Consider the following 72,089-nt stretch of genomic DNA (forward strand, 5'->3'; position numbering starts at 1 on the left):
TAGAAAATCGATTGTCTAAGAAATGGTATGAGGTTTGTTAATTATTTTTATAATCGATTCTAGATCGATAAGGTCTGATCTATTCCTACAAGAACATTGCTGTATTGTTTACGGACTGGATTTGATATAAAGGTAATGCTCCCAGTATTCATACAACTCACAAACAGATTGCACATATCTCGGAGCGGAAGCTTAAATTTATAACCTGTAGTCTCTACCTGTATAGTTTTTCAGCAGATATCTGTTTTTTACCATTTCTCAATTCATGAAACACCTACACAAAACCTACCAGGCAGGCCCTCTGGATTTTTTGGCATTGTATGCATTGTCATGCAATCCATACAATGCTTCAATTTTAAAATTTCCGTAAATGTACAGTAAATGTCCACAATTCGATAAACTTATTTTAACCATAGGTATGTATGGTTTCATTACAAATAACTGATCCAAATACCAATTCATCTTTCACAATTAACTCCAAATAAAGAGTATTTAGTTGTGAGGTCGTATCGGCGAAAAGAGAAAACAAACAATTTGAGAGACAGACAGCAGATCGTTTAATCAGACTGTGCAGCAGGCAGACAGGAGCGGGGGGAGAGGGGGTGAGCGGGGGTAGGGAGGGGGGTCTACCTTCCACTAAATGACTATCCCTCTATTCTGTTAACCCATGCCACCACATCCACAAACAGTATACTCGGTGAGTGTGGCAAATCCAAGCAGAACGAATCTCGTAGAGGTGCCACTGTGTAAATAATAATATGATTATTATTGGATCTGGCTACTAGCTAGGCTAGTGGTACAGTATAATATTCTATTAGTTACAGTTTTATAATGAGAAACTAATTTAAATGTAGTCTATAGTATTGTATTCGTTTGTCTGAGTGTTGGACTAGATTGGCAAATAGCGACTTTGATTAATGATGCTCACAGATTGCTGACGACCGAATGGCGTAGTGGTTAGTGACCCTGACTACTGAGCCGATGGTCCCGGGTTCGATTCCCGGCTGGGGTAGATATTTGTTTAAACACAGATATTTGTTCTCGGGTCTGGGATGTGCCCGTAAAATGGCAATAGGCCCGCCCCCTATTACATGGGACTAACATAACACTCTGGCGAAAAGTGGGTGCAGCAATGCACCTCTGCCTACCCCGCAAGGGAGTACATTAGTACAAGGCGTGAGTGCGTGTTTTTTTTTTTTTTTTTTTTAGATTGCTGTTTCAAAAGGAAGCTAGTTTAAATAATGTACAGTTTTTGTTTTACAACGAAAGCGAAAATTTGCCTTCTAAATAAAATACCAAATGCAAATAATATTAACTTATCTGCAAAAAAGATAAGTAAGTAATCGGATTTACGCAGCCATGCAATGTGCAATTTGTACATGTTTACATAATCCTAAACTTAGAAGTAAAATATTTACGTAAATATACGTACCCTCTTAAATAATATTTGCCGGCTCTATCCCTTTGTAAGTCTGCAGCGCTGCCCGTGTTATTTCCGCATCGAACTCGACACGCGGGGCCAGGCGGAAGCGCCGCCCGCCCGGATTCATTTCTGGTTTTCGCTACTCTTTTGTATCTAACTGTTTTCGCAACTTGTCATCTCTCCCTCTCCCAAGAAAATTGTTTGCTTATTCATCCAATTGAGTTGACGTATGTGCAGCGGTCGCGCCGTGTCTTTTATTGGCGTCGTACCGTTTCCAGCTAAGGTTTTTGCTTTTAGATGCATTTAATGCTGTGTAGGTAAACCGATGGCGGCGTTAGTTTCAATTAAAATTGCTTTCTTTTGTCAAATACTTCTTCTTTTTGGTTCTTTTTAGTAAAAGTGTATTGAATACGAAAATTTAATTGTAATTTGCTTTAATTTATTTATGTGGATTCGATTAAGTACCACTCAGATGGTTTTTGTTGGTTTGCACTTTGCACTTATTAGATACGAGTACTGTGTTCAATATGATTAAGTAATAAGAATGAATTATTGTTTGACCTGTGTTCAATATGGTTAAGTAGGTAATAACAATGAATTATTGTTAAGAAGTAGTATAGTTTCTATAATTATCTGAGCACTCGTCATTTTACCTATAGGGTCCACTTACTACGTACGGGTACTTTTTTCATAAAGTAACATTTCTCACTTTTCAACCATAATTGAATCATTTTAAACAATCTAGGAACTTCTTTTAGAAAGCTGTTGCCCCCAGCCCAGCGCACGAATCCAACGGTCTGAAGCTGGAGAATTTTAATAGTATTTTCTCTCACTAAACTCCATTAAGTATTTGGTAACTATTGGGTAAAAAGATTAACAAAATAACCAAGGCATCTCAATATTTAGTTACTTTACATACTAGTAGGTATACAGTATCAAACTTTTTAAACAACAATAACAATAAGGAACCAACCCACCTTACCTATCCTTATTCAAACATGATTACCGGACAGATCAAAAGCATAGAAACAAATTCCGGCATATCAAGGCAGGTATACATAATTTACATACGCTAGCTTGTGTAATGTAAATTTAGCCTTCCCGGGTCCAAAAGTGGCCGCATTTAGGCGAGCGTAAGCTACCCCCCTGAAATACCCCTTAGCTCCGTGATTAGATCAAATAGAACCAATCTACCTAACTAATCCGAGCTTTGATTGATAGATATATATTTCGTACATAGATTTGTCATTTCGATGGTGAGTGCCGATGATGGCTCGTGACTATTTTTGGCAATCGGAAAAATTAGCTGCCGAACGTCTGGTTAGAATTTTTCACGAATTTTTACAGTGCTTAAAGAGATGCTCTTTTTCGAGAGTGAAAATTTAAAGGTTTATCAAAAATACTAGATAGGTACCAATGATTTTTTACTTTAGGTAAGTATTTGTTTTTAACATTCTGTGAACATAGAAAACAAATGAAACGTTCCATTGATACTTAAATCAATAAAATTCATCTCTGTGATTTTATATCAATATAAGACCTTATAAGATCACAATTATTTTGACTCAATTGGGAATATAATTATAATTAGTAACTACAGGTATTGTCCACTTAGGCACCCACAAACGTTTGTTTCATTATTTTTCTACTTTGTCTAAATATACATTATTAGTTGTGGGTAGGTAAGTGCAAAAAGTGAATAGTGCCTTAATTCTTGAATATTGACTGAATCAAAATATATTATAAACTATACGATGGTTAGAATTTTAGGGGAATTTCTGTTATTGCATTTACTATTTTCACATGTGACTGACATGTTAAAGTAGCTACGATAAATAATTTAACTTTGAAATTGTTATATTGACAAGGTGAAATTGAGATTGATGATTTAGATAACGGGGTAAATGGAAAATTGAAAAAAAACGTGATAGAGTAAAGAAAAACCATTGAAGCATTAATTAATAGAATATTAACTGCCATAACAGTTAAGTAAATTAAATTTATCACCTAAAATATAATGTTGGTAAATAGGTACCTACTTACATTATATTTTAGATAATAAATGTAATTTATCATAGGTAAACCTTTAGTGAAAATCCGGTCAAGTGCAAAAGTCAGTCCCGCAGGTATTCAGGTTTAGTCCATAAAAAGAGTCGGTCGGCTCCGTTTTAGCACATGACGTGTATCGAATAAGTGCGACGAGCGACGCGATGAGCAGCGCCTCGCACGTCGCACCTATTCTTCGGATTCAGTGAGTTTGCTCTATTGTTAGTATTTATTTTCGCTCTCGTAGTAAAAACTATCCTAATATTAAGTAGAAATAACTAAACAAGTAACTAGTGATACGACACGACCGATTTATCACAAATATAATGGAAAGCAAAATAGAAGGAAAGAGAGAGACCAAGAAAAGCTATGTAGACCAACTTAAGAGCATGGCAAAGGTCGTGTCGAAACAAGAAATGAAAGAACACGCTTGTGACAGGCCGGTGGCGGAAACTACACCGATAAGAGAATGGCTCAAGAAGAACATAGTCGTAACAGTCGTAAGTAAGCTGTTCGTGATGATCGCGACATTTCCACGCTAAATAGCGTGTGTGAGGCGCTGCACAAGGTACGACGCGCACCTCCGATCGTAACCCCAGTCTCTTGGTTTGCCTCCAATCCTCTTGGTTTGGGTCTTTGCATCCTCGCTCCATGCACCCAGTGTTTCGCAGTCCTTAAAAACCACTATTTTTCGGGACGGAGTATTAGGCGTGGCTAGTTCCTCGCTGCGGTATTCACGGTTGATCCGGTTGATTGCACGCATGTTTGCTCATATGATGGTGAACCAAGAGATCAGTCCAGTATATATGAACTGAGAATATACACTGATGGATCCAAAAAAACGTCAGGTACGGGTGCTGGTGTCCACTCGGATGACCTAAACATTCATTTTTCACTGGCACTAGGCAAATACAACACAATCTTTCAGGCTGAATGTGTTGCTATTACACGGGCCGCTAACGCAGTCAAATCTAGAAAGGTTACGAATCAACGTATTCGTATCCTATCTGATAGTGCTGCAGTTCTGCTAGCTTTGTCTAGCAAAACTATAACTTCGGGGCTAGTACTAGAGTGTCACTCAGCTCTAGAATCGCTTGCCTCGTAAAACAATAACATAACCCTCCAGTGGATAAAAGGGCACAGCGGGTCGCTGGGGAACGACGCTGCTGATGAACTTGCACGAAAGGGATCTGACACTGCACCAATAGGCCCAGAGCCGATAGTACCGATCCCTTTCAACCAAATTCGCTCTTGGTTACGTTCCCGAACGACAGAATGCCACACCAATCTCTGGAGTAACAGTGCCGAGTGCAAACAAACAAAAGCTTTTGTACCACTAATTAATACTAAACTAACACGCAAATTATTATGCTTGGACAGAGCAAACTTACGTGTCGTGATAAGTACCATAACAGGCCACTGCCGGTTAAATAAACACCTATATCGCATGAAAATCTCCACCACTCCTCTTTGCAGAAGTTGCATGGAGGAAGATGAAACAGCTTCCCATGTCTTGTTACATTGCAAAGGCGTGGAGACACTACGATCAAAAATCCTCGGATCTCCGGGGTCCCTCCGGGAAGCCATGAGCAACCTAGGTCGTCTACTGGCTTTCTGGCGTGAGCTTGGGTGGCTTAATAGCTAGTCACCCCATAGGTATTTCACGCATAATGGCCCACCTTGGAGGCTAAATGCGGAAAATCAGCTCGCCATGATAGATGATGGTGATAGGGTGCATGAGCGAGTAGCTTCCCACTGGAGACAATTTACTCTGTCCCTAACGGCACCTGAACGGCACACTCCAGTTGGGTCCAGCTGGCTAGGTATATTGGCTGAGACGAGCGCTCATCGCACGATGACGTTCAGTGCATGGTGTCTAGAGAGACGGGCGCTACTCTTTTGGCAGCTTGGGGAGTGATGGCAGTTCTTCTCCACTGTCGAACACCGTCAAAGGTAGCATGCATGCAGACACTCTACCCTGAGTGCCACTTCGATACATAATGAGTTGTTGCTAAGCAGGTTGGATGATGTAAGTGCTTGGAGCTACATTCCAGACTCTGCCCTTTATACGACTTAAAGGCTCGCCATTTCAGCAGTGCAGGGGGCACTCCTCAAGAGGTTATCCTGAGATAATTTACATGAGAGCGCATCCTACTGCTACTGGCTGGGCTGTTTATGGACTTGTGGAGCAGCTCCATAGTCGGCAGACCAGGTTTGTATGGCCTTCTAAATTATGGGGATTTGAAACATGTCACGTGGGAAAGTTTGAGAGCGACAAGATTCTTGTTTCTCCTTTATTACTGCTGGGTGGGGATCCTAAGAGTTGGATTACAAGTTATTGTTTTTTTTCTTGTTTCGGGAATCGCTGCTTTAAATCAAGCTAGTTATTGTAGGTAAGGATGTGAAATAACGCTCACATCTAATTGTAAGGAAATCAGTTTTGATAATAATTGACAGAACTACTTCTGATATTTAATGCATGGGTCTCTCTTCTTCATAGACTTTTTCGACCTCTTCTTGAGTCTATGCCGCTCATTTCGATCTTGATCTATCTCCATCCATTTGCAACCGGATGTTCTACTTATATCAGACGTCCATCGAAATTTTGGCTGTCCGAAGCCATGTTTCGCCATACGCTCTCGATTCTAACAAATGTTTGCACCTCGAGCCATGTTTTCTGGCGACGTGACCGCCTATTGCAACCTCAGCTTCGCGATACGTTTGATGACGTCAGTAAATTAACTCTGATCTCTGACCCACTGATTATTCTTCGGTCCCTCAGTGTCACTCCTATGATCTTGCATTATATTTCTCTTTGCGTCCTTCTGAGTTTGGAGAGAATACTTTTTGTAAAAACCCAGATTTCGGCAGCGTATGTAAGCACAGATAGGATACACTCGACATGTATACGAGCCTTCTGTTCAGCCGTGACATTCATCTTTTCAGTGAATTACATTTTGGACTTCTGCCCACGACGCCAGTTTTATGCGCCTATCAATTTCATTGGTCTGGTTTTACTTTTCCATGACGACCTCTTAATTAACATAAATGTACTTCTATACTCTTTCTGTGACGGTTTGGTTTATTCTGATGTCTATGATGTTGTTGGGAGAGTTTGTCATATCTTCGGTTTATTCCAGTTCATATCAAGCTCAACCGCCCTGAAGCATTTCTTAGTTCTTGTATCATGGTTCCAAAGTCGTTTGAGTTGTCCGAGATCAATACAATATCATAATAGAATCTTAGGTTATTCAGTCTGTTTCCTGCTACATTAAGACCCCGATTTTACAAACAACTTAAAGATATCCTCAAGCACCAGTGTAAACAACTTCAGATACATTCCGACGATCATTGGTGGTAATTTTTGTTAGTACTTCGTAGTAGAGCAACTAGCAAACTAATGGGTTGATTGGATTAGGTTGAAATTGTTTCCTTTTTTGAATAAAAGGATGACAGTGGCATTTTGCAATTTTTCAGGTATTTGGCCTTCTTCTAGACACCCGTTAAAGCTTTCTATCAGAAACTGTGTGAATATGTCTAGGTACTGGTAAATTATATGCGTCTCCATACGCCCGGTGAAACAGTTCGGATTGGTTTATTTCAATCAAATTGGTTCGACGGCATCACTCAGAAATTGTCAGGAGGTAGAGGTAGGTAATAGCTATGCAGATTGACGGAGCTTTTAGTAAAATATTTAAATGTGAGTCGATATGTCTTTTGAGAGAGGTGCAGACGCGCTAATAAAGGCAGAGTCTTCCACGAACTCGATATGTATGAGATGAGCCGCGCTGCCGACCCCAGAAACTCATTTGACTAAAACAAATAACGCTCATTTTGTTTTATTTTCATATGCACACGCCTTTTAAGATGCCGATACGTCTTTCCATCTTATTTCTGTCTGTGTCGCTTTGTGCTATTAAAATACGCCTCAATACCCAAAGTATGGGCATTGAAGATGTCGGTCGGCAAATAAAAGAGGCCCTCCAAATGTTGATATTGCAGCTGTGATCCAAAGCGTATACGAATGCTACATACGTAGAGGAGTATATTGTGATGACAGTATTATTGTGTATGGCACGTCATATTAAATTAACTTTGTTAACATATGGTATGGTTTTATTGCATTAATAAAGTGTATAGGTAGACACGGTACCTTCAATGTCAAATTACAGTGACATGATATTTCCGATAACAATGTAATATTTACATCTAGCCTCATAGCCACTAAACGCCTGGTTTCGAACAATAACCGAGCATTACTAATCAAATTATAAACTCGTATGACACTTTTACAAACATCATTCAGCCAGAATAAATTACGTTTACAGTTCATTTGGTTTGAAACGCGCGATTTTCAAAGCATAAATTTCAAACAATGGGCGAGTCGATCAAGCGTGTAGTCTTAATGTGTTCGGCTGAGATCGCCTGGACGCCGTGCCCACACGATCGCGTACGTTTATTTGCTTAAATTGCTTTATGGCCTCAGCTAAGGCGTTTACTAATTAACGTCGTTTCATAAATATTCTTATAAGACGCTCAATTAGCGTTACTTTTCTAAATCAACATAAATGTTTTTCCTTGTCGTCGCGGTGCGCTCGCTGTGTATTGGTAATGGTACAATGCATTTTAATCCAAGTGTGTAATTAAGTTAGAATTTATTTAATTTCTTAATGAGGTATTAATAGCGTGTACAAAAACCACAAAAAGTTACGGTAAGTACCTATAGAAAATATAAAATAACAGCTGTATGAAATCAAATTATAAATTCTCAATCTCAAAATTATTGACAATATAAACATCAAATCTTCGTAGCAATCGTATAACTGTAAGTACTATAATAATAATAACATAAAAAAAACAATCAGACCATACAAGTTTGTAAGTACATTCCGAGAACAGCAACTAGATAGGTGAGTGGCAGTAGCAGCGGATTAAGGTCAGGGTATTGTAATGGCTGTGTGCGGTGCAGCGAGATAGCCGACGCCGCGGCCGCTAGCGCCGAGAGCCCACAGTCGAGTGCCGCGAGGCTCCGCGCGCCGCTCGACCCCATTGGTCGCTCGCCGGGGGCCCGCCCCCCGCCCAGGGCCCAGGGGGAGGGGAGACACGCACACCAACACATCTCACCTAAGATAATTTATTTTATGTTACACCGTATGAATATTTTATATCTGTGTGAGTTTTTTCGGTCGGTATGCGTGCAGTGTGAAATATTCGCGCGATAAGAAAGAAGAAGAAGGGAACAAATCGATCGCACGTTGCGCTTTTAGATCCGCGAGCTATATTGTCATTGCTCAAATTTAAGATGACGATGTCAAGAATGTCTAGCACTTGTTTTAGCTGAATTACATTGCTACCTGTAGGACTACTTGTATAGTACCTATCTTACTTACTTAAATAACCATAAATAAATGCCAAAATCACTGTAGAATACAATGGTTTTACTAAACCATGTTTAAACTTATAAAACCTACCGGATGATTGCTACAAAAAACTATATGTTTGAGTACAGAAACATAATTCATATTTACTTAAAAATATAATACTTAATAATGATTTAAGTTAATTACATAATTCATATAACATTAGATGGAAAAACGCTAATTAACCTCATTAAAATAACTAAAGATCGTCTAACAGTAACATAATACAGAATACTTACTTATAGCACGTACGTACGAGCTGTACACGTTCTACAAAGCTCTATGTCGGTAAGCTTACTGTAAACATGCACAGTTTAGAGCGGTACTCATTCAAAAGTCCTCTCGGCACTCCATTTCTAACAAGTGCCACCACTCGCGAGCGCTCACTTATGAAGAAAAGCCGCCACCACACCGCCTTCAGCCAGATACACCATTGTACCTATACATCTCTAATGGGTACAGTCATCTGCTTATAGCTACCATTGAAAATTTAAAGGTAAAAGTAGTCTCAACCTAACTGCTTCTAATAAATTCAAACTATCATTAAGCTGAGGACGCTTCTGATTCAATCGTTGTGCGCATCGGCCCTGTTAATTACCACAATATATATATAATAAAATAAAAGAGACCGCTCCGTACCAATATAAAAAATAAAGAGAAAAGAAAGAGAAGCGTTTAAAAAAAGAAAGGAGTGCATCTACTCCCACCTTGTGTCGCCCCCACTGAGACCGCCCTGGGCCGCCCCTGCGCCGGGAGCCACCCACCACACCGCAAAAATCGAGAGCGTCGTCAACAGCGCGGGGTCAAACGGCGACGCGAGCGTGAAAAGAAGGAGCGGTGTGAGTCACGCACACAGCGACGGGCGTGCGTGTGCGCGCCGAGCAGGACGGACGACGCGCGAGCGGGACCGAAGCGCCAATTACTATCACCTGGCGGGCAGCTACCGCATTACCCACTGCCGCCGCGCGCGCGACCACGCGCTCGCTGCACCACGCGGTCCGCTCCTGCCATACTCCCGCCGTGCACTACAATCGATATCGGCAGCGGCCCGATCGCCTCAGTGCACCCCTGCCTTACGCCGCTACCCCGCCGTCGACTGTGCGATGCCCCGCACCCAACTTTGCCGATCTACGTTCCCGTAGAGTGCTACGTTTAGAGACGAATTTATGCAACTGTGAAGTGTGTGCGGACAGTGACTTGGACATTTACCTGGTTTTGTACAATTGTTATACTGTCGAACGCAAAAGTGACTAAAAATGACATCCCAGTTTGCCTTCAGAGGATCACCTCCAAACACGGTAAGAAACTTTTTCAATCTTTTCACGGTTACGGTTTCAGTTATATTAATACTCATCCCGTTTATTATTTGCTCGCGATTTAGATTTTATACTAACATTTGAATAAATTTAAATTAATTGTTTTGTAACAAACAAAGGTGGTTGAAATGAGACTGGTAATGAACTGATTAATATGGGGGATAACTTATAAAGTTTTAAAAATAAATCTAAAGGGTTTTTTTTATTTAATATCAATATCATTCATGGTGTTTGTCATAAAAACAAGCATTTCATTCGCATTTTACAAAATCATTAAAATTATTTTATAGATTTGTTATGCAATTCGTCATACCATTTTCAATCGGAAAAACATAAATAGAATTTAATTTAATGTTATTACTGCTTTTAAATGAGTGAAACATATTGAAAATTAGATACACCTACCAGGGATATGTAAGTATAATAATAGGTTAGTTGTTACATTTTTCTTATCTCTACAGTTACTCGAATTACCTATTTCTAAAACAATAAACATATTTTAACATTTACTTTAGATAACATTAAATCGCACAAACTATAGCTTATTAGCTTGTAAATACTATTAATGAGTGGTTGACAAAAGTCCTTATAACAATTTTATAGAGATTATTTATAGATGTAGGGCATCCAGAGTAGTTATTTAGGTATATTTTAAAATTAATACTTTATAGTATGTATGTATCTACTACTTATAGAGGTTAAGTATAACATCGTTTAATAATTTAGTTTGCAAAAGCATTTTTTATAACTATTTGTATTTATTAATTACAAAACAGTATTTAACTTTACTTGTATATATCTTATTATTATGTATATATTTATATTTACTTGTATAACCTATACTTTAATACTTACTCGTATATTAACAGGGTAGTTTATTTATACAGTATATCACTAACAGGTATGAAATACTATATTTTATACATGCATGTATACATATTTTATATAGGTATATATTGTGCAATAAAGAATAAAAACTACAACAAATTATATAAGATCTCTATTTATGTTCTTGTAGTCACCTTACCGCATAACACATCTTACTACATTACAATATAAAATAATTATGTAAGTACCTACTAATGTCACTTAACGTTACATTTTGGGTTTCGTTTAGTAGTTATTGTTTTATAACATAAAAAAATGCGGTAGGTTTATTTTAGTTTATATTAACCTTAAATTATACACTCACGAGCAATGAACAAGTTCCACTTACTCAAAGATTTCATTTAGTATTTGATCGAAATGTTTACGTTTTTAGTTGGTAATATTCTGATGCGCTGTTAAATGTACTTACTTTAATATTGCAGACGGCGTCATAAAGCTAGTATTTTCCGTTCAGGAGTAGGTAATTTGATGATGTGGTCACTGGTACTTTTTCATTGCTTGTGAGCACCTACCTTTTACTGTAACTAAGCCTATCATAATGATGTTCTAATAACGTTATTCTAAATTTTATATTACTTGCCTATTCTTTCTATTAGTTAGATACTATTTTTTATTATGAAAAAATAACTTTAGTAACAATTTACCTAATTTAATTTAATAGATTTTTACTCTTCAAGTTGAGGTTTGATACCAAGAAATGGTAAATTATTTCTCTTTTTTTATTGGGAGTGTTTAGTGAAGATAGAAATACTCTTTCTACACGACGTATAAAATTTAAAAGTGTTGTATTGCTAAAATAGATAGGATAAATTAATCTAATGGGTATACAATAGTAAAATTTTACCAACCTAGAACAAATCATTAATTATTTGGTCTAGGTTGGTAAAATTTTACTGTTGTATAAGATAATGATGTATACGCAGATAGAATAGGTATACAGGCAAAATAGGTGCGACGTGACGGTCAACGATGCGACGAAGCAAAGCGTAAAGGATAGTGTTCAATAGCCACACCAAATGCTGAACCCCCCCTCTCCGCTGACACCCCTTTAAATGACTAAGAAGATACTACTGGTTTACAAAAATTACAAATAAACTTTTTATCAATGATCTTTAAAAATCGATTCATACACAAAAGTCAAAATAAGGTTATTGTTATAAAACTATAACTAAACCTACCTATTTACATTAAAAACCTACAAAATTTAAAAATAATGGCTTAAAATATTGTACCTTTAATAGACATAGGTCTATTTAAACAAATTAAGATAGAAGATTTCTTTCCCTCTGATACACAAAAGGGCAAAGTGGAAGAAAAGAGAAGGCCTGGAAGGAAAAAATTGACGTGGCTGTGCAACATCAAAGAGTGGACCGGTGTAAAAACCGTGGAAGAAATCTTTAAAACAGCCAGGAATAGAGAGCGCTGCAAAGAGCTGACTGCTGCTGGGACTTTAAGTCGGATGAAGACTTGGTAGAAAAAGTATAAAAGTACTTTGCAATTTTTTTGTCTCAGTACCTAGAAGTATCTTTTCTACAACAATCCATTCCATAACAATATCAAACAGAATTTAAATAATAATAATTGATGTACCTATCATTCAAACAATAATTCTGGTACCAATTAATAGAGCACAAGCTGTGTGGTAAACACAAAACAATAAGCAATAAAGGTATGCTGTATATTAACGTTACACGACCGCTGTGGGAGTAATATGACGAATCACTAAGTAACAATTACATGATAGAACTTCCTCTAATTGGCGTCACTCAGCATGTGAGAAGTCAAATAAAAACGCCTTCTCCCATAAAATGCAAGCAGCTTTTATCCGTCATAGGTGAGAAACAGAAACCTAGCTAATAACACAATATCGCAAATTAATTGAAACTGACTCATGTGAATAACTAATAATCTCGAAACAATACCTACGATCTCATAGCAACCAATCACACATTCAATAAAAAGCGGATTTAATAATGAAATTATTATATATGGGGAGGGAGGTGATAGTATCGTCAATAAAGCATAGCTTCATTATTCGGAAAGTAAGTTTATCTTTGAGTACGTACATGTGATTCATTTAAATTATTGGAACCGCTGCCGCTGTCACCCGTATTTGTACCGCGATAAAAGTTTATTAAGTTTCATTGAATATTATCTATTGAGACTGGCTATTTAGTTAGTTCAGTTATCCATGATTAAAATGGTGAGTTTTCTAATTAAGTAACAGTGGATAGTAAAGATAATAGTAGTGAGTGCGTGCCGTGCGATCTACTTTTGTTGGAGATAAGTGAGGAGTGAGGGAGTGAGTGGGGTGTGGGTGGGAGCGGGCCCCTCCAAACCGATTATCTTCATGATTCCCGCATTCGAAGCTTACGACTAGTCGATACTGAGGAAACAACGCCCGTAACTTTATTGAGGTTTTGTTTCGGTGGACTAAAAGGCTAACTGCATTATGCTGAATACGATAATTGGATGGGAATAAACTTAATTTAGCGGATTAATTTGCGCTTATAAAATAACTTGCTGGTGAAATCAGTACGTATAACCCTAATTAGTGTTTAAATTACCGTAGTAGTAACTTCTTTTTGGATTTGGAATTTATGAATGTATGAAACATCTGTATAAGATTTGCTGGCCTGGTTTCAAAACTAAATAATAAGTCTTATGTACTATAGGGGAATTGGCCTGTAAGAACGGTTTTCTAGATAAGCCCAACAAAGTTTTGGTAATATACTATTTTTGTGTGGCAGCGTCAAAATCTAATGCTGTATTTTTTCTGATACGTGCCCCATGAAGAAAATACGCTTGTTATTTTTTACATAGGAAATGTATGGAGAAACAGAGGTGGTACCTACCTACCAGCGGTCCATGTCTTTGGGTTTTTAATTAATGTCTGTAATTTGAACACAAATACAAATAAAAAATAAATGTTGAAACTTTCATAACCTATCTGTTTTATAGGAACGTACCACCCATGTTTTTTTTCCTCTCAGTTTTTCTCGAAACATCGCATTAAATATTTGAAAAATAACGCATTGGTTGGTTAGTTAGTTAACTTAAAGGACTTGTTAAAACAACTAAAAAAGTAAAGTAAATGATCTAAAATAGCATGTTGGTAACATTATTTTACTTATACTTAGGTAGAAACACGGCATTGCGTCAATGTACGGAGTTATGAACGTAAATTCGACATTTCGTACTTTTGAATACTTGGCAAAAGTTACACTTCTTGAATTTCCTTCATTTTATATAAATCTTGAGGTATTTTTAATTTGGTAGAAAAGCATTCCGTACTTCTGGTTTTGTTACTATTGTTTATTAGCGCAATAAAAAGTAATGAACCAAAAAGTCATGCTTATTTTTTCCAACTGTGGACTAAAGGGGCCAACGACATAACTTTGTGGAAATACTTATGGCAGAGCTTGAGCTTTGGAAGCAAATTACAAACAAAATTACACAGGGAAATTTTATTATAGATTTGTACCTCTTTGTAAATTTGTGATATCGATAACATACATAAAATGTAATGATAAAACAGTAATAAATACAATATTAAGTATTATGGTAATGGTTGGTCCCTGGTAGACCAACCACTAAACTTAACTATTATACCTATTTAATACATTCGATTAGATTTTATACCTACTCTAATAAGTCAATGAATGCGTGTTTCTGTATCGTGAAAGTTGAGAGTACTCGTATTAAATTACACCTGGCTCGTGGAAGCCCAAAAGTATATTAGTACAAAGTATTTTAACACACATACACAGGTATACTTATATACATGTTATATTATGTACAACGCTACTCTACCGACACATGTCACTCAATTTGGTGTAAACGCGAGGAGAACGTTTCTTATAAGTTCGTTTTACTACCGAGCTGGACTTTGGCAAACAATACGAACTAGATGGTGTGTCACAAAAAGAAAGCTAAATACTGACCGCATATTGTTTACTGTCGAGCCGAAACCGATGACAACCATTGTACCAATGAATAAAATCACAAATCTTCTTAACGAACTTATCCAAAATAAGAGCTCACTTGGGAAGGTAGGTGTTATTTGTCGAGACGTTTATTCTGCACCGACACTCCATCTACTTCATATTGTTCATCAAAGGAGCTGGAACAAAACGCAAGCTTTTATTTGGGTCAAGCGTCGCTCGTCTTGCCTTGGAAGTGTCGGGTTCCAGATTAATACTTACCGAATGCTCGTGCTGCTGCTGATTGCCACGAAGAGGCAAGTACGTACAAGAATGAGGTCCTTAAAAGCCTATTGACCGTATTGTACAGGTAGACAGTTGTTAATTAATATACACAGGGTGTGTATTTCTATTGCCACTGCGATACCAAATGTATTAAAATAAGTAATACAGAACTTATATTACACGTTTGACGTTTGTAAAGCATGTATCCACGGTTCATTAGTTTATATAGGCAGTTTTCGTTATCATAACAAGTTGTATCCTCTATCAGCTCTATCTAGTTCAACTTTGAGATATTTCGTTTGGAAAAAGTATCCTGGAATGTATTTCTACCGAGGTTGACTCTTAAAATTAGTAAAAGCGAAAATGACAGACATTTTCACGGAGTCATGTTTTAAATAAATTTACGTGCTAACAGGTGTTTGTGGGCGAACGGCCGCATCGTACATCGACGCATTTAACAATGACCTGCCTGATATTCAGTCCATAACATAGGCTTGACACTTGCAGCTCAGACAAACTGTGGCGAGTCAGTGTCCTCGGCCGAACACTACTACTAGAAATTGAACGAGTTCTTGGCCGAGGATACTGTCTTGCGACTCTACTCGGTAGGTTCAATCAAGGTATTACAGCTGTCTTAAATTTTGACCTGAATAACCGAAATTGTAAGGTGGCTAATACAGGTGATGATCATTAAGAAATTTCCTATAACCATAAGATTTTATTCCCCTTACGTCCTTAATATCAGTCATATTTAAGAACATGCCAGAACATAAAGTCCAATCCTCAAAACCGCCATTTTGTGTACTTAATAATGCGACATGCATAATCTTCAACGTTTCGCTTTAGCAATGGCCGTAGTCGCTTGACCTCTTTTTTGTTCAATTTGGTCAGTTACCGTGCGACGCGTACCCTTTGCCCTGACTTTATTAAAGCATAATAAAATGCTTTGAATAAGTAAACGGTCTTCAGGACCTATTGTTCTTGATAATGAGGTAAATGTAATGCAAGATTATTTTTTATAGTTGTAGGTTATACGATATGGCACTAACTAAGTACGTTTTACTTACTAGTTCATAAAAACCAAAGTGTGGAAAATATTTTAATTAAAACATTCCTTTCTTTTATGTTTAATTTAATAAGGTGCCTGTGCTAAGTAAGCACACTATGAAATATGCCTTATAAATAAATATTGTAATTGGGCCAGATTCATTCAGTTACTTTAATGGCTTTAAACTTTGCGGCCTTACCACACAAACTTAACACGTTCAAAATATGTTTTACGACGCGTTCACACGGCAGAAGTTATTGACGATGATATTTTTTTTAAACATAATTTATTTATTTATTTGATACTTTATTGCACAAATATGAAATATAGGTGTACAAAAGGTGGACTTAATGCTAAAAGCATTTTCTACCAGCCAACTAAATGACTTATCCTGGTTGTATGTCTGAATGTGCAAAATGAGCAGAAAACAGAACCGAAATTCTACTTTGTGACACTACATTTTGTTCAAAGAGCGCGACAAAGCGTAAGCCAAACATAATTATTTTATCTAAGTACCTACACGTACAGACAGGCAGACACACAGCAGACAACCATCATAGTAAAGCCATACAAAGCAAGCGACCACATAAACAAAGTAAAAATAATGAATTAATAAGTAAAACAAGACGAAAACTCATCCTCTTAAATGACAAAGTTGCTTTAGTACCAGTACTGTAAGTGGAGTCGACTAAGCAGCGTCGACGTGTCCCGGAGAGCACATTCACCTCCTAATCAGATAGGTGAATGAAACACTGTTCCCAGAAGCCTCAATTAATTTCCCCGAACCGAGCGAGGGGAGTATACGCTCACGCGGTTACTATGTAATATTTTGTAGTCTCTTGTTACGGGCTCGACGAATTCAGATATAGTGTTTCCCATCGGACGCAACCGGCTTGCCTCCCGTGTGTGCGTACGGTAAAGCCACACAACAAAATGACATTGATAATTCGATCGACGCCGGCAAAATGATATCATTGGTAGAGGCCACAGAGTTCCATTTTGAAGGGAATTGATGCAACGCTATGGCCGTTGAAGGTGTGGTGTGATGTGATGCGCCCGATACTTTTAGATCAACAGTTTTTGTTCATAATCTTTACTTAAATAATGCAGCTGATGTTTGTCATATAATAAGCACCATATTGTAGTGGAGAGAAAATCGCTAAAGAGACAAACTCCTCGTCTATATTTGTCTATATTTTTGTAGGAGCTTTTGTGCATTTTTATCTAAGTTCAAAAATATATGCTATTGAAATTTTTCACATGAACCATATAGCTACGACTTTGCTCTTCTAATTTAAACGCATTTTGGTACAACAATCATAAAAATAAAAAGTAGAAGAAAGTCATGACAGATTAAAAAAAAGGCTTTTCTACTTATGCTTATAGAAATGAGTGGTGAAAATTTTAAATACTCAGATTATAACCACTTCATTAGTATAATTACATACTTAAATATTTATACTTCTCTACTTTATAAGTTTAGGTATAAGTAATGCTTTCAGTTTGTTACCACTTCGCTATAGAGGTAGCAGATAGAAATACACTTCTAAGTTGTCTAAGTATGAGAGCTATTGAAGATGCTGAAACTAAGTATGTAAATTAATTTTGTTGATTCATTTCTGAGTACCCAAACGTTGATGATTTCATGAAATTAATTAATAATTCAAACAGAAAATGTAGCTATAAAAAACGACAGTACAAATTAAGTATACATATGGGTAGAGATACTGGTAGTATATTATAACAATTACCTTAAATAAGTGTTTCTCATCCCTTCAGTAACACATTGAGTCTTTCGCCATCGATATCCTAATCCTATCGTCGTGCAATTAAACTTTGTTCATTTTACGCACTCTTGCTGGCGAGCCAGGGTTGTCACTTATTATTCTTTCAAATAATACAGGAAGAAAATAGTACCTTCCCAAAACATATGCACATCTAAGTACAGCACTTTACTATAGTCTGCACGATCGATGCGAACAAATAGCTCATTATTCCCATTAAAGTTAACTTATTTTTAGTTTGACAGTACTTTTTATGGATGAGAGATCTAAATAATACTTGATTCGTTTCAAATCAGTAATCATTGTACCGAATCAATAGGTACATCTTAACTCGATCATTTTAGAGGTAGCCTAGAGACAACCCTAATGGTGACACAATTTTCCTTTTTAGACTCTTACCGGCCGGTGTATGACGCAACTTTTCTCAAGTTACATGAAACGTGGACGATTTATCAGTGATCAAGCCGATGAAAATCAATATTCCTATATTTCATGTTCCCATTATAAAAATACTGTTTCAATTAGTGTATTTTTCTGTAATAGGTATTTATACAATGATAAACATTTGTAATAGGTTTTTATACATATTTTATCAGATCATGATCATATAAATACCTGGATTCGGCTCGATCACTAACAAAATCTTTCCTTCCTTTTCCCTTCAGCTTTGGTTCCTATACAAAATTTATTTCTATAACAAAGTCCTAAAGCCTCGACTACCGCTAATACGAGTACTCATATAATAATGTCCTTCTAGCCAAATCCGACTGCGGCGGCTAATCTCTACTATCTCTCACAAGACCACAGAGGCAGGCTTCTATGAGCGACAATTGTATTTTACACAAGTATATGACTATTGATGAACTTCTGACTAATGAAAAGCAACGAGGTGACGTAGAAGGAGAAGCAGAACGCTGACTCTATATCGTTGCGTTAAACGAACTGATTGCATGACAGATCTCATTGGTTTGTTTTTGGAAAGCTGGAGTGACTCCAGGATATATTCCTCATACTTTCAGACGGGCAAAGCTTTAATAATAGTCTAAGGGCCATTCTGGATATTTAAATACACATGTAGGACAATCACTGGCAATGTCGCGTCGACAATATATAGCCGGAGTTAATTAGGTGCGCACATTTTGTTCGGTTCACACCTCCTCACCCTCAAGCCGTCACGACTATTGTCGTTGCGTTATTGTGGACAGAAATCTTTATTAGCTGCTACACAAATTCATTTTAGGTGCTCTTCAAGTGACATAATTCACCTAAGTATACTTCACATTGATTTTGTTAATTTCAGATATAGGTAGGTACTATTTACTACAATATTGTACTATTTACTACCTACTGAAAAATATATTTTTGAACTCAAACCTATTATTCAGGTAACTTGCGTTCAGCTATTTTAGATTCTACCGCTACACGTGATCTGTTAGCTTTGACCAAGTTCCTAAACTACAAACCATGAAAGCAAAAGTATTATCCTAGTTATCCAAAATTTAACCAACGCTAGATTTTGGTGGTAAGTGAGAGTGTGGAGTGGAAATATTTTCAGCTATTTTGGTGATTCTGCAGCCAATTAAATCGTTGTGCGAGTTCATTGCAGTTATTAAAGTGCGCGCCCCGTACGGATGTTTGGAAACGCTAAAACTTTATTAGTCAATGTATCGATCGATAATTCTGCTAGCTGCGAATATTTCCGGATATCACAGGTCGTTATTTCTTGTATTCCAGTTTTTATTTACACCCAATCTTAAAAGTCTCCATGTAATTACTTATCACATATAATGTAAGATTAACCAAAAACTTGAATTCAATGGAACAATACAATATAGCAAAATAAAAACATTGGCTTTAAAAAACGAAGAGTTATAATTTTAACCCATTCCAATTTGAATCTGATTGATAATAATTGCCTTTGCCACCTTTAAACCTACGGAAGTTATAAAAAACAACTCTCAAGTTTGTATTTGTTTTGTTTTATTTGTATTCCAGTTCTCGTTTTGGGCTCATTCATGGGTCCCAGATTTTTAGTGGCATTTTAAAATCTGTGGAACTTTGAACACATCTCACCGTCCACTCGATTTTCGGTATTTTTGTTTGACCTAAAGTATTTGCTATCTTGATTGGCTTTGTATTTTAAATGAAATTTAACTGCATCCGTTGAGACATAGATTAGTACTTTGGAATTACATAGGTATTTTCTATGGTACATTTTATAAAATAAAATAATTATAATGTACAGCTTAGAACAATAACTTTACGCAGTTTAAAATTCAAGGGATTCACCCTATACAGATAGACCAACCGATTATTTCAGTCTAATTATATAAATTTTATAACTCTTTCATAAAAGCCATGCAGAGCCATGTTAGCAGGATGCGAGCTTTCAGAATCCAAATATTTACTCATTGAGAGTTTCCAATCAGAGTAATTGACTGCAATCATTTTATTACTATAATGGAGTGGAAACGACTGAAAAGGGGAACCTATTTGAAGTTTAAAAAACTTTATTTAGCAAACCAAGCGACAAACAAACAAAGATAAATAAAAGCATCTCTTCAACTCATGGACAAGAGTGACAAGCAATAAAAAGCAGATATCGTGTATTTTTGAAAAAACAATATTGTGCTTCAGTAACACATTTATATTCCTTAATACAGCTAAATATTTGTCAACTACATACATGTGCCCGTAACATAAATTAAATTGTGAGGGCGTGGACGAACGGCGAGTATGCTCAGCAATAATGGCATATCATATCTAACAAGCACCGGAAATAAAATATCAGAAATTGTTACTGAGAGAGTGAAATTTATGCTTAGAGGTAGAGATCATACGGTGCGGTGACTCAACTCTCACCGTTTCACGTAAAATAATATAGATTCTTTAAATATTGTGCCTTGTGTGTATAGTTAAATGCAATTTTCTTGTCGAGCGAGTTATTAGCAACGTTGATATCTTATCTCAATTTCTTTCTCGTGTATCGGTTCTGAACTTCTATTTAAAAAACTTCCAAAGAAATACAATTTTGCAATTTTTTTAATTGTTCAAATTATGTTGTGAAGCTACTATTACCAAAAGGCACGATATTATCAGGATACGGTATAGTCTAATTAAAATACTAGTATTCTTTGACGAAATTGATTTGTAACATTTAGAGCGAGCGTGATGTTTCTTTCAAAGGATCACCTCATTAATAATGCGCCTGTCTCTAAAGATCAGTTTCATAATCGCGACTCAGAATTTTTTCCTACCTATAAGGATTAAGACATTATAAATTCAACATAGTTGAACGAGCGCAACATTTTAGTTTATTTTCAATGATTTTTAAAAAGCTATGTCTTGTTGGTCGTGGACATCTTTTTGTTTGCGGTGGTTGGTGGTGCTTCAAAGATTTTGAAAACAAGCAAAATCGTCTTGCCTTCTTGATGACTTTGATCAGTGAGAGTTAAATTAGACATTATAATTTAATACAATGTACAGTAATCATTGATGTCACTTGATTCAAATCTCCACTCAGAAAATATATTATGAGCAGATGTGAACACGTACTTAGATTCACAACACTGCACTTAACTCATCATTGGAACGAACACTTAAAACCACATAATTAAATTTATTGTCTGAGTACAAAAAATTAAACAACTCGAGTATCTTTTACCCACATTTCCATGTGATCAAAACAGCTGATAAAACTCTGTTATAAATTGCCGACACTGTTTTATACCTTTTTTCATGCTCGAAACCAAAATGTTAATATACACAGCGTGTTCGCAATTTAGCGAGAAGAATACGCGTATTATACTTATTTATCATTTCAATGTTGGGTGATAATGGGTTTTCTTTAAATGTTACAAAGACATAATTATACTTAGTCCAACTAGTTTTTTCATAGACATGACCATTTTTCTAAATGTGGTATGTGTATTGTATTTAATATTATAAATATCTAAGTATATTATTTGGGGACATGGGGAGGCCTTTGCCCAGCAGTGGGACACAAATATGGCTACAGAAAAAAAGTATATTATTATTAATTATTATATTGTAATGGCAAATATATTTAAGTATCCACTTACCTATACTTACTAATTAAAAGCTTACCGATGAAGCATCGGATGAGAAAGTTTTTGCCTTGATGTGCCAAATTTTGTGCGCTTAATTTCTTAGAACTGTCTTCATCGTTGATATGATTGAAATATGATGCATGATACGGAGCCGACACGACACACCGGAGCGCGTGGAGGTGCCGGCGAGCCGCCTGTACGTACCCCTCGCCCGAGCGCGGTCCGATGACTTTTATGATATTAATATGCATTCATTATCATTATACACCATTATTACGTATTTATTTTTACATTATTGCTTTGTTGAGAACTAGAATGAAGCCGGTTTCCTTTTCGATATTTATTTATTCGTCCCTAATTCTTACTTAATTAGGGAAGGTGTGAATACCCTCCGGGAAATTATACGTTTTTGAGGGTGGGCCAATTACGTTTTCACACAACGTTATTTACATCTATTTACAGAGGAAGTGGTCGAAATAGACGGTGAAACCAGTAATTATCTAATTAAAGCTTTTATACTTGGTTTATATCTTGTTTTTATTATCTACAGTTATCGAAATGTGCTCTTTGGATTCTTATAAATTGCAATAATTAGATATTACGGTTGCAACACCAGCATTAATAATATGAAGGAGACTGAGCTGACAGGCAGGGTAAGCAAAACAAGTTTGCAAGAAAATCTGACCGTAAAGGACAGTTTAGCCGCTATGGCCCAATGTTCCCAACAATAACTTGCAATACCTACCTGTACGTCGTCTACGGATCAAGTGATTTCTCCGACGACTCGCCACGTGTCGGACATGGCAACTGCTCGTAACGTAATTTCGCGCTTATTGCCACTTTTTAAACTTTCTGCAGATCGCATGGGCGGTTAATTAGAGTTCTCCTATTCACGCGAGCGTCATATCAACTAAGACCGGATCACACGATACTTATGTTAGCGACTTCATATTTTCACAAATTAGTGTCAATGTTCACAATCTTAAGTATACTTTGTTTGGAAAATATTGAGTTTAATAATATCATTACATATCCGTCTTTGTTACGGTGATTGGTTTCAGTAAAAAATATCAGTCTTTCTTTCAAGTTTTATTTTAATTCTTAAAAAGAAATAGACATTATTTCTGTGGCGTTTTGAGAAGTTCTACTATCAAAATGTGTCGTTTCGTCTCATTGCAAATTGTTTCGGCATACCTACAACGAATGTCCTCGAATGTGTGATGTGTGAGTAACACCTATCTATGCTGCATGATCTGATTTGGGAAACATGCTACCATTCTCTCGCTGGTATCGTAATCCGTCTCAAAGTACCGCAAACTCTCGCAGCAAAAACATATTATTAGAGATTTTAATCTTCAATAATTAACCCGATGTTCAGCCGTACAAAAAATGTACCAGATCAGAAATATTCTCAAGACGAAGGAATGCATTGTGAATGCAACGCGCCATGACGGCGGCTTATCACCGGATATCAGACGTAATGTTTTTCATTGCTCAAGTGGCTGCTAAAAGGATTAACTCCGTCAACGTTGCTTCAGGCCACTATTAGAGCGAGAACAGCTACCGACGTACCGAGCCGGGCCGATTAAGCAAATCTGTTTTTGTGCAAATCTAAGCAAATCAGATCTGGATTCCAGCCTCGATAAATAGCATTCCAATTATCTAGCTATACTGTATCGATGTCACAGAAGTTAATGTTAAACTTATAATAAATTTAATGAGATGTCTACTTAAGGATTTAGTTTTAAAAAAATATCGGGACAAAGGCCGCAGTCGCGTCACCCACGTAAGTTAAACAAACGACATGTCGTCGATATTTTTTGCTGGACGATGGCTTTAACTAAATTCATGTCATTGGGTCCGATTTCTTCAAGATTAATATATTTTTTACTCATTTAACAAATAGATCGGACCCTTTTACGGTCGAATATTCAGTTACATGGTTTAACACTTAAAAGGGCATAACGATTCTAACACATCCTGCGGGTTACGATAAAAAAGATGACAAAAAGAGAATACCTACTTCTTATGTTTGTTTTTTAAAAGATGTCTGCTAGAGATAAGGTGCAGCGGCCCTTTAATCCTCCAACAGTCCGATATTTAAAAAGGATATGATGACAACTTTTTTGTGTGTTTTATCTAATAAGCACACATAGTGTGTTACCTACTCTTGAGCTTTTGCAGCTTTTGACAACGCTCGCAACTTTCACTAATGATAAGTAAAATAAATTATGACGACTTTGTTTCCAAATTCTTATAACAAATTTTAGGCACTAAACTTAAACTGTTTCATTTATCTCATACCCCGGAAAAGAGCCCAAATCGTCACCAAAATAAAAGAAATAATCATAATAATTTGATTTTACTTTATTCGACATAAGTACTTAAACCTTTTTAAAAGTTTTATTGCCAACAACGTACACCAAAAATACATAAGACCAATAACAGTTACAATACTCATTCTAATATAACTTTGCGCCGTTGCTACAATCACAATTGAATGATAATATCTACTCATAATGAGTCATTTAATTTGATCCAGACGGGCCCCACAATGGCCGCCGGGTACACAGGGGTTGTTCACAGGAGTTATGTACATACATTATTTTGTTCATCCAACAGACACTCGTAACATTTGAACGGATTCAATCCCCTTTAAGCACCGCGGCGTTGATTTTAGCCACAGAAGCCCAGATCGATATAAGCCTTATTGCTACAGTTGTTAGGTCGAATGAGTATCGAGCACAGGTTGAACTATAGCCCTGCCGTATACCTAAGTACAATGTTTGGCAAGCAAGGATTAAATAACTATGTACGTAATGCAGGGAATCAGCGTTGGACGGCTTCGGGATTACCTATATAGCACCCTCATACAACACAACAACAAATGTTTTTAGCCCGAAGGCGAGCGATATACATGAATGCTTAGCCTATGCTTCTGTGGCATCGTGAGGACGGCGTCGCTGGCTGCTTCGAGGTATTGGGAGAAGCCATACGGCTTCGTCTTGAACTACGGTCACATACATACTTGCGTCTAGCTTGATTATTAACCGCGACATGACTTTAACTATCTAACGTTACTTACATTATTATTGGGTCCAAAAGTGTGCGTTTATCCTTTGGATTTTCTTATTTTATAATATAATACATACCTAACTATTGCTTAAAATATCTTTAGACTAGAATAAACACGATTACCTATACCAAATCAGATAAATTCTTATGAAATCGCGGTGTAAAATAAACAAAATGAATGAATGCTCCAAGTTTTTGCTGGTCGCTAATCCTATTGAAATCATAATACATATTCGACTGCAGGCCATTTTTCATTCGAATGACAAATATTTAGAAAGTTATTTATCCGCGTACGGGTGTGTAAAGAGCACAGCTCAGCCCTTTGTGCTCCACGACGGCCGGATGTTTATCCTGCGGCCACAATATCCATCAGGTAGTCTGCTGAAATAAATCTATTACAACAACAATGCGACCCGCCAATCTTATATTATTCATAATTCGTCAATCGCATCGTATTAGTGCAACAGCGTTCGTAATCTAATTTGGGCGCGCATTGTGCATCGCAGAGCCGTCTCGGCGCGGCTGACGACTGCGGGGCACGCCCACTGCAAACACTTCCTTAACGACCTCACCCCTTTGTTAATGCCTCGTAAAACACTCATCAATTATAATTTTGCATGCTCTATCCCGATAGTATTTTGCATATTTATTAATCTTTTTCCCATTACCATCCGATTATTATTACGAAACGAGACATTGATTTCGAATAAATAGAGCGACCGTTACGTCATTTCAACCACGTTTGTCTGATTACTGATTGATGTGTATGTTGCTTGCGTCTGTCTGTACCTCATGCTGTGCGCCCGGAGGCCTCCACTGCAGAGCGAATGTTGAACGCGCCATAAAGGCATTTCAAAATTTACAACTTACAGAGCACCATATCGACAGCATCCAACAGTCCGCCGCCGGCGCAAGCGGGGATGAGCGGCGGGGCGGCGGCGAGCGGGGCGGCGCGGGCCAGCTCGCCGGCCGCTCAGCGCTGCTGCGACACCGGCCGCCCGATCTTCCAGGACCCCATCACGGGGCAGACCGTGTGCTCGTGCCAGTACGAGCTGCTCAACTACCAGCGCCTGGCCGCGTCCGGAGTGCCGCTGTCCATGTACAGCGCGCCCTACTCGGACGCCGCTGCCGCCACCGCCGCCGGCATGGCCGCCTACTTCCCGGCGCTCGCCGCCGACCAACCACCCTTCTACGCCAATGCGGTACGTACCTTGTCCTTATACATCTCGATCATAGATGTTTTACATCTGTGATGGTATATCACTACATATCACTTGAAGCGATGAGACAGCGTTTTGTATCTATGTGATAGAATAAGTTTTGTAACTGGGTTTTGTGTACAAGTTAATAATAACTATCTATATAATATATAGGTAGGTAAGTAAATATCTATTGAGAGTTATACCTGTATTGTAAGTGAAAAGTAGAGCACCACTAAACGTATGTGACCACCCCATAATAGCTAATGTAATTTCATCATTACTACATAATTATTCGAGTTTTACTAAAGCGATTATAAATTCCAAGTCGGCAGGCTCGGTCGGTAGGCGCAAGCAGCCGCGAGGTGGGTACCTACTTACAAAAGGGCATCAAGATTTCTGTCACGAAGGCAGAAACAATGTTTTAGATTAAATTCTATGCGGCTTGCTTTGCGGTTGGATGTGTATGACATTAATCAGTAATAAAATGTACTGCCGACTGCCGACCGGTAAAACATTGCGCTCGTAAAATGCAACGTGGAGCACTGACATTTTCAAAAGGGTATTTCTAAATCCCAGTTAGTTTCCTACTATCCATCGGTTTAAAATTTTGTTCAATTCACGGAACGATCGATGTATTCATGTTATGGTATAGGATTGACAACTTAAAAAGTGATCGGTCACTTTGGATATCGAAAGTTCCATACGAACAGACTTCCAATAAAAACTGTGAATGAATAAAATCAATACTAAACATTCGTTTATAATATGAGTCAGTTACTTTTATTTTTATTTTTTGACAAAAAAAAGGTATATTATTAATAGTGTTGTTTATGTATAGTATACATGCCCACTATCTGCCAAGAACTTTTGCACTTTACAAGGGTACACAACTACACAGACGCCTATCCATAGCAAATCGTCATGACACGCTGAAGACATAACTTGATATCAACTTATCATATTAAATGTTGATTGATGCATGTAACACAACAAAAACGACCATCGGATAAAAAAAAACTATTTCAATACACCCACGTTGGCTTTTAATTCATAAAAAACAATTTCGTATCAAAGTATTAAGAGAGAGTTCAGAACTCGAGACCAAAAGGATTTAGTAGCAGTTCACCTGCAGTGCTGCCCAGGAGATTACTGAGAAGGTTTTAACGGAAAATAATTGGGATTCAATATCAAAATAAGGTCGTTCTTTCGTGACAGCATTATATTTAGTTTCTATTGTAGGCAGGGTATCAAATTATGTTAAAAAATCTACCAATGTCATGATTAGACTCTGAAATTTCGAAAACTACACTCTTTCAAGTAATATGTCTTCGAAGTATGTTATTATGTTATATTATGCACAATGTGGAATACCTACCTACAAAAAGCAAAAATTAATAATATACCTATATAGGTATGTAAACTTTGTGTTAACGTTATTATATAAATCTAACATATTATTACTTCAATTGGTACTTCATGGTACATTAAATTAAATTCAATATAGGTACTTTAATTTAATTACGTTTATAATCGTTTAGTTTCATATGGATTACAAATGATTTCTTATAATATGTATAGTTTATACGCAGACTTTTAACACGGATCCCCAAAAGCCATAATCCGATGATATAGTGAGTTCCTTTGTCCCATTTTTTAACAACTCTGTTACGCCCAGCAATCTCTTTAGTTTGATTAAAATATTTGGTTTGACTAATACATTGAATCGCTCGCTACTTACTTTAGTATTGTAATATATTGACATAATATTTGGACGTAAAGCCTGTAAGCATAGATTTACGATCTAACATTAACTACATCTTTAAGAAGGATTACGAAGTCTTAGATTATGACTATATAGAAATATAAATTTAATACAGGACATTCAAAAACTACCCGTATAATAGGAAACAAGTTTATGTAGGTGTTGCATAACCCACTCCACAACCAAGTATAAAATTAGATCACTTGAAATCTTATTAAGCTTGATTTTCATCATGTGTGGCGATAGTAGCATTCGTACCTGTATAATCAAATAATATGATCTACCATTGGTCACCAAACTAGCAAAACTTTATGTAAGTACCCTCTTGTTTTGGTATACCTACTCGCAATAGTTAATAGCTTTTATTCCGGCCCATAATAGTCGTGAGTCGTGAGCCTACTAATAAAATTCAATAAAAAGATAACTCTCTAATAAAAACTAATTTCTTTGATACCTTTTTCTTGTATTATGTTAAGATCGTTGTAAAACTTCCTGGGCAAGGTGTTAATTGGCCCGTGCCCAGTGCGTGTCGGTCAGATCATTCCATCATTTATGCATAAAGATATCCTCTTACACCCGAAGATGATGTGTTATCCTTTGAAGCCTTCACAGTTCTTTAAGATATCTACTAAGATTTCTTCAAACAAGTAAGGTTTCTAAAGAGATTCAGTACTTTGAGTACGATACAATATAATAAAAATATTATTTATAGCAAGCAACAATCTAGGAATGGTTGTGAACCATTTTAATCTAGTTGAAACATCTATTTTCAGTTAAGAAGCAATGAAAATCAATTAAGCAGTCAAATTAATAATAACCCTGTAAACCGTTGAAATAAATAAGAGTGGGAAGCTTCGTACGTCACAACATAATATTATGTGTTATGGTTATGACCAGTAATCGTCCCGCTGTCTCTCAGACCTATTCACATGGGCCTATCGTCAACGGTAGCAGCGTGCCTTTGAAGTAAAAAATATACATAATTTATGGATCTAATGGAGACGTCAGGATATAAATCCCTACTGACTCATCGTTTCCCAACAGATTCCTGTCAGCGATGGGTATAATTTTTATGATTCCGTTAATTTCTTGCGCGTGTAGATGAATTCATCGCTTCGTTTAAAATATTAATTTCATTTATAAAGACATATTTATATTTTTTGAATATTAAAATGAATGTGTTTTGAGTTACGAGTAATGGTGAAAATATGCTTAAGATTAACATGGGTCTCTCTCCTCTGCATTTACTAGGATTAAGCAATGATCGCGATTCAAAGCAATTAACTTATTATTATCCTTCATAGGATTGATTTTATACAAGGAGTAGGTAGGTAGTCAAAATAGTTTTTATAAAAGGTAACGTAAGCATATTTTATAAATGTTACCGTAAAATGTTTGTACAGGCTTATTCCGATTACATGAATTAACAGAAAACTGGAATCATATCGGAAGGTCGAGGCACAAAGAGCGGCCACGGCTACCCTACGGATTACTCTGTCGTATTTGAGTAAAATTTATTATCGGATTTTCGATTCGGCCACCAATGAAGTTGTTGGACGACAAAGTCTTTTGATAGATTTATCCTTACTGACCGCATTAAGACTCTGCCCTGAGTTATTTTTAATGCGACGCTATAAAGTTTGGACATTTCAGACGACAAGGGAAATGGTCGTTTTGCGTGTTTTTTTCCGAGTCACAAATCTCGTTGGTTGAACTCCATGATTGCAATAAATTAAGGTTTTACGATCATAAAGCTTACTAACGATCTTCATTTTTATATAATTACTCTCAATCATTACACATGACGAAATAATCAAGGAGAAAGTTTAAGTATTTACCATGTACCTAACAGTATTACTGGTTTCATTAACTACAAAGTTATACAGGCGCCTTTACCTATTAGGAATTAATAACTTACGTAAAGGACTTTATATTTAGGAAAACATTAAGAGTTGCAGTTTCAGTATTTTTTAGTTAGTTCGCAACAGGAACACTAATTTCATATTGCATGTGATATTTTTAAACGAAACTGCAAATCAATTACTTAGTTAATTTGAGAGTCACCATATTTTTTTTGTATTTATCTATAAAGGGGTTAAAGTCAACTGTAACTATTTGTAATCGGATACCGATACTCTAAAAGCTAATGTGAATACAGTTGTCATTGAGAAGATGATTGATGCAACAATCCAACGCATTAAATAATAATAGTAAGGAAGAAAATATATGACGATCGATCAAGAAATCAATCTCGAATGACTGCTGATGTGAAAGTCACAAGGAGATTGGTATAATTCATTCTGGTGATAATAGCTTTTAATATAAAAAGTGCCTGACACGGATTAACCCATACAGTATTTTTTTTAAACTACCTGTACCCTGACCCGGAAAGTCATCTGTAAAACTGTCTTTACTCGAGAAACGTCAAACGAATGTTTCCTTCAATCTGCCCTAGAGTTGGATGATGGTCAGCGTATTTAGGTATACCAGTATAGCAGTTGTTTTATATAGGACCATTAAATATTATCTTTAAATCATCCTAGGCCACATTTGGAATATAAGCTGAATCTGTAGCTACTAAATATTAAACCTAAACAAATATATATTTTGTAATTTTCCTACAGGCAGCCGGAATAGAGATGAAGGAGAACCTGGCGGCCAGTGCCGCGACCTGGCCGTACCCCACGGTCTACCACCCCTATGACGCCGCTTTTGCCGGATACCCCTTCAATGGGTAAGTCAAAAATTACTGAATACTTGGTAATAGTATAATTTCAAAATTATTACACAATAGTCGCTTGGCCACATTCATAAAATTCGACCTAATAGACAGAAATATGACTTTATGATAAATATAAAAAAGATCTAGAGCTCGCAACTACATAAATTAATTTCCGTTCACTAATCCCAAAGTTCTTATTAATTCACTAGGTACATATACCTACATCTTCCTCATAAGGATTTACTGATTGACAGTGCAGCTATTAGCATTTGATGGCTGGCTAGGGGTGTCAAGGGATGTACATAATTCACTTTTGGCAGAGCCTCGAATGAATGCCGAATTGAATTTGCCTTTACCTGAAGCGATATAAAACCGAAAATTCTCAATGCTACAGTGCCTATGCTTGGAAATTTGGTGGACGTTGAAATCTCTTAAAAAGAGAAAATAGCTCTCTGGACGCTCTCACCATACAGGCTCATCGACAATCGAGTTACCCTCGCCATTCGCCCATCTACGTGTTTTACGTTTTGGATCTTTCCATCAATACGTAACATAACATCCGTGATTCACAATTTTGTCATAAAGATAAAACACAAGTCTGCCTACACTCGTATATACTCGGGATAAAAATTAGCAAATTAACAATTTACCGGTGAGTAGGAAAATGTACTAAATCGTTAAATCTGGAACAGGGAAATCAACGGCTAATGATGTCAATTACAAATCAGCTGCTATCAGTGCGCACAAAACATCGTAGCGTTATTATCGTATGTACAACCAGACCGATAAACAGTGTGATAGCGGTAACTTGTAAAGGTAACATGAGTTTACTAGATACGTTGTATCGGGCCGTTTGACAGTTGTTTGCGATCAAAAATACGTGTTGCAGGGCGCGACAGCCATTGGTTTCAGTTCACGTTATCGCCGCCGCGATATCGCCTTCACATCACAAATTATTAATGTTTCCGAACCGTTGATTTTTGTACTAACATTAGATATATATTTTACCTCAACGCCGTAACTAAGATTTTTTTGCCGAATTTCTATTTTTTTTAATTAAATAATAGTTTTTTTTATCAATGAAAATGTGTGAAGTAGTGAAGTAAAATATGTACATAGATAGTTTTTACATTCAAAGCCAAATATCCCTTTGTATAGTACAGTACGTAATGGTCTTAGACAAGTAGGCCACAAAATGGTATGTTTATCGTTTATTCGCGTTTTGTCTAATTGTATGTCAAAGAATTTATTCTAACAAAAACTAATTCTGATAAATATAGTACTATGAATAAGCATAATTTTTATATTGAATTTTCATACAGAGTCTCATTGTACTCGATTATTATCAGAAAACTCGACAATGTTCTAGAGATAATAATAAACAATTATTATAACATTTCTTTCAATATTTTTCCATTCCATAAACATATTCAGTAAATTTGTATATCTAGTTTTATTAATGAATAACGAGGCTTGGCAACATTGCAGTGCAGATTGATGGCAAAGATTTGCTTTCATATGAAAGCTGTCGTATTGCATCCACATTCCCATGAGCGCTTTTTGTGCCGCGTATTGTGGCGTGATAGCGTGATTGAATTAACGTCGTTTTGTTGAACCTCATTAATTGCTTCTATTGCAAATTGTGGTGTGAATGTAATTGGAAATTTAGCATTAGGAGTTTGATGCGGTCGAAATGAAGTGCTAATGTTCTATAAGCGGCCACGCACGTGATATCTCGCTGTATAAGAGAATTTAACTTCGAACATTAAGTTGGATTTCAGTGTTTCGAGCACGTCTCTCTTAATAACACGTGTATTTATGAATTTAATATGGCTGTTAGATGTTATGTTGATGTAAAAACTTGATGAGTTTTGAAATGGTTCTGATTAGCGTGGTGATTTATTAAATATAGTTTTATATGTAATATATTATTTATATAAGTACTTAAAAAATATAAACACTCACACCTTGTACTAATGTACTCCCTTGCGGGGTAGGCAGAGGTGCATTGCTGCACCCACTTTTCGCCAGTGTTTATGTTAGTTCCAATGTAATAGGGGGCGGGCCTATTGCCATTTTACGGGCACATCCAAGACCCGAGGACAAATATCTGTGTTCAATTATCTGCCCCGGCCGGGAATCGAACCCGGGACCTTCGGCACAAGAGTCAGCGTTGCTAACCGCTGCGCCATCCGGCCGTCATATACTTAACTAAATTACATTTATCAAGTTCCATTATTTTTAGTCTTATTGATACTAGGACTAGGAACCTACAAAGGTACGAGTATTATTTAAATAGTTGGTACACATGTATAAGAATATACATATTCTAATTTCAGTTCAGTTCAGTTCTTCATTTCAGTTAGGTACATTTGTTTCCTGTTCTATCCTCATGCAATACTTGGAACTATAATAATAAAGAAACAAACAATAGGGAATATGCATAATTTTTTTTAATACTTTTATTGGATAGCTTTACATCACTTTATTATAATAAAAAAAAATTCAACGCCAAAATAAGTAATTTAAGGTGTTTTAAAGAAAGTTATAAAATTACAACCATCACGACCACTTTGAAATTCCCGTCAGGATGGCGGGATGCTGTGACGTCATAATCTTTTAATTTCACGGCTCAGAATAATGAGTCCCGTCAGTCGGCATAGATTTTTACCTAATCAAGTAATCACAGAGTACTTTTGTATTTTCAACAAATCAATGTCGTCATGGTAACAAACGAAAAAGGAAGTGTATAAAGTGTGATCAGTGGCTGTTTTATAATGGTAATAAAGTGTGACCAGTGGCTGTTTTAGCGCGCAAACCAGAGGACCTTTGTTCACAATATTACGCTATTATGGCAATATGAATATAAAGTAATATTTGTATTGTATGTTACTGTAGCGTATTCTTACTGTAACTTTGGTTCTCAGTAAGAGAGACTAGGGTTAGTGGGTCATTCTATTCTATTATCTGTGGGGGTGTAAGAACCTGCACCTGGCTCTCTTGAATGGAACCATTGTGCATATCTCAAAGGTCTAAACCCCCTTCCTAAGCTTGGACCATTTCCCACCACGCTGGTCCACTGCGGATTGGTGGGTTTACATATCTAAATGTGCTTAATCTAAATATTGAGGTTTCCTCACGATGTTTTCTTTCACATGCTATATGATTATCCCCGAATTTAATTCTACAAAAATAACAACGTATAACATACATATTATCTTTCATTTATAATAAAAACTACTATAACTAATCAGTGTAGTCATATCACACTTTATCATTAAGTATATCTCTATTCACAGGATGGTTGTGGTTTTCCATCTTTTCTATAATTTTCAGTTTCGAGCCATCATTGTTCAAAACCAACTTTAACATCATGGGGCAGTTATCCCTATACGTCGACGTATGCCTCTGTCTTTCCACTTAAAAGCCCGGCCTCCCTTTTTACATGCATACGTCATACTTACTGTAGTAATTCAGTTCTTATTTACAAGAGAATATGCAGATGATTCAAATGAAGGTCAAATATTATTTATAATAAACTTTGTTATTTCATAACTACGCCTGCATCATTATTTTTATGTAAATTCTAACTTCAGAGAAACGTCACCCATTTTCTTAGGGCGGATGTGACGTCAAAATTCTTTATATATCAATCTCAGAATAATAACTTCTTTGCGTTTATGGCGGAAATTAAATAAATGTCAAGTGTAAACAAAGAAATGTTAATGTCACCGAGTGTTTCTGATGCTCGTTGTGATCACGTTCATCACGTTGCGCGTTCGTTGTGATGTGATTCAGTCAGCTCTGTTCATTTCTGTTGTATTGTGAAAATTACATTTGTTTTCTAATTAGTTAAAACACTAATTTAAGAAAATGACTGAAAGAGGTTTTGTGAAGGCGCAGTCAGACAATTTGCCAAAAGTTCATGTTTTCATGATGTCCACATATTTAACATCAAATCCTAATTTCACGTCTGTTGAAATCAAAGGAGTGAAAGCTTTACGGTAATTACGTATTACATAATATATAATGTTTATTTTAACTTGCACACAATTTCTGGTATAATTTTAAATATTTAAGCAACATAACCTAAAACTAATAAAATAACTTATCTACCGAAAAAGAAATCAACATTGTTTGAAAACTTAAGAATTACCTATTTAATGTTGTCTGGTCGAAATTCCTTTAAACAAGGCCGCCTTTTTGTACCTACTATATTTAATAATAAGTTAATGTATATTTTTTCCTTTTGGTGCAAATTAAAGAGCATGAACCTATTGTATTCTATTTTAAGATCCTGAGCACAATGAAATGAGATTCATTTTCGTTATATATTTTTTATAGATCACAGAGAGAATCATATGGTGATTCCGCAGTCGGATATGTTCAAGTTAAACGAGAGGGGAACATATGTACAGTGAAAGCTCGGATTACACCTGAACATAATGTTCGACAGAAGTGTTATGCTGTAACCCTTTCTTGTAATGAGGCAGAAGAAACTATCTTGTCAGTTGAATGCGAAGATTGTGCAGCACATAAAGGTGAGACATTCCTGAACTGTCTTCTTGTCACCCATACCACAAAGTCTAAAGACAAAAGTCTTTAATCAGTGCAGTCCAGTGGCGTTCCTTGGGAGAGAGCTATGGCCAGCAGGGGACTGCGATTAGCTCATGACGTACCAGCATGATGGGGAAATGTCCAAGCTTTGGATATAGGGAGTTAAGATCTTCAATGGGTTCTACCATTGTTTTTTGTTTTATTTTTCAGGAGGCTGTAAGCATGCCCTTGCCTTCTTAGCATGGCTGCATAGGCGTAGTGAAGACCCACCGTCCACTAGTGTTGATTGCTACTGGAAAAAATCAAAGTTGTCTTCAGTTGGAACAAGTTTAAAATTTATTAAAGCAAAAGACATTTGCAATGCACCCAAGAAGCCAAAACTTGTGTCAACAGAGACTTCACAAGAAAGTTTTTTAACTGTTGTTATTAAAGACAGTAAGGAAGTTGGTGATACAGATAACCAACTCATGAAATATTTTAAGGAGCCAAGCAATTGTGAAAAAATGTCCATCCATCGTTTGGTAAGTAGTGTACCAAAGAGACCAGAAAATGCACAAGAGTTCATTGAGTTTTGCAAGCTATCAATGGATATTAAAGCATGCGAAGATGCTGCAATTACAACTGTAGCACAAAGCAACTGTTCTTTATGGCATGAGCTCAGGTACGCAAGAATAACAGCCTCCAAAGCATATGAGGCTGCACATTGCAAAACATTGCATGGATCTTTGATGGAAGCCATAATGGGAGCCTCAAAATTAAAGGATACCGATGCCATGAAAAGAGGAAGATTGTTGGAGAATGAAGTGATTAGGGCAGTGGAAAATATTAAGAAAATTAAGATTTATAAATGTGGGATATTATTGAATCCGTTATGTCCTATCATGGGAGCATCACCTGATGGTGAAAATGATCTTTATAGCATAGAAATTAAATGCCCATCTAGTGAAAAATCTATCAGTAACTATTTAGGAAAGAATAATGAAATAACAGGAAAATGCATGGCACAAGTGCAGATACAGATGCATTTCTCAAAAAAGGCGAAAGCACTTTTCTGTGTAGCTCATTATGATTTCGAAAAATCTAAAAATGTCACCATAGTTGAAATAGACTATGACAAACAATATTGTGAAAATGTTATAGAAAAATGTACTAGGTTTTGGTGTGATGCCATTTTTCCTCTTTTATTTAAATAAGTATAGTTTATTTAATCTTGTAATGTGCAAAAAAATCCTTCGTCTCCATCGAAAATAATATGAACTTTATCTTGTGTCAATAAAGACGGAAATTGCATGAAACAAGTACCTGTCACGGGAGACCGTTGTAACTCATCATATAAATATAAACTTTATGTCTATATAGTTAAAGACGGAAATTGCAATGTTATTTAACCAGTGCCAGAAAACACTGCTTTGAAAACAGAGCTGCGAGCACAGGATTCGATACTATTTTCGAATCTACACGAAAGGTCACTTTTACCAAACGCTAAAATTATTAAAACTACTAAAAATCAAATTTTAAATACATTTTGTACTAAATGACAGACGTATGACAGGCTACTAAATACGTTTGGTGAAATTTCACCTAAAATATGGAAAAAACAAATGTCACTTTTGGAACTAACTTTGCCTTACATTTTGACAGTGACAGTTGACGATACGCAACGTTAACGGAGGTTCTAAACATGTGCTCGCTGCACAGGTGTTCGACACGGAGACACGAGACGAGACTCGTCATCGAAAAATACATAGACGACCCACTCCTACGTTGGACTGAAACGGACATGGCATTATTTATAAATGGTCAGTGCAGAGACGTGGACACTGACGGTTGGACTTGTCCACCGATTTAAAGTCGCTCAGCGTGCTATGGAGAGAGCTATGCTTGGGGTTTCTCTGATGGATTTTATATATTTAAGGTATACAGCTTGGGTACAAAATGCCCATACCTTGTAATTACTACAGGGAAACTGGACCTTATGTTAATATAAATAAAACAAAAATAAAATTCATAAATCTATTTTTTTATTAAAACATCCTGCATGTTAATTAGACCACAAGCTACTATTATAACTTCATCTATGATAGATAATAAGTTATGGTCAACACAAGCATGAGGTAGCAGCATGGCAAATTCTCTTAATCTATTTATAACACGTTCTACATGAATCCTTAGTGCTGCTATTCTCTTTGACTGCTTTACATCTTCTTTTGAACTAGGAGTAGACTTGTACACGGAAGGGGGTCTTATAAGAGTACAATCCTTTTTTCCTAGCAAATAAGATAGGTCTTTGAAGCCTCTGTCTGCCATAACTGCTGTTTTAGAAGGTAAACACTCAAGATAACCACAATCTTCAACAATCATGACATCTGTTGCCCTGCCACTGTATCCATTTGATATAAAATTTACTAACCCGTCAGGTGTACAAGAAATTAAATATTTCAGAGTATTACATTTTTTATATTGGGACCAAGTCAGTGATTGGTGGACTGCATTAGATGGCTTTTCAATCTGAATTTCCAGGCAATCAATGATAGACACGACATTGGAATACCTGGCTCTGAACGGTATAGGCAAATTATTAAAAATGTCTACAGGTGCTGGCCATACTATTAAATCTTTCATTTTCCCAGCCAATAGAAGTACACTTTTTGAAAAAATTCTACTGATTGTACTCTGTGTATATCCAAATTGTAGTGCTAATATACTGAAAGACTCATTTAGCTTTATTTTCTTTAGTGTGATTAAAATATCTATTGTATGGAGTGGGATGTTTTCGCTAAGTAATTTTATTAAATAGTAACATCTTTTTGGTAAACCTATCAACATTTTGGGCTCGTTTTCAATAGCTGTCAACATGCAACTGCGCATTTGATTTTTAAATTGAGATTCTCTCTCAGAATCATCCTCAATCCAGCTTGTTTCTGAACCTGTATCATCTGGTTCAAAAGATGAAAAAGATAGCTGTGAAGGTTGATCCGAGGATTTTGATGCTACATCAGTATTATCTTCAAATAATTTTATTTTAATTCCTGGTGGCTGAGCTATTTTTAAAGGAGATGTTGACGTCATTTTTGATGGAATAGAAATAGGAGATACCCCTGCATTTTTTGTTTTTGCACACAAATTGACATTGACACTTTTACTCCTTTTATATATTTTACTATTTACTTGAATGGCCTTGTTAATGTGCAGGTTGTTCTCTTTTTCAATGTGTATGTGAGATGAAGATAAACTGGTAGCTGCTTCTAAATTACTTTCAGACGATGAGACACTTTGTTCAGCAGGAAGTGCACATGGAGCACCTTCTATTATTTCTAAATATTTTCTCTTTAAGAAATCTTTTCTCACTGGTGGTAGCTGCAACTGATTATCCTTTTCACATTCAAATTTGTGAGGAAGAACTCCTTTCTTTAATCGTAATGTAGATTTTTCAATCTCTTGCAAATTCATCATTTTATACTCCATATCTTCCACCTGAAAGCAAACATAATAAATTTAAATTGTAAAATGAACTAGAAACAAAATGTTTGTGTTAACCAAAATGTGTTGATGTGGTATTCTATTCTCTGTGGGGGTGTAAGTACCTGCACCTGGCTCTCTCGAGTGGAACCTTTGTGCATATCCCGAAGGTCTAAACTGCCTTTCCATTTCCCACCACGCTGGTCCACTGCGGGTTGGTGGGTTCACATATCTAGATGTGCTAAGTCTAGATATGCAGGTTTCCTCACGATGTTTTCCTTCACCGTAAGAGCGATGGTATAAATTGTACTTAAATTCAAAGAACTCATTGGTACATGTCAGCGCCGGGATTCGAACCCGCATCTCTTGAGTGAGAAGCGAGCGGGCGCTCACCCGACTGAGCTACCACCTCTCTCCGATGTGGTATATTATAGATTATATGTGCGTGCTGGCGATCGGGGCGTGCGCTTAGAGGGCGCGTGTCGTCTGAACGCAGCCTTAGGCTATAGGTACTGATTCGAAAAGTATGAACTATTGGTCAGAGTGTCATGTTTCGTAATTTTGATATTCAATAAGTTAAAACGTAGAGGGAGTATGTATGGGAGGTTTCTCTGTCTGAAGTCTGAATGACTTAAATACTTACGTTAAAGTGATCTTCACAACAATAAAAAGAAGTTGATGGAGATACCATGTCTCTGTTCATAATTTTACACCACTTTCTCTTTTGATCGGCATCTATCGGTCCACAAAAAAATACTTTGTCGGGTGCACTTCTTGTTGTATTTCTGCAACTTGGCACAATGCAGTACTTGTAGGGCTCTTTTTTGGATTTTTCCATATAAGTAGGAAGTTCCATGTTGTACAACCTTGTAAATGGCAGCACAGCTTGATTGAGAGCACAGACGGTACATATACGATGGAGAGCACATAAAAAATATTCCAATAGCCTCCTATAACCTCTCAACTTGTTCTATGCTTGTTTTTTTGCAAGGAATTTTTATATGTTTTGTTGGTTTTGTTTGTTTGACAACATTGGTTTGTTGAAAATACAAAAGTACTCTGTGATGTTATTTGATCAGGTAAAAAATCTATGCCCATGAACCGTAAAACTGAGCGTAGGCGCGACTGGCGGGACTCATTATTCTGAGCCGTGGAACTCGAAGGTTATGACGTCACTCTCAGCCCATAGTGTCAGGTCATTTTAAAGTGGTCGTGATGGTTGTAAATTTTTAACTTTCTTTAAATACCTTAAATTACTTTTTTTGGCGTTGATTTTTTTTTACTAAGTATTATAAAGTGATGTAAAACTATCGAATAAGAGTATACAAAATATATGCATATTCCCTAATATTTGGGCACACGGCTCTCGACTTTTCAATAGTCTTTGCTGTCCTTTTCCGCAGCTGGCCACAGTTTACTCGTTCATAGTTCATACTGCGTAATAAATTTAATGTGTCCAGTTCTTCTGATTACGAGAATTCTTCCATAACTTAATTTAGAAAAAAATAACAGCTTTTGAAATATACGAACGACTGCCATTATAACCTAAAAGTAGAAAGAGCAACTTGTGTCATGTTCATGTCATAATACTTAGATACAATACAAATTTAACTTTATTGTGTTGCAATATGGAGCATATTTGAGTGGCTCGTTGACTAGCGAATGGCTGTTTACGCCTCATTACAAAAGAACAACTAGTGGCAGCCCATACACTACCAACAAAAAATATAAAAAGTCCTAAACTTTGCAAACAAACAAGCATATCAAACAAGAAGTGGAGAGGTTATAGGAGGCTAGGATCTATTGGAAGAATTTTTATGTGATCCATCGTATCTGATCACAACAAGCATCACAAACACTCGGTGACATTAACATTTCTTTGTTTACACTTGACATTTATTTAACTTCCGCCGTAAACGCAAAGAAGTTATTATTCTGAGATTGATATATACAGAAATTTGACGTCACATCCGCCCTAAGAAAATGGGTGACGTTTCTCTGAAGTTAGAATTTACCGAAGTTTTTTTGTACTTTCCAACTTCATTTACTTGCTCAAAAATAAATTATAATCAAAAATATTGATGGAGGCGTAGTTATGAGATAACAAAGTTTATTATAAATAATATTTGACCTTTATTTGAACCTCTTGCATATTCCCTATTGCCAACCACCGTAGCTAAACAAAAGGCCAGACTACGGATATCTTCACCGCATAACTGACATACACAAATCATCATGTCAGTTCGAAAATAACATGCGTTAAATAGCTCAATTAAAATGTTGTAAAATATATAGGGGTGTTGGCACTATAACGAGGTAATAGATGGTTTTCAATAAGACGGTCGGGGCAGGTGCGTAGCGCGGCCCGCGAGACGGCATTAAGGCTTTCGATCTGTATCTCCAACTTAATTCACCCGTGTCGACATCTATCCGTTATGATACTAATAAGCTACATATCTAATAGTAGCGCGACACCGAATGGGGCTGTTCATTCTTAATAATTTCCTTAATTTTTTTGTGTTTTAAATATGCGTGAGTTCGAGATATACTTAAGGGAGTTCGACACTTTTTTCTACCTGATAAAACACCTTATTTTTGCAGTAGGTCATTTATTTAAAAAAACGACTCATAGAATGTTTAAATCACAAAGAGTGCAACACCCCGTATCTCATTCTAACTTCCTAAAAATAAAGAATGAAAAGTAAAGTGACCTTTTAAATAAAGCAACTTCACTTAATCTTCCTCCTACTTTTTATACTTTAACAAAAGGCCACGTCGTCAAGTTCTTAGCAACAATTAACCTGAGGGCTGGTCCTGAAATTAAGACTGACAGACACGACTTGGAGCCAAATTACTCGAACAAACAAACCCTCTTTGACCCCTCCCTCCTTTGACAGGCGGCCACTACATTGTACTCCACCAGGAAGCCATGCTTAGACAATCATGGATCATTCATCTCCCTCACGGCCCTAAGTGTTACCTGTCACGGCCCTCTACAGACTAAAAGAAAACATAAACGATAGTGAATCATCAATTCGAGGTTTTGACTTTAATTTAAATACTAATGCGCGATTGTTACAAGACGACAACAATCTGGAACAAGACGGAATCGGGGTGAATGACTTACGCATTGAACTTATTTTTGTTAAAAAGTCAATATTCAATCAGCGCGCTGCTTAAGCATGCGACATTCATAAAGAAGGGCAAACCGGCTGGTCAAAAAGAATCGGAACTGTGTGGAATATCATTTAGTTTAAATATCGGTGACTAAAAGATGCCTTGTTAAAATATTAATGGGTAGGATCCCTTGCGAGAAATGGTGCTGCTTAGAGGCAGGCCCGTTAGCCGGCCACCGTGCTGGGTCGTGACTGGCCTGGCAACGCCGCGGCCACATCCGCTCATGCCCGGTATAATTACAAACGGAAAATAATTCAACTACACCATTAGACTAACTTTGACCAGCCGTGCCGAATCCCGATGTTCCACCAAAGATGACAAGTCCGAATGCGGTCCACGTACAAACTATTTGGGCACCAGTGATATTTTGTGCACACAAAATACTCGTAACAATTGCGCATGCGCCGAACATTATTTACGACAGGAAGCAAGTGCGATTGTGTGCTCTTATGGTTATAACTTCCAGTTATGGAGGTGTTCGAGGAGGACCGCTTCCGATCAACACGAATTTTACTTACTGGTTGAAAGCGTGATAGAGATTTACATGAAGTACAATTCTGGATGGATGACTTTTTATGATTTTCAGCTGTGATGCCGATGGTTATGGTCGATTTATTCCATGAAATAAAATTTATAACACCTAACTTTAGGTTAGGTTAGAACTTTAAGTTCAAAAAATATACAACATAGGTACGAGATAGAGGACTGACGAGTATTTTTGTAAAAATCAATTTCTTGACTCGCTAACATCGGGTACGGCTGGACCGATTTGGTTAATTTTGGTTTAAAATTATTTGAGAGTTTAGTAATTTCACGTCTGGGGAAAGTGTAAATAGGTTTATTTGATTTGATTCCTGAAATTCCACGAAAAGTCCTTTTAAGGTACAGTCAACAGTGAAGCATGATTAGCAACAGATAGTTCTAATTATGTCGTCACTAGTTTTTTATACGTTTACAGACTAGATGTTGTAATAATCTGTGCTATGACATTTGTAGTGCCTCGCAATGATTATGTTCGCTGCGTCGTAGTACCTTAAATGGTTATTTTGATATTTATATGCAAACCAACCGCAAACAAAGATAAACGTCTCGTAAATTAACAATATTATGTACTGAAGAAAATAACAATACAGAACATTCCACGTAACTACCTAGCTATATACATTTATAGAGCAAGCTACTCCACCAGTCATACAAACATACATTGTATCCATCGCCCATGATGAATCAGCGCCCAAGCTTTCTGTACCTGACACTATACTTCAAACTCCGGACATGATGTCATCGACGCACACTTGTACTCGACAGTTAATCGACTACAACCATAGACACGTATTTACAGGACGAACTCGCACAAGCCTCCGGTGTATTACCGATCTATGGAACAATAAAGACGGTGCACGGAGGAATACGGAATGAGTCTCGTATGCGCGCGGCGGCCGCCCGGCATTAGTACGCCGGACAGCCGTGGAGTAATTGACCGCCGCGCTAATTTCATTCTAGGCGCATTTGAAGCTTCCTCTTTCCTTTTTCCTATCGGTCAGTGACGGTAGAGCTGTTGGTAAGAGGCTCAAAAATATATGTCTTCATAAATGCTACTTGAAAAGTTAGATTGGAATTGGATATTTTCATTAATTATGATCAATGATCATAATTATAGAGATAGCATAGAGATTTTGTTTTATAACTATGACATAACCTTTGATGAAATACGTATCCACTATCAATGTACAAATTAAAGTACTTTATTTCACAATAAATTGTATAAGTAATATTTTTACCTGCCTGACGAAAAATATGTAATATCCCTCATATCTATTCCCTTTAAACTTTTCTTCTAGCATGCGAGTTACCATCCCCTATCATAGTGTCTGTGATAAGAAAACCTTTTAATAGAATTAGACTGCAACATTACAACATTATTCATTATCATGCTCTTAAAAAACGAGCAGATAAATAAATCACATTGAGCTACTTGACAAATAAAATAATTGATACACACTCACAATCTATCTACATTAAACAAACATAATGTTGCGAAATGGAGGTCCATATGAAATTGAATGTTCTCGTCTATATTAATAATATGTCAGTAATAAACTGATATATGACCTTTGATAGTGAGTGAACCAAGACACTTAATTTTCGCTATTTTATCCGTTGTGTACGGATCGTCTTGTGAGGTCCGTGTAGGTAGGTACTTGTGCTATCTATCGCCGGTGGCGCCTGGGGGGTCACTCTCTAAATCGACGAACGAATAAACAAAAAAAATACGCAATCGGCATGCTTAATACATCGAGGTAGAGTCGTGGTTAGCTCTGCAGTTTTGTTCTTCCGTAGTTTCGGAGCCCTGTGCGAACCACGGCTTTGTCTCGTTGTATTAAGCCATAGAACAACGCGGACTCGACCATTCATAGGTACTCAATGTATTAAGCGCGCCGATTGCGTGATAGTTCTCGTTGAATCGTTCGTCGATGTAGAGTGACCCCCTGACCGTCGCGCGACCGCGGCCGGTCGACTCAACTGCGCAATCTACATGCGTTTAAACTTGACTTTCGTCTCGTTGTCGCTGACAGTTCATACTATTGTGCCTCAATAAACTCCAGCGATTAATTGATGTGAGTCTTCTAATTTATATTACGGTTTGTTGATCAAGTATTTTTCCGTAAAGGAATACTTACTTATAAGTTATATGCCACCGTGAATGTGACATGCTTCAAGTTTAAGTCTTTTTTTTGTTTTGTGTTTAAGTATAGCAAGTAGTTTATAGGATAAGCACATAATGGCATAGTCACAAACCTAAACCTCATAGCGTATCGTAAAATGTGTACCGTTCAACCATTACAATTTGACTTGATGATTCACCTTTAAAATGTTTCTTAGGATAGCTATATCAATCATTTATTTATCAATAAGTGATTGAAATCTACTATTTAGGTTTGAATTCTACAATTTATATGCTCTATAGCCATGATTGCATTATTCAGAGAACAGCCTGTTTATTTAACTCATAATTAAGAGTTTCTTATCTTAATAATTTTATTACAGTCCGAAGAATAAGCAGTAGGTACATCTACCCACCTAAGATAATATATTTTTAATTGCTAATAACTTAGATTAATTTAATCACGTAGAGTGTGAGTTTACTGCTTCCCTACGACTAAGTATATCTAATATTAGTATCATATTTCATTAGCGAAGTTATGTAAATTCGGTTAGTATTTTAGTGGCTTTCGCATTCAAACATTACAGTGTGGTGGTATGTAAAATAATGTGAAGCAAGAGCATAAATCAACAAAAATCGGTTTTTAAAGTCATGCTGAAAACGGAACGGATTTGTTGTCACCATCTGTCTATCTCATGGTAGTTAAGTACCATTAAGTATAGTGCGACAAACTTACTGTTCCGGTGAGAGCGAACTAAATTGATCCATATCTCATTGTTTACTAATGAATTATATATTGATACAGATTAGACAAGCGCGAATTACCATTACTGGCAAACTTAAAATCTTATAGAATTAAGAAATATTACACATTTACGTGAGCTGTCACCGGAACAGATAAGTTTGTGGCACTGTAAGTACTTATTACTTCCATAGTCTATCTAAAATAAAATAAATAAATAAATAATAAATAAATATCTACTGAATAATCTATACTTTTGAAACTTTGTCATTAGATGACTGTGTTCTGTGATTTTTGGGTTAGTGGTATTAAAACGTCAAAACGAGTTCAGCACGTTGCTTGTTTTGTTATTTCTAAAGTTTAATAGTTCTGCTGTCCCAATTGACCTTTTGAATGCATTGAAGATTTCATTAAAAAACAACTAAGTATAATATTTTAATATAAGTAATATATCTACTTACATACCTACAATCCATAAGTTTATAACTAGTGTTTTCACATCGTTAGGCTCTTGTTATAATACAATGCCCTGTAATTTTGATTTTATTCATCAATGCTACAAAAAACTTTATGGTTTTGCAACGCGCTTTAAATATACATAAAATAGATGTTTAGACTGCACAAAACAGCGAAAAAACAATAATTAACACACTAATTAAAAAGGTTAAAGAAGCCACAAAAATAATGAGGTATAAACAAAGAGTATTAGATGGAAACTGCCAGGCCTTCTTAATAGTATATCTAAATAGCTACCTAATGTGATTGCAGACAATTTCAGTTTACAGAATAAATAAATATTTAATATAATATTCAAATGTAAATTTTTACACAAAATGTTACGAAATGACAAAGAGAAAATTAAAACAGCCTCATTCGTGAACATTACCTAAGTAAGTATATCAATATAGGCAATTTCTAACAACATTCTATAATTTCTACCACTATGATATACATTTAATATCAACTTAAAAATATTCATATTCTTACATCGTAGGAGTTAAGGGTGGGGTGGTACTTTGAACAAACTGTTACTGCGAGCATCTGACTCCCACTGTACAATATTCATACTTACATTATTTGTTATAAACTTATCGTGTTACTGTTATAAATAATAGTAGCAAAATAAATCGATTTACAATTAATTAGCGTTTTTATAGTACAAATTTATTATAAGTATACTGATAATAATAATATAAAAATATGTTATGAATGGACATGTACTTAGACAGTTTATTGTAGGTACATTTTGCAAGAAAAACATAGACACCTAATTGATTATGAGTAAGAGGGTACCGGTTTGATCATTGTGCACTCGGTCTTAGCTGGCCGAGAAAAATATATTATTATTTGGTTGTAGAGTAAAAAGATGAGGAAATTAAACATAATGTCGGAAATTCTATTAAAGAGTACAGAATAGGTATAGAGGTACAAAGTATACAACTGTTATTACAACAATTTGTCACTGAGTACTGCTATCATAGAATAACAAGTACAGCTGCTATACTAAGAATAGATAATTAATAAAATATTATAGGTTCTTAAATAAAAACAGTCAGTTTATTGATATATTTTTTTTAAACTTACACTATTAAAACGGATGCGAAGGAATATTAGGTTCATAAAGACAATGCTGGATAGATTATTTACTATCGGTTGTGTGAAAAGTTTTTAGTTACATATATCTTCTTATTCATATAACTTGTGAAATAACTCTTTGTCAATTTTATTGGCATGGCTAATTCCTTTGTTTCTTCACTAAATCTAATTTATTTTAATCATATCATGCCACATGCAGTGTATCACGCCATCTATTTGTTTTTCTTTCACAATCTTGATACGCTTCATGGGAATACTTACATAAAGTTTTTGTGTTAATCATGGTTTCGCAGCATGATATCTGTGAGCTAATCTGAGATCATTAGTACGAATAGAATAGTGTGAAATTTTATCAATGATCAAGCTGTCAATGAAATAGATAGATACACTGGAGTTAGCTGGCTTCATAGGTACTTAATAGGTACGTATGATAAGTTGAGCACCTTGTTAAAATAAAGTCACTCATATCATATCATATCTAACTTCTACAATATTTAAAACTTGATATCGAATTTCAATTTAAAGAACACCGAATCATTCTTTAGTTACTATCACAGCTCGAGCCAAAATCCATCATCATATTTGCTGTCGTGTTCGGGCCCAATTGTTTACGTTTTAGGCCGAAACAGTGGGGTGGCCGAAAGCAAGCGGCAGTTGATTCAATTAGGGGTTTTTATGCATGGAGTTGACCAATTAGTCGGCTAGCGTGGCCGCCGCGCGTGTGGTTGGCCGTAACATCGCGTCGCCTGGTAATGTCCGCCGCCTGGCCGCACCTCCCCCGCCGCCCTATCTCCACATCCACATTTTACCACCTGTATCGCAGCTTTTAAAACCTTCCTCCATACCCCAGATTAGCCGTTGCGTGCGCACATTTTTATACTGCGACCACGAATAATTAGCCTTATCAGATTGTTGGTAGGCATTTTTCCAACATGGCAATTTGCTTGTAGCATGGCGGCTATTGATGTTTGTGGTTCGCCCGAAAGCAACGTTTTGGTATGGCGTTCGTTCCCGTAATGACTCTGATACGAGAACGACATCACACAAGTTGTTTTGTTTTGTTGGAGTAGCTTGACCTAATTATAAAAAGTAAGAACAAAATAACGCTTTCTGTCTATGAACCCTTAAAACTTTGATTTCTATTTTATGTTAATTACGCTCAGGTAAATTGTACCTGTATTTGATCAAACTGCTGATAGTAGTGGTATATTTTTTTGTCTGCCGGTAAACCCTCTTAAGCGACAAATATACCCCAAGGCGACATGAAAATTGATACTTTATTAACGTAGTTGATGCGTTTAACATAAAAAGTGTCAACTTAGTTTTTTCATTAAAGAGTAAAACTGTGTAGTACCTGATAGATAGAGTCGTGTTTACGCTTGGATGGTAAAGTAAACTATGAGACGCGTATGTGGCTTAGCGAAGATGGACCTTATGGAAGACGATGACTGGGATAACAGTGGACAGCAGTGTCACTGATGTGCTGCTCATCAAACAGGATGACAGATAAAAAGTGTATTGTTGTATAGTATAGCACCGTGAAATTGTATATGGGTCGACGTTGTCGCCGGCAATAGGAAAATATAAAATGTAGGCGAAACTTAATATCTCAACAAAGCAAGCTGCCGTCGCATTTTAACTAGAATATTTAATTACACCATGTTAATGTCTGTTTCCCTCATTGTTTCACAAGGCGTCATAACAACTTCGACATTGTAAACTGACGGTTTTACCTACTTGAGGCCTTGTTATTTATTAATCACAACACTTTTATGAGCCATTACCTCTATTGATTTCAGATTGTTTTTTGATTAAGTAGTTTAGTTGATTGCTTTTTCGTTCTTTAGCAATTTAATCGCAATAAAAAATACATAATGGCAGCTTTTATATAGAGGTTTTTTTTAAGTAAATCCTGACTATAAGGTACGTATAGTACAGCAATCAACACCACGCATCAATCCATCCGATAATCCGCAGCGAAGCCACATTAGTATAGGTAAAGCCAGAGTTCATACATCGATTCTACCGGTTTAGTGGACCGACATGATCGCTAGGGCCTATGTAGAGTACATCCATGATCTGTATGTTTTCTAACTAGTAAGCTATATTATCTAAACGTGGCTGTTAATATGTAACTAGAATTCAAAATAAAATATATAAGAAATTGTGTTGAAGTTCAATCTGTAGCTAGTTAATCACGGGAAATATACACTGAAATAGAATTGCCATGAAAACCGAATCTGAAATGCAAACCCTGGCAGAATTTAAGCAATATAATTATGAACGAAATAGACCATAACATGAAGAGGAACAGCCGAATAAAAATAGCATTTGAATGAGAATTAACCATAAGCAATAGCTTACTTTAATAACAAGGGTGGTAAATACGAACAATATTTTTGTGTTTATCTCATTTTTATGAGTTAAAGTAGAAAGCACGAGGTGGAGCGCGAGATAGGGATTTAATTGAAGGGGGTTTGTTTCCAAGGAGGGTGGGGGGGGGGGGGGAATCCACAAACGGTAGGGGGGTCCCGGGCAGCGGGCACATTGCGGGGGAAACGAAATAATAAAAAATGAAACCGCGCACAGCTAACCCCTGCGAGCCGCCAGCGCGGATGCTGTGAAAGTAGCACGCCCCTGGAAATGAATCGTTCAGGGTTCCCTGAAAAAAAGACCCGAAAACCAAATTGGGAGCTCTCAGTCCGTCAGGCTTTCCACGCATTCTACGTTTTGTTCCCTAGGAAAAACGATTGAAATATTTCTGTACGCTCAGTCTCAATTTGCTATCAACCAACCACGTTAGGCAGTATAAAGTATGAAGAAAAATACTGCTTTAAGTGATCGTACGGGTCGCGATTACGTAAAATTTAATGCACGCTCAACTTTTTGTTTGTGAAAAGCGCCTAAGCTTCACGCCCGCTCCACTTTTGCATTGTTGCGTCAATTCTAAGGATGTCATTAAAGTGGGTGTCGCTTTTAAACACATACACAATTCATACATTATAAACATTACAGATACGTAACTTTCAGCTATTTTTATTTATTTCAGGTTCTCGTTGTATCCGATATGGGCGTATTAACACAACGTATTTTCAGTCCTTAAACTCTAAGCACACAAGATAAATCTTCCAATAAGCACAAGTGACATGCCAAATAATAACGTTTTTATACGTGAGAATTATCTATTATATTTATTTATGAGAATCTTATTCGATTGGGGGCGAGAAGTATTAACTCAACAACGGTCTGAACAATAGACAGTGTAAGGGCACCCAATGTTGAATTGTCGCTTATATCCGGATCTGTAAGACACAGAATCGATTGTTGCGAAAGAGCTTAGGGGAGATGCGCGTCACGTAGTGCGATTTAAGTGACAGTTTTATTAATTTCCTATACAACTCATCCCTAGTACCCACCCTACTCCGTTTCCGCCGCTGCACCAGTGGCGGCATATGGGGCAGGCGTTTACGCGCTTCGCAACTTAAAAGTTATAAAACCAGATGGTTATTACGGGTTTATTGAATTACTTCAAATCAACTCTTTCGCTCTTATTTCTTTAAGACTTTCGAGGTTTGTTACTTTTTCGAGACATTTTTCAGACGGGGAGTTTTTTTTTAATATACATTAATCAGAAAAAAATTCATTTATACGATGAATAAAAGCATTTGCCTTTGACTTTGGCTTTAACAAACGAAATCGTCAGTACATTAACATAATCCGTCTTGCAAATAGTAATGGCGCGTGGACCAAACAAACGCATACGTAGCAGTTCCAGATAAGCGGTATCTTAATGATGGCCAGGCAGATGGTGTCTTATCTCGATTTCAATTATTAGTCTGGCGCTTTCATTGGCCCAGCGCACAAGGCTGGCGCAGCCGCGAGGGTGCCGGGACGTTGGGCGTTCTTTATACGTTATCTGATACCTCGCCCAAAACACCCGCCTCTCACCGTACTTGTCACCTTTTATATATTTATAACATGTTTATACTCGGTGAAGCTTTCTAAGTGCGGTACAGTTTTGATGTTTTAGGATTGATAGGTACCACGTATACGAGGTTCAAGACCCTCTACTACTAATATGTTAGTCTTATTTGAAATTCTAACTAGATTTTTTTTTCACCAGGTATGGCATGGATCTCAATGGCGCAAGGCGAAAAAATGCGACTCGGGAAACCACTAGCACACTAAAAGCGTGGCTGAATGAGCACAAGAAGAACCCCTACCCGACCAAGGGCGAGAAGATCATGCTGGCCATCATCACCAAGATGACGCTGACGCAGGTGTCAACATGGTTCGCCAACGCGCGCCGCCGGCTCAAGAAGGAGAACAAGATGACTTGGGAACCGAGGAACAGGGTGGACGATGATGACAATAACAATGACGATGATGACCACAAAAGCAACGATGGGAAAGATGGCTTAGGTGAGTTTACTCAACACTTCAATCATCATTACGGGCCAACAATGTGAACAATTGTAGGACATAATATATGCTGGTCAGAAGGAGCGCCACCACGCTCTGTGCTCTCGGCCTTCGTATTTCATGAAACTTGTGTCTTTCGATGGAGTAAATATCATTGCGAAAGTAAACATTACCTCTGTTCCATTCAAATGGTTAGAAACAAGGCATAGTCAAACCTACTATGCCTATGTATTTCCTCGGCCTAGTTTGAAGACAAGAGGGGTTCTGTTTTTAGACCTCCATTTGGGGATGACCTTAAATCAGAAGCTTGCGGGCACTAGCGATTAGCATACTAATATTAGTTTTAGTTATTCATGAAATAAACACTGTATTAATTTACCATATTTTTATTCCTCTAGACGGCAAAGACTCTGGCACTGGATCCAGCGAAGACGGAGATAGACCACAACAAAGACTAGACTTGCTGGGGCAAAGAACAGAATCGGAATGGTCTGAATCACGAGCAGACAGCGACCCCGAGTCGCCGGAGCCGTACGAGCGGCCGCTGCACCCGGCGTACCAGCATCTCCCGTCGCGCGCGCCCCCGGGCAGCACGCCGGCCTCCGCCAAACCTAGAATATGGTCACTAGCTGACATGGCCAGCAAGGACGGGGAGTCGCCGACCACGCCGTCCTCGGCCTCGGCGTTCTACCAGAGCGCGGCGGCGGCGGCGGCCGCGGCGCGCCTGGCCCACCCGTACGGCCGCGCCGACCTGTACCGCGGGCTGTACCCCCCCGCCACGCCCGCCAACGTGGCGCTGCTCGAGTACTCGCGATCGCTGGCGCTGGCGGCCCCCGCGCCCGCGCAGCCCGCGCCCTCCCCCTCCTCCTCCTCCACGTCCTCGCTGGCCGAGCCGCCGCCGCGCGCCTGACCGCGCCCGCCCCATGCGCCAGACAATAACCGCGCCCTCACGGTGCCCAGACAACCGAACTGTAAATATTGACTTCTAGATTTAATGTTATAAATATGTATTGTATACATGTATACACGATAGTAAATAAAGGTATGCACCGGTAGCGAAAGCGTAGATGTGATAGTGGACACATCGCGATGGCCACGACAGAAGCGTCGGGCGCCGCGTCCGACCGACCGACAATACTAGGTGCTAATACACGTTGGGCCTTGCGAAAACTTGCTATAGTTATTGTTGGAGTTGGTTGAACGAACGTGATTTCAAAATAGGTATTATAATATGTGTTACGTTTTGTCTAGGTGAACGAAACTGATTTTTAGAACAACTTATTTTATTTGTATACCTATGTAGTATTGTAATTGTATTTTATTTTTCAAAAATCGTTCCCTTTATATTTAGTGCCTAATGACGTCCATTTATGTCCATTGTTTTTAAAAGATACTTAAATAAAAAAATAATTAGGTTCTCATATATTTATTAATACTTATCTACTTAAAATGATCAGTACCTAGTTTTTAATACCAGTTTAACATAAGTTTGATCTACAATAGATTCGTTAACGATTTTAAAATATGTATCTGTGTAATTAATTTCTAGTCAGAAGACTATGATTGTCTATTTTACAACTTGTGAAATTAAAACATCATTTTATGATCAAAGTTTTGTCTCATGCTGGCATTGAAACCAGTCAAGTTTTGTTGATTTCGATAATGTGATTTGTTTATCTCGGTGTGACAAGGCCTTGTATAGTTACTAGAATAGATTACGTTACTTAACATTGTATAGGTATCTGTCCGGTTTGTTTTATTGTAAAATACTTTCCAATATTGTAGAGACTGAAAGTCCGAAATTGAGTCTATAGTTTTGTACATACGTCGCTGTTGTAAGTATATATTGTAATTTTAACGCGAATATTTAAGAGAACTAAACGCAATAACTTAATAACTGTATTATAGTAAATAAAAATTATACTGAAGAAAGACATGAACACTTTTATGCTTACATAACTATATATATAAACAACGAATTAAACGACCAGGGGAGTCTATACGAACTGTTTAATGTCTAATTTACCTAGTTTTATGTAATAAAGCTGAGCTAAGGCCGCAGCGGAATTTCATTAAAATCATAGTGACAAATCATTTTAATAGCACTTCGTGAGCACTCCCATTACCATAATTCCCTAATTCTTAAATTATATTTTTCCTTATAAATCTGGATACTGGTAATTTATTTTTACTTGCTAAGCATAAAAAATATTCGTGCCGCTGTCAAGGTGTGTGAATAGATACAATAAAACTGATACAGAAACAATAATTTTTACAATCGTTATTATTATTTCATTCCTTAATTAATACGGAAACAGCTTCTAACAATTTCAACAAGTCTTTATATAAATGTTATAAGAATTAATTACAAACGCATCTGCCTGTAATTAAATAATCACCCATTCCTGCATACATGCCTCTCCCAAGGAGTAACGAAAAACTGTTCTCTCGGCCTTTTTCATCTACGCACTAGCGGCTACCTCTGTCTAAAGTAGTCGATCGGGGACTGGGAAGCGTCCCTCGCTACGTTTGAATGTTCGTGGTCTCCACTCCAGAGCTCGATCAGCCTAAGGCCCTATACACAAAGAAAGATGTCAAGCTTACCTGCGCCGATCTATCAGTTTCATACTATTTCCAAACCAACGCTGATAAGCGCTTATCTAAGCTTTCTTTCTATACAGGACCTAACTTTTAAAGATAAAAAAAAACACATGCCTGGCGTCCACAAAATAAGACAGGCATATATTGCACCCCGCTCGTTACACTTGGATAAGTCTTGCCTTGTGGACCTGTAGTAGGAAAGTCATATTTTCAGCACTATATACACCGAGACCTTAACAGCGACAGTCGTTTTGGAGTTAGGTACTGCGAGGATTCCAGAATTGCCTCTCGACTGAGTCGAATATTTTCTCATAGTCTAACAAAGTTATTAATTTTCATCCAGTCCAGTTTTCAAAAATTCAGTGGTAATGCCACTCGTCAACTCGTCACCTATCGCCAAATATCGAATAATTCAAAGTACAAAAACCGAAGGGTCAAACAATAAATGTAAAGAGAATTTGCGGCAGTTTAATATCCACGATATTTAATCTGACGCCAGAGCTAGCCAGGCTATTGATGTTCATAACAAAAATATATAATATGTAAGAAAAATAAATGCGTTTGACTTCCACATTGAAAAATAGGAATTCAAAATCAGAAACCTTGAAAATTTGGCTTTACAAAAGGTAAGTACGTACTGACTTTTCTTAATATTTTTAAGTAGGTAAGTTCCTATAAAAATATGCTCATCAGAATCCTAGTTTGCAATCAACATCAAATATACACTTCAGAATAAGAAATACATCATTCACACCAGCAGACGTATTTTAGGTTAAAAATAGGGACATCGTCGATGCGATCCTAACTTTCTTGGTGCCTCCGCCGTCCTCGTCATAAAGCGATAAATCAATCGATTACACTTGCGTCGTAATTAGTTTCACCTCGGTGAAATATAGACGAGTCGCATAATTGGACATCAAAGATACTCCGGGTAAACTCTTTATTATGAATGGGAATACAACAATTTCGTTGGAGTCATGGAGTTGGTGTGTGACAAAACACACATACATCTAGAGTGGTCTTTGATGTGCCGCTTGCAGTGACGTCATAACCTGACTTGTGCCATACATTCATTATTTGCTCACGCCCGTAGATGAAAGGCGGTCACAACATAAATAAACAAAACGCATGAGACACAGCCTACGGCAACGCTGAAAAGCATGATGGAATTATACCGGGATTCCTGGGAATAACTCATTAAATCAGACGATGTTGATAGATTCTGCTTAATTCTGAATTTTAAAGAAACAGCTTCGTTTATGAGTTTGACTTCCTTGGAAAATCAAAGGATGGATTTGGATGGGAATAAAAATATTGAATTGAACTCTTAAGACTTTATTGACACCATTTTCTTTAAAGTGATCAAAGCTACATATCATGGCTATCATGGTTTTATCACTGACCTTATGGAGGACTTTAAACTTTTAAACATAACATTCAAAGACTACTTGAACAATATGATGTATGTTATTTCCAAACAATAACACCTAAAACCTTCCCATGGCTCAATCAAAATATTTTTCCGGTTACTCATACACACTACATGTTGAACTATTTAGATTCCCATTTCAATTACTTACTAGCATAGAGCAATCACTGGTTATTGTCACATCAGATGCTCGTCTATTTATCGGCCCGACATCCCGGTATAATAAAGCTATCAAAACGCTTCATATATTACAGCAAATCTAAGGCCCCGCAAGAAGTGACTTGGAAATTCCATTCAAAATCGTGAGAGCGATATACGCTGACCGACAGAAAGTACAATAAAAATCTTTTAGTTATTTTTACAAACGCGCTCCAAGAGGATCGTGTTGTGTAAATAGTCCAACATGTTTCTATAACAAAGAAATCTTAATAGCCGATGACGGGCAAATGTCAACATAACAATCTGAGACTTGATTGCTGGTAATTCCACACATAGTGAACTGTAGCATGATGCATATTCCTTGGGACCAAAATTAGAGCTGAGTGGCTTCAATTGATGAAATAAAATTTAAAAGTAGTTGTTTTATAATATTTATAGCATTAGCATATTATTACATAATATTTGTTCGCTTTTGTTCGAACGTTTCGATAAGGTCAAGTTATAACGTGATCACCTGCAGCGTATTAACGACTTAAGGATTATCGCCATACAGTAAATTTTTCTGTTCGCCCTGTATGGAATCCTCAAGCAGGAATCTCGCGTCCGTAACAACGATTGCTATGCCATCTAAAATATTGGACATCTCCATCTTAGTCGCCGTTTTGTTCTTTCTTTCCACTCAAACAATGAACCGAGGTCGCAGGAAGAATGCATGCATATTTAAGAATTACAAAACGTAGGACTTAATATACCTATACCTATATTTATTTTCGAAAACAGATTACAGTTGTTAAAACCTCATCTTAAAACTTACATAATTATATTTTATAGCAATAAAAAACTTACCGGAATCCTCAAATCTTGCTTCATTAAAGGTAACACAAGTAAAAGCATTTTGTTTGATGAATTTGTCCTAGGTCATGACAACCTCATACCTACCTCTCACTAACTGTCTTTAAACAGATACAATACACGAATAAATGTAAGAGTCAAGTCATCAGATTAACATTTCGAATAAAATTCATCTTTTGCTCTTTTGCGATCAAGCTCGACATGGTTGACAGCACGCGGCGAAGAAATTCATTATGTGATTTACTAGAGGTATACTTACACATTTGTAAAAGGCCCTTCTTGAATGGTTTGTTAATAAAATGATAGTAGTAGTTTTACCTAAGCTCACGAATCACAAAGACGAAATCAACTTAAAAAATGACGAAGTTTGATAGGCAAGCCAACCAATTATAAGTGTCTGAGACCGTGCTTCTATCAATGTAGTGTAAACTGATCAATTCAGTAAGATGTAATTAAACAGGGAGCAGTCCCCAACCCTACAGGCGGCGGCGGACTCCCACCACACCAGCGCCATCTGAATGATGGCTTGTATTGTTTTTTGCGAGCATACCATGTCACCGGCCCGATTGCGGTCGGTTCCCTATGATTTATCGATGTCCAGACTGCAAATACGACACAACATTATACGATTCTTTATTTCTTCTTCAAGCCATATTAGTATTCTGCCAACCGTTCTGTCCAGCATCGGTTTTGTCATACCGACTAAATGTTATTTTGTTGGAATTTCAAATAAACATTTATTTATGTTTTTTTAAAGGGTTTATAATATAATTTATTCAGGTTTTTAATCAACGCTGATGAGGGCTACTGACCGAATATTTAGGATGCTCATGAATTATACGCATCAAATTGTGATTTCTTTGTCGTATCATCGCACATACCTACAACTTAATTTGTACACTTAATGAGTGCAGAAGAAAGCGCGAACTCAGCGCTTATGTCCGAGGACAGGCTCTCCCGAGCCTTCTACAAACTTTTATTGCACTGAGGTAGATGATTGCACAAGTCACGCATAGTAGCTATTTTAATAATTAAACAATAAAATATGGTCTTAGCTTGCATAAAATTGGTCGTAAATTCAATAATGTCCTGCGTAAGCCAATTAGCTGGGTACTCGACGGAGGTAAATGTTCACATAATTTGCTTTTTGACATGCCAGCAACAGCAGTTGTAAAACAATGAAACTACTGTGTAGCTAACTCCATTAATCATACAGTTAGCATGGACAAGGTCAAAAATAAATACTACGTCATTGAAATTGCGCAAGTAATGTCGCAGGGTTGCTTGCTGGAGCTATCATTAAGTACAGGAGTCAATCAATACAGGTCGTGGAGAATCCCGACAAGTGGGAAAAATAAATCTCTTAGAGCACGCATGGAAATTAATTGGTTTCCAACACTTGGTTGCCATGCGTCGGTTTATGTGGTCCGTCACGCATTTGTTGCAGATTTCTTCAAGTACTCATAGCTTCGAGTGACACTAGAGCTGTACTTGTAGGATGCCCTGCAAATTATACATAAATATACTTCTACAGTAACACTATTGACTGTAGCTTTCGCGTTAGCAAAAATTTGAAGAACCTTTATTTTTAACTGATTAATTCTATAAATTTAGTTAAGCATTAACTAGTGTTATTTAGAACAATTTTGAATTTTCACTTAGCAATTTTTAATAGCTGGTATATTTCAAGTTGATGATCACGTTTACCTAATGATTTCATAATTTCATTAAGTATTTCCAAGAGACACAGACAGGAAATTCTATAAACAAATATCTACATAATATTATTATTCAGAAATTGATTTCGGGACATACATTATACAGGATTCTAGGTCGTCATTAAAACAACAACTTTTACTGTTAATAAATGATGTCCCTCGACCGGACCTGACAAACAAACTCTCCTAATATTGTGACCGCAACCTACAGCGAGCCACCAACTATTATTACTAGCAAAGCTGATTGAGTATTCATTTCATCAAGGTTTTATAGCACCAAGTAATGAAAATTCAAATTTCGTTAAGCTCCGACCGAACTTTGTTTGTGGTTTTCGAAAGTGACCCTAAATCCCGTACCCATACAGATAACTCTTAATTTGCATATTAACAAGAAACTCTGCCAGGTGAATATCGAAAAATTTCCGGGACGAGTGAGAACGAGCAGGTGGCGGAACGGCTAATGCCCGAAAGGATATCGCGGTCCCGGCCGGCCCGAGCCCACCCATTCCCCAAATTACTCGCCGATAGATACAATCCGAATTCACAGCGTCTGCTCTTCCATACCTATAGGCACATGCGATCCGAGTGATCCGACTAATGAACGCCGACAATTATATCAAACGATTTGTGGGTCAAAGTGATTGATTTATTTATGAGTTGCAAATAATAAGAGAAGCAAATGTTTAGTTTTCTGGGGAAGAGCTTTGATGGTATTTTATGTCTTAAAAATATTAAGCGAGGCATTTATAAGTATTTTGAATGTAATTTTTCATCACTGACGAAAAATTTATGGACTCTGTGTTGAAACAACAAAAGGAGCGACAACGTATGCTGTAATAATCCTACTCTGTCATCCAACTTCATAGGAGATGCTTAAGGAGACATAAGGTAATTATAAGGATATACAGGGAACCAAATGAGAAGTTCCACACTCATTAGGCATTTTACTTCGGCTGACATGTCTATAAATGGGTGATGGGAGACGTTGTCTAATACACTCGCAGGGAATGAAAATGTTACCGTATAGCACCAAATTTGCTCCTAAACGGAAATAATCTTCTATCTTAATGACGCCGTCCCGCCTGAAATATGAAATAAATAATTAAATAAATTTTACAGCGTATCAGAATATTACCAACTGAAACATTAATATTCTGTTCAAATTGAAAATTAAATGTTTTAAAATTGAAGCCAATGGGTGTTGGCATTTTGTGAGTGGAACTTTTTCATTGCTCGCGAGTCGCGAAGAAATTTCGTCCCGATCAGTGGGTTGAAGGAAGCGACGTATTTGTAGCTATGTATGTTGACTAAACATCTGTTGGTTCAGTGTGTGCGAGCCTTCGTGTGGATACCGGCAAGTTCCAGTTAAATCTTCTACCGCGTCTCTCCCTCGACATAATGCGATCGTCGATGACAAATATAATCTTAGCTTTGAGGCGCGTTGATTTGACACTGTTGTTATTCCGAGAAGCAGCAGGATTTATTTTTACTCAACTTTACAAAATATTCAGGTGAATGATATCCAATAGCCGTTGTTTCGGATGGCTCATTAAATCTGTCGTCGGCTTTGCGCCTTCTGTAAACGATTCAGTTGGAGCTCTATGAAGTTAAAGTTTTTAAATATCGATATCATAGAAATGTCAGTTTAATAAGGTGATAAAAAACAATAAAATGTACCTATAGTAAAAAAAAATGTGTAATAATAATATGATTTGCAACATAATTCCTGTTCCCTAATGATGTTTAGTAATTGTAAGGTTCACTAATATCTGATGTGGTTTTATAATCTTTCTAAATCCAAAAGAAACAAAAAAAAATAGACTTTCGGTAGGTACCTTACTGTCATGTCTTTCAAGAATATTAGAGAGAAAAAAAACGACATAGGTAAGTAACTTATTTTTGTACCTAAATAATCACATCGGGTAAAATATAGAAGATATGTTTTTCTATTTAACTGGTTGCCCTAAATAAATGAAAAAGAGGAAGACATACCAAGTCAGTGTCACACAAATTTGTGCATTTTTGAATTGTTTCTTTCGCTTTACTTGTTTCTCTCGCAAAGATAGCGTCATCAGACTCTAATACCTTCGTATTGATACTGGTTCGTTCGTTAGTACCGTGCGATTGCGAAGCATTTGCATTTTTATATGCCTTATATCCCCTCGCCAGTAGCAGCGGACCACAGACCGAGGATTTTACACGAAGGGCTTCTGCACTGATAACTCACAAAACAATTTTAGCCCTATTTGATATAGTTACCTATAGCATAAATAAATAAATAAATATGTGGGGACATATGTCACACACGGCTATCCGACCCCAAGCTAGGCAGAACCTGTGTTATGGGTGTCAAACAGCTGATAATATCTACACAAATACATAGATAGATACAACTAAATATACGTATCAACACCCAAGACCTGAGTACAAAATAATGAATATGTGTCTTTAAACAAATATCTACCACAGCCGGGAACCCGGGACCTTCGGCGTAGCAGTCAGGGTCACTAATTACTACACCAGTCAGCTGTCAATAAGTTATCATCAGCCAGCATTCCTTACAACTGGACATACGCATCTCCCAAGGATAATGCTTTCCTCAAGCTTCCGGGCCTTTCTAATGTAACCATCAATCCGTATGTCCGTTCCTCCTTCTCACTTAATGCTAAATAATTTATGATCAACCTACGCCTATAGATACTGCTACTTCATTTTACGGACGTTCTATCTAAACCTTAGTGCCATATTAGTATCCCAACGGAACGGATAGATAGTTTTTCAGTTGAATATAATCTGGGGGCACGGCAGTGCCCCCACCAAGTCGAGCAAAAAAGCGGCACGGCTGTACCATCCTTTTCTCGAAGCAATCAGGCCATTTTCGACCCCCTGTAATTTCGTTGTGGATAAAGTAGAAGACTGAATTTTCACTAACCATGCAGACATTGTAAAGACACGGTATATTTCAAATTTCATTAAATTTGAAACAGTAGTTTAAGAATTATAACGGGTCAAAGTTTCTTAATTTTGCCACTCACTGACTGACTCACCGATCATAAAAATTCTAAGGCACTTCTAGCAGACCTAGAAGCTTCAAATTTGGAATATAAGTAGTGTTTGGTGTATGAATCAAGAAAAAACTAAAATATTTGGGGGCACGGTAGTGTAACCAACTCGAGTAAATTTAAATATAGGCGCACGGCAGTGCCCCTGCCAAATCGAGCAAAAAATTCCCGTCATGCAAATTAAATTCACAAAGGATGGATTACCTACCAACGGACAAAGCACATCAGGCTACCAGTGCTACCACTTATACTCAATTTTTCTTAATGTTCAATGAATTTTGTGTAGTGGAAACTAAGCATGAAATTTAATTTGGGAAATTTGATGCAGTACGAAGTATCAAAGTTTCGTTGATTCATTACGTACATTAAGTACGAGTAGCCAAAAATAAAGATTCTTGATTCTACCTTGGTTTGCGATTTATGTAGGTAGGTACCTACCAAACTAAGTTAACGCACCTACGTACCTAGAAGGTACCGAAAAGAAAAAAAAAATAGAACTGTCTACAAAATACAAAAAGAAATGAGATCCCATCAAAAACAATACTTGTCAAAAAAACCAAGTCTCGTAACTCAGTTGTTCTACGGTAAAAAGTTGTGAGTTCCATATAATACCAAGTCTTATCCACGTACGCATCTCAATATTAAAAATATTTAATGTTTTATATAAATATATTGACTTGGTCATCGCACTAAATAATTTAATTAACACGTGTTTTCATGCGATGGCCGATAGGTAGTTTTTCAGTTGAATATAATTGCATTTACCGGAGACGCACCAAATCTCCTAACGACTTAAAAACTTTCTAGACCATAAACTCTAATTTATGATCATATCTGTACTGTTCTGTAATTCAAAATAAAAGTTGTGAAAAGTCGTGTTCAAGCATTATATCCAATTTAAAGAAGCGTAAAAAACTTACATAGGAACATGAGGTTCCCCGCGGTGAGCCTAGCTGTAACTCAACAGCTGTTGGCAGCAATTATACCCACACTGGCCAATTTAATTGTGTACATAAAGAATCTTAATTTTTAACATGGAAGCATCGCTCTTAACTTCCTCATTATCATCGTAATCTAGCGGATCTTTGCCGAAATGAAGTGCCTAGTAACAGTAAAAAGTAAATGTGTAAGCTTATATTCACTACTTATATAATAGGTACACTAAGTACATTAAAATACAGGATGTTGCAAAAGTGGTAAAGTAAGTCGAAAGAAGAATCATGGGGTAATTCTGCACATATAGATGTTATATGAATCCACTCTGGTGAGTGGCAAACCTTCAGAGTATTTCCATCCGAATGAGCCAGAAGCTGAAACTACACCTCAACAAATAATAGAATACAATACAGACGAACTAAAAAAACTAGAGAAATTTGTCATAAAAACAAATAATTCATGTTATTTTTCATGATTTTTTTTATAAATAACTAATCAAACATTTTACCTACGGCTATGCGTGCAAAATTTAAAAAAATATAATAAACCTCAGTTATTTGCAATGCTCACTTCTCTTCCTCATTATTATTATGAATTAATACGAAAAAATTAAATAACCATACATAAATTGATAATTTCTAGTTTCTAAAAACGTAAAAACAGATTTTAGCTTAAATCTCTGTCTGAAATTTATATCAAACACATGTCGTTGCGAACACTTACTTGGTATACAGCGCTAATTATGGTTATAATTCTTATTATGTTAAAACTGGCTAACAATTCAACTTTTTGTTTCCATTCACTAAATGTTAATTTTGTATGTATTTCAAATCAACGACGTATAATAAAAAGATAATAAACAAGCACGTTAGTTAACGTACGACGTACGGTAGCATGAGAAAAAAACTGTTTCACAAAATGTTCACAGGTATATTTCTAATACTTAACTATAACAAAATGTTTGTAAATGAAAAATATAATAGGTACAATTGTTAAAAATAAATAATAAAATGTTATAAATAGATTTAGTGTTAAATCTCAATTTAGTGTCAAATTTTATATGGACTGACGTTCCTTAAATCGAAATTTGACACTAAATCTAGATTTAATATGTTTGTGCAAGTGGCCCTTAAAATACTTTATTGTGTTTACAAACAGTAAATACGTAAAACTACAGATGAAATAAAAGCCAAAACAAACATAAAGTACAGTTACATATAGTTTCGATGCTTTGGTGTTAATAAGTACCTACCAACACAAAGTCGAGTACTTATTACACCAACAATGGTCGAGGAAAGAAGGCCTCTGACCTTGATTAAAAGCCCCTGCGCTGCGCCCCACGTCCCGGCAGCGCTGCTAGCGACCAGCGGGAAGTTGGCGGCCTGAGGGCCAGGCCACCTACATAAATTTCAACAAGTGAGATGAGCGGTCTCGCCCAGTGCCCACCAACAGTGCTTTTGCGGACAATACCTACGAACTTTGTGCCGTGTTATTTTAGTAGTAGATATACCTAGATTTTATATTTGTTATTCAAATTTATAATTATTTAGTAGTGGATCTATATAGTTATTTATATTTGTTATTTTGGCCTACCAATCAGTCGGCAACCAATGCCAACAGATGGTCTGTCTAGCAGCTTGCCAGACTCTGGGGCGCTCGCCTCGCAAGGGGGCTCATCCAGGTGCCCTTACTGCTCCCAGCCACGGTACTTCAGAGGGGAGAGGGGGCTAAAGATCCATATCGGCAGGTGCCATAAACCCGGGAGTCAAGCTTCACCCACCACTAACCCAGCATCACCATCACCTTCACCAAACTTCTGGGAGGACCTATGTGGGAAAAAAACGTCGGTGCCGGTGGTAAAAAGGATCCCGAGAGGTGCCCGGAACACCGTCGCCAGCGCCCTCTCCTCTCACATACGTGAAGTAGTTAACAAAAATGACAGGAGCAACTGGGAGCGCCTGCTGACCTTCCCCTACTACATGGCTCATTCTCACTACAAAATTTTAATAACTGTAAATTCACAGTTAACAAAAACAAAAAACCCGAGAACAAGACCAAAAAAATCGAAACAAAACTGAACGATGGCGACACAAAGGGAGCCGCTGACCTCCTATTCTCGAGCGATGCTCTCGCACCAGACACGGCGGATACGTAGTCTGCCCTTCTGTCCAAACACCCACCTCCAGCAGCTACTTCACAGCTCGCCGATGCCCCGGATGGCTCCGAGTGCACCCCTGTGGTCACGTCTGACGAGGTCCTTGCTGCGGTACTATCTTTCAAGAATGGATCAGCCGGTGGTTTGGATAGCTTTTACCACCCCAACACCTAAAGAACCTCCTCTGCGGGTCCACGGGGCCGGGGGCGGCAGGCGAGGCCCTGCTGGCGGACCTGACCAGGCTGGTCGGCCTGATGCTGTCCGGCTCCGTCTGCGAGGAGATTACCGACATCCTGTACGGAGCCAACCTGGTCGCTCCTCCTCCGCTCCACTCATCAAGAAAGACGGCGGCCGATCAGACCTATCGCCGTAGGGAACACTATCCGCCGTACAGCCTCCAAAATCTGCTGCCGTAAAATGCTCCCGGAGCTATCGAAGAAGTTCGAACCAATACAGCTCGGCTTCGGGACTAAAGGAGGCTGTGAAGCGGCGGTACACGCTGCCCGAACCTTTATCACCGAGGGAAATTTTCAGGTGCTGCTGAAGGTGGACGTTAAAAATGCATTCAACTCCATCGATAGAAGCGCCCTGCTGACAGAAATCCGTACCCACGCAAACCCAATATATAATTATCTGTGGCAATGCTATAGCAAACCATCAAAGCTCTCATACAAATACCACCACATCCTTTCTGCCACCGGCTGTCAGCAGGGCGACCCATTGGGACCAGCAATATTCAGCCTGGGCATTCATCCACATATCTCGAATCTAAATTCAAAATTCAATGTATGGTACCTTGACGACGGGACCCTAGGGGGCAATGCTACCACAGTGCTGCAAGACCTAAATTCGATTATTCAAAATTTCAGTACAATTGGCTTAGAACAAAATTTTGGAAAATGTGAACTCTACCTTAACAATTCCTTTTCAGACACAGAAAAAAACGATATTACTAACAAATTCAACGTCCTCGCCCCTAATATCAAAATCGCATGTGTGACATCAACCCACACAAGGCGATGCACATTTTGAAGTTTTGTTTGTTCGTGCCAAAATTAACGTACGTGTTGAGATGCTCCAATCTATGGAAGTTCCCACTTCAACTTACATATTTAGACGAAATTATTAGACGTTCCCTAACCGAAATTCTTAATTGCCGCATAGATGACCGAGGCTGGACCCAAGCCACCCACCTGTACGCTACGGTGGCATTGGGATACGCAAAGTCTCTGACGTAGCACTGCCCGCATTTTTGTCCTCCGTATCCAGTACACGGGACCTCTTTGGAAGAATTATAACTCCATCACTTGGTGATTTAGAGGTGCCGTGTCTGACGGAGGCCAAGAATGCGTGGCTGAACGCTGCTGGTCCCGGGCAAGATATCCCGACAGACACGACGTCGCAGAGGCTATGGGACGCGCCACTATGTGCCAAAAAAGTAAAAGACCTACTGGAGACCGCAACCGATCCAGCGGACCGAGCTCGTCTCCTGGCCTCTAGCTCTCCACAGTCGGGATATTGGCTGAGTGCCTACCCTTCGGCAAATCTAGGCACGCTGCTGGATAGAGCAACTCTGGCAGTGGCCATCAGCTTGAGGTTAGGGCTTCAAACGAATGAGCCCCGTCGCTGCCGCTGTGGGGAACATGCCGACCGCCGCGGCCACCACGGTCTGTCATGTGGCCGCAGTGCCGGGCGCATAGCGCGCCATGCCGCGCTTAATGACACCATCCGCCGGGCCCTTACCAGTGCAAACGTTCCCGCTACCTTAGAGCCAAGCAGGATCATGCGGGACGATAGCAAGAGACCCGACGGCATGAGTCTGGTGCCATGGAAGAGGGGCCGGCTGCTGGTGTGGGAGGCAACATGCGTGGACACACATATAAAATAAATATACTGACCAAGTCAATATATTTATATAAAACATTAAATATTTTTAAGATTGAGATGCGTGCGTGGATAAGACTTGGTATTACATGGATCTCACAACTTTTTACCGTAGAACAACTGAGTTTACGAGACTTGTTTTTTTTTTGACAAGTATTGTTTTTGATGGGATGTCATTTCTTTTTGTATTTTGTAGACAGTTCTACTTTATTTCTTTTCGGTACCTTTTAGGTACGTAGGTGCGTTAACTTAGTTTGGTAGGTACCTACCTACCTAAATCGCAAACTTGAGGTAAGAATCAACAATCTTTATTTTTGGCTACGGAATTTTATTTTATTTATTTATTTAACTCTTTATTGTACAAATATTACAAAACATAACTTTGATACTTCGTACTGCATCAAATTTCCCTAATTAAATTTCAATCTTAGTTTCCAATACACAAAGTTCATTGTACATTAAGAAATTTGACTATAAGTGGTAGCACTGGTAGCCTGATGTGCTTTGTCCGTGGGTAGGTAAATTAGGTAATCCATCCTTTGCGGGATCAGTTAGAGAGATAGAGAAACAAAGATCGATAGGAAAAGAAATGATCTCTACATTAACTGATACAAAAGGTAGAGTCGCAAAAACCAGACAAGATATACTTAGAATTGCAACAGACTTCTACCGAAATCTCTATGCCAGCAAAGAAGAGTCAATTGTAGAGAAAATCCAAAGCACTGAAGATCTAGATGAATTGCCATATATTCTCAAATCTGAAATTAGGTTTACTATTGAAAATCTAAAGAGCAAAAAAGCAACGGGGAAAGACTCAATAACAAATGAAATACTGAAATGCTACGCAGACGTACTTATAGATCCAATTCAAAACATTTTTAACTCTATCCTGAAAAATAATGTCTTACCAAAACAATGGCATACATCAATAATAAAACTATTACATAAAAAGGGCTGCCAAAAGGATGTCAACAATTTTAGACCTATCACATTATCTTGCTGTCTGTATAAACTATTCATGACCATACTCAAGAACAGGCTCTACAAAACCATTGATGAGAGTCAACCAGTCGACCAAGCCGGATTTCGACGAGGCTTTTCAACTACAGACCATCTGCATTCTTTGAACATGATCATTGAGAAATATACAGAATACAACAAAAGTCTGTACATATGCTTCATTGACTTCACAAAGGCGTTCGACAGTATAAGTCAGAATTTTTTAATGAAAGCACTCCTAAAACAAGGAGTTAGTGCAAAATATGTAAGCATACTCATGGAAGTTTACAAGAGGAGCACAGCACTAATAAAACTAGAGTCGGAAGGTCCTATGTTCCCAATTCAGAGAGGAGTAAAACAGGGAGATCCTTTTTCCCCACTTTTGTTTGGAGCATTACTTGAGGAAGCGTTTAGATCCGTCGATTGGGGCTCAAAAGGAATATCAATAAATGGGTATAAATTGACAACCTTAAGATTTGCGGATGATATTGTCTTCTTTTCTGAGAGTGCGAGTGAACTGCAAGAAATAATTGCAGACTTCCAAGCCGCTATAGAGACTACAGGCCTCCAACTCAATGAAAGTAAAACGAAAATAATGACGAACAGCACGAGACAACCTATACGAGTAAAAGGAATAGAACTAGAATATGTGAATGATTATGTATTTTTAGGGCAGATGATGTCATTCATTAAAAGACTGGATAAAGAAGTGGAAAGAAGAGTAAATATTGGCTGGAAAAAATATTGGGCTCTTAAGCATATATTTAAGTCTGATCTCCACATTTCCATTAAAAGGAAAGTGTTTAACGCTTGTATTCTACCAGCAATGACGTATGGCGCTCAAACATGGGCACCCACAGAAAGACACAAAACTAAATTATCAGTCAATCAACGAGCAATGGAGCGCAGTATGTTGAACGTAAGAAAATCAGATAGATTACGGAACGAGGAAGTAAGAAAACGCACAAGAGTAACAGACGTCATCACCACAATAAGAAAATTGAAGTGGCAATGGGCTGGACACATAATGAGAACTAACGACAACAGATGGACACGTCTCACAACTGAATGGACACCTAGAGATGGACAGCGCAAGGTCGGCAGGCCGCTGATGCGATGGACTGATGAGTTAAGGAAGTTCAACTCATTATGGTGGAGACTAGCCCCAAACAGGAACTTGTGGAACTGGATGTCAAAAGACTTCATTGCTCAAAATTAGTAACAGAGAACAGAAACGGTATCTCTAGCTCCAACACATCACCCAGTCAAGTCTGGTCAGCACGGGTGATTAGACCAAACCTCACTGATAGATTCAGTGAGAGGCCTACCATGTCCTATAAAGGACTTAAATGAATGTGACATAATTTTAAGTGAATATAAATTAATGATATTATTGTGTTAAGTATTGTTTGAGTTGCATAATATTTAATGGTAAATTTTCATTGATTTAATTAGATATTAATAGAATGTAAAGTACTTAATTGAATTATACAACCACGACATATTTTATATTTGATACTTTGCATGATAGTGTAAATAATTTTTTATTATTATTAATGTAAATGTAATGTATTAATGTACTTAATTTATTTAAACTGTTAATTTGAATTGAATAATTTGTTTGCATTGTCAATATTTGCATGATTATGATTAATTGTTTGGCAATAATTCTTTAAACTAATGTCAATGTATGTAAAACTTATGATTGAATAAAGATTTTATTATTATTATTATTATCCTTTGCGGATTTAATTTGCATGACGGGAATTTTTGCTCGATTTGGCAGGGGCACTACCGTGCGCCTATATTTACTTGGTACTGCCGTGATATGTGATTATGAAATTATTTAAGCAGTTATATTTAAATTTTACTCGAGTTGAAATATTTTTGTTTTTCCTTGATTCATACACCAAACGCTACTTATATTCCAAATTTGAAGCTTCTAGGTCTGCTAGAAGTGCCTTAGAATTTTTATGATCGGTCGAGTTGAAATATTTTTGTTTTTCCTTGATTCATACACCAAACGCTACTTATATTCCAAATTTGAAGCTTCTAGGTCTGCTAGAAGTGCCTTAGAATTTTTATGATCGGTGAGTGAGTGAGTGAGTCAGTGACAAAATTAAGAAACTGTGACCAGTTATAATTCTTAAACCACTGTTTCAAATTTAATGAAATTTGAAATATACCGTGTCTTTACAATGCCTGCATGGTTAGTGAAAATTCAGTCTTCTAAAGTGGTAGTAAAATTCAGTTTTATCCACAACGAAGTTAGAGGGGGTCGAAAATGGCCTGAATTGCTTCGAGAAAAGGATGGTATGGTACGGCCGTGCCGCTTTTTTGCTCGACTTGGTGGGGCTGGGGGCACTACCGTGCCCCCAGAGTTTTTTGCGATTTTTCAAAAGTAGTAGAAAAGTTGTTTAGACTTTTGCAACACCCTGTAGTGTAGGTACAAGGAGTTAAAATATTTATAACATAAAAATTGTCTACCTAATCTACCTATAGTTACCTATATATTATAATCAAAAAATAAAATCCATTGAAACGCAGCTTTAAAATGTCTAATTACTCTAAACATGACAAAGCAAGTCAAGCTCTACAGTCGTTTTAACGACACCAAGTTAATGTATTCCGGTGGTTTAAAATATAATAGCTTTATTAAAACACATCTAACAACTAAGTGGAGGTCATTCACACTGAGCTAGTGCGAGTTAGCAGGGACAAACTAGCAAACCGCAACATATTAAAGTAAACGGTGCTATTGTTAAGATACTGTTAAATGCCAGCGTGGATTACGATACAAGCTATGTTATTCTTCGCTATCTGAAGGAAAGTCATTTTCATCATTCATGCTCTAAAATTAGTTAAGTATGCCCTGTAAATTTATGTAATGAAAGTTATTTTCATCCCTAGGAAGTTTTACTATCATGACCGGGTGTCAAATTATAAAAAAATATATTACAATTTTCAAATTTTCTATCATTAATTTTCATAATTCGTGGTGAGTGGATGCGGATTCGTCGAATGCATTGACAAAATTTAAAAAGGGAATAAATACTTGCTGATGGAAAATAAAGTTATAGGTCATCCTTATGTATTATGTATGATACATAGATTTACTTAGTTACAACAAACTAATAATACGGCACATATAGTATAAAAAGCAAGTGTTCCTGCATATTTTTTTATATTTTTCATACCTGTTTAACATGCTGTGGGAGCTGGCCTTAAAATTCCGTGGATATTTTACGTGATGTATGTTGGATGTTTGTAGTCAGTTGAATTTTGCACCGAGATGCCAACAGGCAATCGAATAACATTTGGACCGCGAAAGCGCGCAGGACGGCGCAATCCTGCACGATCGGAAATAAGTGAAATTAGTAATATTTTCTGCGTCCATTGGCTGTAATGTATAAATATGCAGTGTGTTGCAAAATCTAAAAACAATAATCCCTTATTTAAAATCTCACAGTAGCAAAAGCTGGCGCAACGAGACGTAACGTACGTATACATATATATTATGTAATGTAGGTACATAGGTAGTAAAATACTCAGTGAGTTAAGTCTGAGTAAACTTAAACGTTTTAGCTTTCCTATGGTGCGTTTTAACCCCCGACGGAAAAAGAGGGATGTCATAATTTGTAATTCCTAACTAAAGTCACAGTAGGTATATGTGAGTTATTAAAAACAGTTTAGTTTTACGCGCGTTCCTAATTGTTGTTTCCCTACCTACCTACGTTCAAAATAACAAGCTAACGGCGTTACGTTTGTAAAAAACTGTCGCCGTAAGTAGGTAGTTAAAAATCCGCTGTACCATTTATTTACAAGAATGAATCCGTCTTAGAAAAACTAGCATTCAGAATTATTAATGGTTTGTTTGAATGGTGTGTCACGCGGCTTATTGTTAGCCCATACTGTGTCCGGATGCGCTCGCTGACACTAATTATTCCCATAGTGCTGGAATGATAGATTATCCTGGACAAATCACTTTTAACTCCACTCTGTCACTCTGCCGAGCAGCAATAAAAAACTCGTGTGATTAGTTTTTTAAGACGCCTCTGCGATTGTCAAGCAGCGTAAGCTCACTATACGGCTTATCAAAGAAAGTCACTATAATAGAAACTAAGATGCCCGTGAATTTATCTAATGTGGACTACCATCAATAGGTCCGTTTAATCTTTGATAATTTATGTTGGGCTACTTCAGGGGCAAGATGATCTTCATTTATTAATTCAACATAATATTAGTTTACATAGTGAGCTTATTTCATTCATGCAGTATCCGTACCTACGCTGTGTCAATGTGGTGTTGAAGAGTCAGAAACACAGGTTGGTATTTTTTTTTTTTTTTTTTTTTTATTATTTGGTCTACAAAACTGAACATAATCTACGATAAATGTATCTTTAGACAATTAAAAAAAACTTAAGATTATACTCTACTAGTTGCAGACACAGCTTGCGTTTCTTAAATACTTAATTTTAGGTGGCACATGCTAGCCAAATTACATTAATATTACGGTTAAAATTAGTTTCTAAGAATATAATTACTATAATTGAGTATTTTTACAAAATTCTCTTCAGACTACTTTTAAGTGAGGTAATAGAACCGCAGAATATATCTATTTCGTCTCTGATGTAGTTAGTGGAGGAGCACATTCGATATATAGGTGAGTGTAGACCAAGATTGGACTTCGACTGAGGGAGGCTGAATGTTTT

At 37.1% G+C, this 72,089-nt stretch overlaps 3 protein-coding genes across 5 annotated transcripts; 2 read left to right on the top strand and 1 right to left on the bottom strand.

The window, feature by feature from the left end:
• The first annotated feature begins 9,691 nt into the window (after window positions 1-9,691).
• Window positions 9,692-53,857, top strand: LOC105396831 (homeobox protein caupolican). Of its 2 annotated transcripts, none has more exons than XM_011568874.3 (5): window positions 9,692-10,187; window positions 26,151-26,480; window positions 30,867-30,976; window positions 51,284-51,582; window positions 51,981-53,857. In XM_011568874.3, exons 1-5 carry the CDS (start codon window positions 10,146-10,148, stop codon window positions 52,490-52,492), a joined length of 1,293 nt encoding a protein of 430 aa, XP_011567176.3. In that variant the 5' UTR covers window positions 9,692-10,145; the 3' UTR covers window positions 52,493-53,857. The 2 variants fall into 2 exon arrangements, with proteins under 2 accessions (XP_011567176.3, XP_048488658.1); XM_048632701.1 differs by having other exon boundaries at window positions 9,693-10,187; window positions 26,167-26,480.
• On the top strand, window positions 34,822-37,356 carry LOC119691090. Of its 2 annotated transcripts, XM_048632700.1 has the most exons (4): window positions 34,822-34,968; window positions 35,309-35,505; window positions 35,732-36,042; window positions 37,163-37,356. In XM_048632700.1, exons 1-4 carry the CDS (start codon window positions 34,838-34,840, stop codon window positions 37,163-37,165), a joined length of 642 nt encoding a protein of 213 aa, XP_048488657.1. In that variant the 5' UTR covers window positions 34,822-34,837; the 3' UTR covers window positions 37,166-37,356. The 2 variants fall into 2 exon arrangements, with proteins under 2 accessions (XP_048488657.1, XP_048488656.1); XM_048632699.1 differs by lacking the exon at window positions 37,163-37,356 and having other exon boundaries at window positions 35,732-37,069.
• On the bottom strand, window positions 37,523-40,000 carry LOC105394861. The gene is made up of 2 exons (XM_011566781.3): window positions 39,624-40,000; window positions 37,523-38,995 (listed from the first exon to the last, which is right to left on the bottom strand). Exons 1-2 carry the CDS (start codon window positions 39,834-39,836, stop codon window positions 37,535-37,537), a joined length of 1,674 nt encoding a protein of 557 aa, XP_011565083.3. The 5' UTR covers window positions 39,837-40,000; the 3' UTR covers window positions 37,523-37,534.
• Window positions 53,858-72,089: the final 18,232 nt, after the last annotated feature.

The sequence above is a fragment of the Plutella xylostella genome, chromosome Z (genome assembly GCF_932276165.1).
Source record: "Plutella xylostella chromosome Z, ilPluXylo3.1, whole genome shotgun sequence".
Classification (NCBI taxonomy): domain Eukaryota; kingdom Metazoa; phylum Arthropoda; class Insecta; order Lepidoptera; family Plutellidae; genus Plutella; species Plutella xylostella.

What these genes read in the sequence shown, in the direction of transcription:
- LOC105396831 (XM_011568874.3), top strand. Translation starts at nt 10,146, where the DNA reads ATGACATCCCAGTTTGCCTTCAGAGGATCACCTCCAAACACG. An exon ending in GAGGATCACCTCCAAACACG is followed by an intron (nt 10,188 to 26,150) that starts GTAAGAAACTTT and finishes TACAACTTACAG; the next exon opens with AGCACCATATCGACAGCATC. An exon ending in GCCGGATACCCCTTCAATGG is followed by an intron (nt 30,977 to 51,283) that starts GTAAGTCAAAAA and finishes TTTTTTCACCAG; the next exon opens with GTATGGCATGGATCTCAATG.
- LOC119691090 (XM_048632699.1), top strand. Translation starts at nt 34,838, where the DNA reads ATGACTGAAAGAGGTTTTGTGAAGGCGCAGTCAGACAATTTGCCAAAA. An exon ending in AAAGGAGTGAAAGCTTTACG is followed by an intron (nt 34,969 to 35,308) that starts GTAATTACGTAT and finishes TATTTTTTATAG; the next exon opens with ATCACAGAGAGAATCATATG. An exon ending in AGATTGTGCAGCACATAAAG is followed by an intron (nt 35,506 to 35,731) that starts GTGAGACATTCC and finishes TTTATTTTTCAG; the next exon opens with GAGGCTGTAAGCATGCCCTT.
- LOC105394861 (XM_011566781.3), bottom strand. Translation starts at nt 39,836, where the DNA reads ATGGAACTTCCTACTTATATGGAAAAATCCAAAAAAGAGCCCTACAAG. An exon ending in GTTGTGAAGATCACTTTAAC is followed by an intron (nt 38,996 to 39,623) that starts GTAAGTATTTAA and finishes GTTTGCTTTCAG; the next exon opens with GTGGAAGATATGGAGTATAA.